The sequence below is a fragment of the Myotis yumanensis genome, unplaced genomic scaffold (genome assembly GCF_028538775.1).
Source record: "Myotis yumanensis isolate MYYU_CA2020_CCGP unplaced genomic scaffold, mMyoYum1.0.hap1 SCAF_1, whole genome shotgun sequence".
Taxonomy (NCBI): Eukaryota; Metazoa; Chordata; class Mammalia; order Chiroptera; family Vespertilionidae; genus Myotis; species Myotis yumanensis.
The window spans coordinates 192,513,300-192,574,247 of NW_027223752.1; the positions used below are offsets into that span (position 1 = coordinate 192,513,300).

Sequence of the window (60,948 nt, forward strand, 5' to 3'; positions counted from 1 at the left end):
CCTGGCCAGCAGGCTCCAATTGCCCGATGGGGAACTGGGACTGGGGTGGGTGGCAGCAGACACAGGTGTCACTAGGGCCCAGATCACCCTACCGGTTGCCCCACACACAGAGGATGACCGGCGGTGGTGTCAGGGGGTGGGGCTGGCTGCTGGCAGCCAGGGAAGATTAGCTCTGATCACAGGCCAGGCCTAGGGATCCTACCTGTGCATGAATTCATGCACCTTGAAAGAAACTGTGGGCTACGAAGCTGTGGTGGGCACAGGGGCGGATCTTGACCCATCCTCTGTGCCCCCACCTTGCCCCTCCTGCAGCAACCCCCAGACCTCTGACTGCTGGCAGTCCCGATCCCATGGCTGCTGCTCCCATGCGCTGATGGCGCCAGCCCCACTTGCACCTGCCGACAGTGCGAAGTGATTGGGGCCGGCGCCAGCAGTGGGTGCGAGCAGCAACTGCTGCCCCTGACTACCCCTCAGGAGAAGGGGGAGGTAGAGAAGCCGGCGATCAGGGCCAGCAGCCACCACTCGCACCTGTTGATGGCACCAAGCAATCGGGGCCAGTGCCGGGTGCCAGCAGCAGGTGCAAGCAGCAGCTCCGGCGCTGGCAGTGGGTGCAAGTGCTGGGTAGGACTGCAGTGCGCAGGAGCAAAGAATTTTCAGTAACCACCAGAGGCTCGCCCCGATGACAGTAACCAGTGCCCCATCTTGGTCTGGTGCCCCTGCTCACCTGCTCCACCATCTCACTGTGGCCAATGCCCGCCATGTTCTGTGTACGACCCCTGGTGGTCAGCACACATCTTAGTGACCAGTTGTTATACCATTTGGTCTATTTGCATATTAGCCTTTTATTATATACTAGTAACCCTGCTCATGAATCCGTGCGCCAGTAGCTTGCCAGTAGCTTGCTGCTGCCCTCCAGCATCTCTCTGCCCACTGCCCCGCCCTCCTGTAGCTCCCCTGCCCCCCGCCCCCCTCATAGCTTGCAGCCCTGCCCCCTCCTATAGCTCTCTGCCGCCTGCTTGTAGCTTGCTGCCCTACCTCCTGCTGATCCGTGATCCAGTCGTTACGTGGTTGGTCATTATGTTTCACGGTGTAACGACCATTTGCATATTACATCTTTATTATATAGGATGCTCTTATCTTTTTCTAATAATATAATTACTTCTTTATTCTACTTCTTTAAGATTAGTAGGGAATTTGTACAATCTTGAGTGAGTATAATACAAGGACTTAAAGTATAATTTTGTTATTTTTGGAAGCTCCATTCCAAATTCTAACTTGGCATCCTGTGTCTTCTTTGGATGGTATGTGCAAGTCTAGCATACTAGCTTTTGTTTAGAGCTAAATCGACAGATGTGTTCAAATAAATTACCATCCCCATTTCAGCTAATACTTTGGCAGGAACATGAGATTATAAATTAATAGGAATATGAAAGGGGGAAATGGATATGGGTAAAAGGATTGGGTAGAAGGAATATTTTATATCTTAAGTCAGAAGTACTGATGGTTCAGACTGATTGAATGAAACCTTGCACTTGAAGTTGGCCTTAGAAACTTGAAGTTCTCCAGGAAAGCAAGTATAAGCTCTGGAATTCCACTTTTGTGAAATGAACAGATAACGTTTTGGTCTTCCCTGCTGTTTACAAAGAACAGATAAATAGTCATGGTTAATGGCAACTCCCTTTTAGGAGGTCACTTCTTAAGTCCTCTGCCTCCTGGAAAGCGGTATTTATCTTCAAGAAGTTTCATCTCCGTAACACCCTAGCTTGTGATGTCATTCTTTTAAACTATGAGTTTCTATTACAAAGATCCATCAAGAGAAAAAGACAAGGATGGTCATGCAGCCAAGAATAATGTTCATTTACTTATTTTCTCCTGAGCCTCAAGTGCTAAGTAAATGAGACAAATTTGAGAAAGAATGCTGATGATTTCTACATTAACCACACTTTAATTAACTGTAGAAGACAGGTTTTTTTTGGAGCCCCTTTAAGGCCAAATCCATCCAGATTTACCACATCTAGTTGCATTATTTACTATCAAATGATATAGTATAATTTTATAGGCATTGTAAACTCACTTTTGGTATGGTATTTGCATTAGCAGTACTTTTTTTTTAACTGTATAAATTTAAATGTATTTGCATATTATAAAAATAAAGATAAACATGTACATATTTTACACTAGTTACGGAATAGCAATGAAGGGTCAGGCGCGCCCTGGTTCACATTGAACAGAGTTGAAATCTGAGTGCTCCCAATACCGCCACCTGCGCTGGAACCATGGCTCATATGTGCACAGAAAGCAAAGTCCCCGAGAAGCCATTCGACTTTTTTGTCTTTTCTTTTCTTCAAGTAGCGCTCTCCTTGGAGGATCATGTTTTGAGGTTCAGGTTGTAAAACACTTGCTCCATATTCTCTCTCCCGACGTCCCTCAGCCCCTCCCCACCTCATGGGCAGGCCAGGCGTGCTCCCTCCTCTGAGAGCACCCTGAGCCATGCGCTCAAGTTCACGACACACGGGGAGTGTGGAGGGTTACCAGGTACGAAACACGGTCCAGGTGAGTCTCTTCACGGAAATTCCACAGCCATAAAGGTCACTGGTTTCTGTGCTTTTCACCAACGTTCTTCTTGGAACAGGGGCTGATCACAGTCGGTGTAGGTGGGTAAACCAAGGCAACATTCACTCGCTCACTGCCATGCTTGGGGCAAATGATCTCGGCCACTCTTTCCGGTTTGGGCTGACTCAGCAGCTCCCCTAGGAAAGTGTGTGGATTAAGCGACCCTCTCTTTAGGCACTTAGAACAGAGAATGTGCACAGTGTAGTGCAGTCCAGGCCATTCTTGAAGTAGGACATTCAGTTCTCCCACCAAGGGGGTTATGGCTTGCCGTGCCGTCCACATATTTGGTATGCAGTCCTTTCTTTTTAAGGCAACATGCAATGCCAGGGAAGAAAGTATTTCAACTCATAATGAGGATCAGGAAACACAGGAAGAATACAGTTCCTGCCTTTGGTTAGTGAGACTAACCAGCCATGGGCAAACTACGGCCCGCGGGCCGGATCCGGCCCGTTTGAAATGAATAAAACTAAAAAAAAAAAAGATTGTACCCTTTTATGTAATGATGTTTACTTTGAATTTATATTAGTTCACGCAAACACTCCATCCATGCTTTTGTTCCGGCCCTCCGGTCCAGTTTAAGAACCCATTGTGGCCCTCGAGTCAAAAAGTTTGCCCACCCCTGGAACCTCTGAAGTCCTTACCCTCCCAGAAGGAAGTGCTCGTCTTGGATTTGTATCATAGCAAGGGAGGCATTTGGGCCTGTGTCTTTGATTCTCTCAATGACTGTAGAGCACCACTGGGATTTAGCAAGTAAGGGTCAGTGTTGCTGGACCTCTTGTACAACACAAGACAGTCCTACAAGTAAGGAATTGTTCTGCTTAAAGTGCAAACAAAATTCCTCTTGAGGCGTACTGCAGGAAAAGTATAGCAAGAGCTGCAGAAACATTCTTTCTACACATTGTCTCAGTTCCCAGTTCTGTGTTATTAACCACCCAAAAACATAGTGGATTTAAACAACAGTGCTTTATTATTTCTCATTATTCTGTGGGTTGACTACTCAGATGGGATGTTCTTCTTCATGTGATGCAGCTGAGGACATTCTTGCAGCTGCGTTCAGCTGGGAGCTCAGTAGGCTTGCGACATTCAAGATGGCTTCCCATTTTCAGGGTCTCTCTATGTGTTGCTCCTCCTTATTCTGTAGTCTAGCCTGAGTTTGTTTATGGCGTAGTGGCTGGCTTCCAAGAGGGAGTTTTCCAAAAGTGAAAAAATGGAAGGTGTAAAGACTCTTAAAGGCTAACCTTGGAAACCACACATCATTTCTGCCTCATTCTATTGAACAAAGCAACTCCCAGGGCAGCCTGGATTCCAAGGGAGGGTGAATAGAAGAGAGGAGCAGCAAAGTCTCATTGCAATAGTCATGTGGATGGGAGGGCCATCTTAAGAAATGACCTTAAGAAATGATCCTTCTTACACATTAGGTCACATTTAATTCTCTGCAAGATAGGAAGTATTATTAATCCCAAGGAACTGAGGCTTTGAGAGGTTAAGTGACATGCCAAGACCATACCACTGGTAAATGTTGGGGCTCAAAGCCAGGTTGCCTGATACCAAACCATTTTGTCATCTTATTCTATTTTCTTAACGTAGAAATTACTTCAGGCTTAAGCAAAATGAATGAGGCTTGTGAATTTGGTGAGTGTTCCCCTTTCAGTGGCTGTCTATATCTTCTGGACTTTGATCCTAAAATATCAGGCAAATTGCCCAGGCCCCTCTACTGTGAAGTCCCATCTAATCCCACTTCCTTGGACTGTGGTCTAAGCTTTGGACAGCCTCCTCCATACATTCTCCTATCCAAATGATGGCATTCTTTTCCTTGTCCTGTTCTCAGCTCATGTTGAGCCAGAGAGTTGCTAGTAATCTAACTCAAATTGTCACCAAGTATAGGGGTTGCCTGATATTTCTGCTTACCCAGCATCCATTTTCCCTGGTAACAGAATCCCAATTTTTCTTGGGGGAATCCATTTCTTTCTTCTTTTATCTCATGTGGTTCAAATGGCACTCAATGCAGCTACCTTTGAACTTTTCCTTCAGAAGTTGGCAGGTGCTGAGGGCTGGCTAATTAGAGGTTTGCATTTCTCTTGTCAGAGTTATTGGTTCATAGGTGAGCGCATGACCTGAGCTAGATCAATAATAAGCCACTAAAATTAAATTCAGTCCCGGACCTTTGTAGGGGTAGATAGAGAAGAATTTTCTTTTCTACTGGGGTTTCTGGAGTCCAGAGGTAAGTTTGGAGCTGCAGCGAGCTATCTTGTCCCCACACGGCAAGGGCCTATGGGAGAATGAAGTCAACAAGGGGAAAGAGAGGGGAAGTGGTGCTGAGGGTGAAGCGATTTGAGAGCATCATTGGAGGCTTTGAAAATGGCCAAAGCCAGATTTACACCTTGATTTTTTAGGATGTTAGTCAATAGATTCCCTTTTTTGCTTCAACTAGTTCTAATAGAGTTTTCTGTCAACTACAACAGAAAAAATCCTGACTGATAGACCATTTATAGTGGCTGGAAGGGCCCTTAGAAAAATATTTCACAATAAGTATGCCTATGGAAAAGAAATGACCAATCAGGGATTTCTTTGTGATTCAAATTAGGGAGTTCGTAAGGTAGTATAATGACAAAACTCCATGTAAATACAAGCAAGGGTGGTGTGAAATCAGGAGTTCTACTTATAAAAAACAAAATAGTACCCAGCCAACATGGCTTAGTAGTTGAGCGTCAACCTATGAACAAGAAAGTCACGGTTCAATTCTCTGTCAGAGCACATGCCTGAGGTTGTGGGCTCGATCCCCCATGTGGGGCATGCAGGAGGTAGCCCATCAATGATTCTCCCTCGTCATGGATGTTTCTATCTCTCTCTCCTTTTTAAATATAAAAACATATTTTAAAAAGCCAAAATAGCAATAAATGTTACTAGACTGTATTCCTTAGACAGTTGAGATTATGAATTGTACATTTTTTTTTCTGAAGGCATGATTTCCAGTTCATTGCCCTGTACAAAGTAATTATTAAAGCAATAACAACAATTCTAAACCCCAACCCACCAAACAGAGAGTCTTTCCTAAGGAGAGAGCAAATAGTTTTTTCTCATGTGCCAACTGTGATAATTGCTAGTAACTGCTTTGGGTGCAGACTGGGGAAGACTTCTGAAGCCTGTTGCAGGCTGTGAGAAAGGCTGAAGGAGTAGTAGTGTCTGCCATGGGGAAGGGAGATACAAGGAAGACGCATCTAGCTTCTAATATATACTGGTGACAAAAGGAGAGAGAGGAGAGGAGAGCTAGCTACCTTTTAATTTTTTCTTTCTGACTAATCTTATAGCCTATCAATTTTGGAGGCTCCCTGATTAGATAATTTTCATTGATTTCTTTGCTTAGTTATTTAGGCCGTAGGTCCCAAGGAATGTTTGGGGGCCAATGTTCACCTGAGTCATGTGGTATCCTATATCAAGAGGTAAAATCTAGTTAATCAGAAAAATATTTTTTGCAATTTTCTTTGCTTGATTTGGGTTAGGTAGAGGCTGAGTGTCTCAAGTTTACTTGAGGAGGCCTGATATACTCCCACCAAATCCCTTTCCTTTCCTTTCCCCTGTGGTCTTTAGGGAAGGCAAAGAGTCACATGTCAGCTTCACTGGTGGGATGTACTGGTGGCATTTGTCAGAACCTTGATGGGATAGTCAGAATAGTGCCCCTTCCGCACGATCCCGAAGACATTCATGTCTCCTAATCGCTGGGACCTGTGATTGTGTTAAGTTACACGGTAAAGGGAACTAAAGCTGCAAATAGAATTAAGATTGCAAATCATTTGACCTTAACCTAGAGAGACTATCCTGAATTATCTGGGTGGGCCCAATGTAATCACAAGGGTCCTTAGAAATGGAAGAGAAGCAGACACGGAAGTTGGAGTGAAGCGATATGTGAATGCTGTTGCGGCATTAAGGATGGAGAAAGGGGGCCATAAGCCTAGAAACTAGAGCAGACAAGGAAATGAATTCTCCTCTAGAACCTACAGAAAGGAAGGCAGCCCTGCCTAGACCTTGCTTTTAGCCCAGTGAGACCTGTCAGACTTCTAATGGTAAGATGATAAATTGTATTGTTTTAAGCCACTAAGTTTGTGGTAAATTGTTGTAGCAGCAGTAGGAAACAAATACAAATTTCCTTGCAATGAGAGAAAACTCTATTAAAGTGTAATTTGTCGCAGAATCACAGCATTGAATGAGATCTTGCAGAGCTTTAGTCCATTCTTAATTCCTCATATACGAATATCCTCTACCATATAGTTAATAAAGGGTCTTCCAGGCTGTGTGGTGAACCTATCAACACTGGGAACTGCCAATGTCCAGATATGGCTTGTTTCATTTTTGGATGGTTTGAATTGTCCAAGTTCTTTTACCCAGCAAATCAGAAATGAGCTTTCCTGTAGCATGAATTCTTTAGTTTTGTTTTTGTTTTCTAGAATTTAATGGAACTCTTCCACGTATCTTGTTAATAAAAGATGGCCCTTTAATTGTTTGAAGATTTAACCATGATTCCTTAAAGAGTTCTTGTTTCCCGATAGTATTCTCATGTTTTTCCGTGTGGATCCCACAGCACACATCCCCGGGTGACTAAAACTGCAATAAGCATTACAGATGTGGTTAGGTGAGTAGAGTCTGCAGAGGTGTGATTACTTCCTTGGTTCTAGATATCATACTTCTATGTTGGTTAGGAGTGTCTCTACTGTGTGCCCAATGCTCTATAAATAGCTCTTTCACCATAATGTGAGCCCCCTTTCCCATCTCCAAAACTGAGTGCTCTGCTTTACAGCGAATGGATACCTGTTAGGATGTTTATTCCTGAAACATGCCACAGCTTTCATATCCTTCACCTTCCTGATCTGATTCATTGTATGACCTGTGCTTGGGGGTGAAGTAAGAGAGGAGATAAAACTGATTCTTCAATACATAGGAAAGAACATGTGTTGTGTGGTCAGATCCCAGGGTTTGAATCCTGACTACGTTTTCTTGAACTGTGGGCAAGTTTCTTAGCCTCTTATGAACCTCAGTTTGTACATTGGAAAAAGGTGAAGAATAATTCTTCCTTATAAGGTTGTGGTGAGGAGTAAATGAGATTGTCTAAGTAATGTGCATGCATGACATAGTCCTTGGCACAATTTAGTATCTCTTCTCTCTTGCTTCTCCCACTACCTCCCACTTTGTTCCTCCTTTACCTTATGCAATTAGAAAACAATAGCAACTTGCGCTGCATGGGTTCAGGTTGATCAGTGTGAACTGGAGCAATAGCAAACTCCCAGGGGTGGCAGGGCCTGACTGAACTTTACAGGTTGGTGGGGAGTGAGCTGAATAAAGGGATGACTGGGAAAGTTTGTTCTCTGACTTCGAAAGTGGTGCTCTTTTCAAGCCTTCTAAAGATGAAGACAAAGAGATTAGCTTTCCATGTAGGAAGGAACATTTTATTTATAACTCAGTTTTGAAATGTAGCTTAGAGGAGGTGGGACATGGTTTCACTGCCATATGAGACAAACATGAAAAACACACACAAAAGAACAGGCTAAGGTTTGAATTGCCTAGGGCCTGAGCAGAGATGTCACTGAGTATTTGCAAACCAGAAAAGTTCATTTTGTTTCCTTAGGACAATTTTTTTTTTAAACTTTGCTGGCCTGGTTTGGGTAATAAAGACCAGACCATTGATCGTACCATGTCATCAGGATGTTGGGAAGTCAGACTAGGGAACAGAATGGCCAGGAAAAATGGTTTCCTGGAAAGTTTTAGGTTGTGGAGAGTAGCTAAATTCTATAGGCCTAACGATGATTAGTTTCTAAGTTGTCCCAGAACTCATCCTTTTTATATAGCTTGGCAAGCACTTGTTTTATTTTTTTTTTCTCATGAAATCATAATCTGGGACATCATTTTGGAAGGCATGCCAGTAGCTATTCTTTGGTCCACTCTTCCTCTGCTAGTTTTATTTTTAGCTTCCTCTTGATTACTTCTAAACCCCTTAATCATGAAATCTCAATTTCTTTTATTAGGAGGGATTTATTCACAGGGCTAGCTTAGACCTACATAGCATCCTTTATTATACATTAATGAATGCTGGCATGGTTCTGCAAGCATTAATAAATGCTTTCTGATATGAAATACACAAAATATGTGGAAAAATGAAGAGACTCATGCTTGAGCTCATAATTTGAAATTCTTTTGACAATAACAGAGAACTCAACAACAATGGGACCAACAACAATTGCCTCTTTCTAGGTGCCAGGTTACAAGGTAGGTGCTAAAGATAAAACAGTGAACAAGCTAGATAGGTGAGGTCCCTGTCCTTATGAAATAATATCCCAGAAGGAGAGATCATCCCTCTCCCCCAACACCACTAGTAAATAGATAAATAAAGTAATTGCAAGTTGTATACATATTATGATAAAAGCAAAAAGAAGAGGTTGAGATTATTAGGTGTGCTGTAGACTGAATGTTTGTGTTCCCCACAGATTCATATGTTGAAGCTTAATTCCCAATGTGATGGCATTTGGAGGTGGGGCCTTTGGGAGGGGATTAGGTCATGGGGGATTATCCTCATGAATAGGATTAGCTCCTTCATAAAAGAGACCCCAGCAAGCTTCCTCTCCACTTCTACCATGTGAGGGCATGTCAAGAAGACAACTATCTACCCAGGCCGGGATGGCTCAGTGATTGAGCATCAACTGACCTATGATTCCTGGTCAGGGCACATGCCTGGGTTGTGGTCTTGATCCCCAGTGTGGGGCGTGCAAGGAGGCAGTCAACCCATGATTCTCACTCATTGATGTTTCTATCTCTCTCTCCCTCTCCCTTCCTCTCTGAAATCAATAAAGTTTTTTTTTTTTAAAAAAAGAAGACAACTTTCTATAAATCAGGAAGTACACCTTCACCAGACACTAAACCTGCCAGAGCCTTGATCTTGAACTTCCCAGTCTCCAGAACTAAATTTCTGTTGTGTAAATGCCACCTGTCTATGGTACTTTGTTATAGCAGCTTGGACAAACTGAAACAGGCTGTGATGAGGTTACCTACATGTAATAAGATGGCCAAGAAAGGCTTCACTAAAATTAATATCGAAGCTAAAATCTACAGAGGAGAAAGAGTTTATCTTTCAAAGTCTGGGTAGAAGGATATTCAGGGCAGAGAAAATAGCATGTCTAATGGCCCTGAGGTAGGAAAGAACTTGGTGTAGTCAACAGTGAGAGGCTGAGGGGGTTAGAGCATACTGAGTCAAGAAGGAAAAAAAAAAACTAGGTTGGAGAGATTTCCTCAGGTCAATGATATTTGTATGGATTCTACTCCCACTGGCAAATGCCACGTCACTCTCCTCCCATCCAAATTCATTTCCAAATTTTTCCCAATCTTTGCCAAGCCATGGCAATGAAAGAATTAGACCATTTCAAGTACTGCCAGTCTGCCTGGTTTGTGTCTTTGCTATCAGAGTTGAGGCTGTGGAACTTTCACCTATATACTTGGTTTTATCTCAAAATCTTAGACATCTTGACTTCTGGTAGCAGGGTTACTAGTATAAGGAGCAATTGCCCAGGACTTTGGGATTCAGGCTTGTATATCAATTGATGGCCTACCTCTGGTCTTGTGCCTGTTCTGATACATAGCTTCTGCCTCTCTTGAAGATCTTGTCCCAAGCACTTCTCATAACTGCATTCATTCATTTAACTTATTTATTTTGTTTTTATTGAGGGGCCTACTCTAGGCAAGGCACCGGTTTAGGCCTTGGAAATATAAAGGCAAATAAGAGGCTCCTTCCTTGGGGTACCCACAGGGTAAAAGAGAGGCAAGCTATGTGGTGAGTGTAGTGACAGGAAGCATAGTCTGTGGGGTTCAGGGAAGGCCGCCTGAAAGAGAGACCCAGGTAACAAGGTGAGAGGAGCAGGGTAGAGAGTAGGGAGGAGATTTCCAGGCAGAAAAGATGGCAGGAACAGAGGAGAGGAGAAGTGGCATGGTGTGAGCGAAGAGCTCTCAGCACCAATCAGCTCCTTGCCACATGTTTGCCACAACAGGATTTGTACTTACGTTACTCTTCCCAGGAGTCAGTTGTGTACCTGAACTCAGGTCTACTTCCCTGTTCAGATTTGTCATCTTCCAGAGCCTGTTTTAAGATCCCCCATTGGAGAATTCTGCCCATTTATTAGGGTATAGTGGCCTGTCATTTGCTTTGGTCTCCTGGTACTGTACTGCTATTCCTCCCTGAACTTATGCAGAGACTTTCTGACTTCTGGTATGTTCTCTCCCCTTTTTGCTGTTATTAGGTCTTCTGGGAGTTGAGTTGGAGGGGCCCTAATCCTGAGGACATTTTTCTTGGCTCCTTGGGGTGGGAAGAATGCAGCTTGTTGATGGAGGGTTCCCATTGGCCTCCTCTTGTCTCTGCCTTTGGCCAGCATTGTCATCCTTTGAGAGTGACGAGGTTAAGAGGAATGAGATGCCTGGAGGACAGGACAGTTTGACAGCAATGGAGATCATCTGTGCCTATAGGAGCAAGACAGAATTATCAGAAGCCAAGGGAGGAAATGGAAAGGTCAGGATTAAACTAACAATGCTGTCAACCCCTGTGGGTGCTCTCTACAAAACAAACAAAATGACCCTTGGGACACAGCCCGCTGGGAAGAGTGCAGAGATGGAGAGGACAAAAACCTGGAGGATACCCCTGTAGCAATTGACTTGCACTTTTTTATTCCAAGAAAGAACCAGATAAGAGATCCTGGATAGAAAGCTCTGGAATAATCACTCTGAAGGCAACACAGCAGGGAGAAGGGATTAGGACATCCTGAGAAAAGTAGGCTTTCAGGCATTTTGAGAGATGACAGATGTTTTGTTTCCCTCATTGATTTATTTATTCATTACTTCGCCTATTAGTCCATTTAACAAAAATTCATTCATTAACTTTTGTGGCAAGCCCTCTGCTAGTTTTTAGGAATATAATCTGTTAACAAAATAGCAAGTTTCTTGACCTCACAGTACTGATAGATTGAATGGGGTGTGTGTGTGTGTGTGTGTGTGTGTGTGTGTGTGTGACTAGAAGAACAGATTAAAAATATAATGTAGCCCTAGCCAGTTTGGTTTGGTGGATAGAGCGTAGGCCTGCAGACTGAAGGGTCCCAGGTTCAATTCTGGTCCAGGGCACATGCCCAGGTTGTGGGCTTGATCTCCAGTGGGGGGTGTTCAGGAGGCTGCCCATCAATGATTCTCTCTCATCATTGATGTTTCTATCTCTCTCTCCCTCTTCCTTCCTCTCTGAAATCAATAAAACATATTAAAAAATAATATAAAATTTGATAAATAACACAAACAAATCACACAGTGTTCCTTGGGTGCATATAACTTGATCAACCAACCTCCCCTAGGGTTCAGAGAAAGCTTCTTGGAGCACGTACTTTTTAAGTTGAGTCTAGATAGCAAAGTAGAGGTGGAGAAGAGAGGGCAGGCAGAGTATTCTAAACATCAGGAGTAGCATGTACAAAGGCCCGGAAGTGAAGGGACATGATTCTTCAAGAAGTTCATCCCAAGCATTATAACTTATAATAAGGAGAGGTATTGTTTAACACCTCTGCATATCGAATAAACAAGAGAACATTGTGAGAGCCTTGGGTTAGTGTAGGAAGCACTCTGGCACCCATAGCAAAGCCCCTCAGACTTCCAGCTGTGGTGGCCGCTTCATGGGCAGTGTGCATGTTTATTGCTGGGATGTTTCGAGCTCTCAACCTGGGTTTCTCCTCATTCAGCCCAGGTCCTTCTCTAGCTGCAGCAGGAGCAGGATAGAATTGGTGCCTTTGAGGCTAAACCTCAGCCAATGGGGACTGAAACTGGTGAATAAGAGCTCTGCCATCTCCCAGGTGGCCCATTCTGGGAGGCATTCTGCACCCTTCTCAGGAATCCCAGTGGAATGAAGCTCAAATTGCTCACAGTAGTGACCTTACTAATGAGCCCTTGCTTTGGCTTCCCTTCCTTTTTCCCACCCATCCCTCTCTCCTGCTTCCAGGGATCATATGCCAAGTAAGACAATTGCACCTAGGTCCTCATCTCAGCTGTGCCTTTGGGGCAGCCCAAACTTCAACAGTTGGCCACCCAAAGTCAAGTGTAATTTTCCGTCACTTTTAATTGGGTTCTCTCTTTATCAACTGTCATAAATTGTGTTTTTTACATACTTGTAATGCCACTTTCTCTAAGGAATGCTCTGCTGAGCCATCTCATTTTTTATATGTTGATGAAGCTAAGTCTCAACCCACCTCAAGGGAACATAGGATTAAAGCTCAGGATTTCTTAATTCAAATTAAATACCTTCTGGACTGCTCCATTTTGGGGCATCATGCTTCTTAAGGGAATGACTAATTCTGTGTACTGTTCTCTTGGTTTTATTCAGTATCTTTTGTCAGAAGTCATTCTCTCAAAGGAATAATCCAATCAGAGGCAAAGCATTTGAAAATGCTATGTGGTCCTCATTGCTGATGTTTTGGAGTTATCTATGCACAAAAGCACACCACTGTGTATTAGAGAATTCTAAACAAGAGAATCCAGAAATCATCTCGTGTCAGAGATGCTGGCTCTCACCACTAAGTCCACGTACTGAGACACAAGGTCATTGGTGGTCATTGCAGAATTAGACTCAGCAGTGGGTGACACGTTCAGTACACCCTGCTCCAGTGTAGAGGGTGAGCTAGGTTTTAGATGGGATCTTTCCATTTCTACTTTGCAGAGGAAATGCAGTAGGTTCCACAACGTTGGAAATATGCTAAACTCCTTCCTGGCCTGATTGCAAGTTGACTGGGTCCGAGTGGTCTAGCTTCCTGTAAGTTCTCATCAGCAGCATAACAATGAGATACTTGGAGTCTGCTCTCTCCTTTCTTAAGTCTGCTTTAAATGCCTGATTTATACTGACAGAAAAAGAAAATCCATTGGCCTAACTAGCATATTAGAGAAAAGATTTAAATAGAATTTTTGGCTCTCAGGGCCATTCCAGTGTGTCATTTTGTGAAATTAGAGACAGATGGGTGATATCTGTGTGTTGTGGGAAATTCTGCCCTACATTCTAACCAATGCTGGGAGTTCTGGAAGGGGACAGAGTGGAGAAAGAGAAAGCTATTTGGACCAGGCAGAATATATGCTAATTCTGTGACAAAAATAGCATCAAATCTGCAAACATTAATTCTAGGCAAGTCTCATTTGTAGCCTGTTTTCTTTCCCTTTTGTGGCTTTCACAGTAGTAAATGAATTTAAACTGGTTGTAAATGGAAGAGGATTCAGGAATCTTCTGGCTTGTCTCTTACTGCAGAATATTGGTTATGTCATAAGATAAGTATTTGGCTGTAGAAGGGACCACTGGTGGTCAAATAATTAACATATATTTCAGGCAGATCATAACTAATTTTGAGCTGATCAGACTCTTGTTCCAAAGACTCAAGTGGTGGAGGGGGGTAGGTGGTAGTATGTGGGAAAGGGACTATGGAGTGGAAAAAGTTAGGGTTTGGAGAAGAATGGGGTCCACACTTCGGGGGTTCCATAACCTAGGGGGCCTGCCTACAAATAACCCTGCCCCTTTTCACGAGTGTCCTGAGTCTTCTGTGATCAAGTTGTGGGGCTGAGGTTAAAGGAAACAGGTGGATCACTATGTCAGAGCAGAAAAAGGTACAGATCGTGGGTGTTGTGGGGTGACTGGCAAGGTTTTGAAGTAGCTCAAGGAGCATGGGTTCAGATGAAAGCACCTAGAAAGGCCCAGGTATTCAACATTGAGGACTCAAGAGCCTTGGAGTCACTGAGGCAGGGACTGGGATATATTGGCATGGTTCCTGCCAGGCACAAGGCGGTTAGATTTCAGATGAGAGAACATGAAAAGAAGGTAAATCACTTTTTGGGCTAGGGGACAGACTCCCCATCCCGCCACTAGATCCTAAGGGTGCTTAATGGTTATCCTGTTGTGCCAAACATAGGATACCTTCTATTAAAATTTTGATAACATATTAATTTTTCTTCATGAATATCCTCGTATGAACATTTTAAAAGCGACCTGTTCTAGGATAGGGACTTTTAGAATGGGATAAAAACCGTCGGCCCTTTCTTCAGGAAAATAGCAACAGGGTAGACGTCCCTACTTCACTGACAAGGATGCTTAGACTGGGCAAAACTAGGCACGTAGGCTCCTTTATAGAATCCTGTCTGGGTGCGTCTCTTTGGGGCTGCTCTGAGCAGGAGAGTGAGCAATCTGGGCTAGGAAGGGATTGGTTGGATCCAACACATCACCCTTTCAGGAGGAGAATAAAGTGGAAGACAAGTGAATACTTAGAAATTGTTGGGAAACTCCTGCCTACCCCCAGGCTAGCTGTGAAACCACCTGCTAGGTGGAAACCACCCTAATAAATCATACAGCCTTGAATGATTCGGTAGTTCTTTGAAAAAGATTACTTACATGTGCAAAGAGGTTCTCCCTAATGGGCTGAAGGGGAAAAATAGCAAGTCATTCTTTCATGATGTCTCCCTTGAAATATTTCTCCTCTCTTTAATTGAAGGATTCTCAGGAGAAAGCAGTAAAGATAAAGGGTTTGGCTTCAATCTATAATTCAAGTGCAAAAGGGATCCTAATGACACCAGAGGAGCCATTTGAGTAACTGTGTCATGGCTGTCCTTCCCAAATTCATCTGTGTCTTCTTGTAGAATAATGGACTTCCTGGAAACTGGTCATTAGGAATCAAAAGGCTTCAAACACATGATAACTCCTATTATGGATCTGTTTTTTTTATTCACAACACTTCTGACACCAAATGTTGGGGTTTTTCACACCATACATTTCTCTAATTCTCTGTGGACACTAACCAGTTGTTCTACAACTTAATTCAGTTCTGACACTAACTACCTGGAGTTAGTACAGACCCCATAAGTTAAGGGCTCAAAACTGCCCCTCACTTGAGATTGCAGTCACAAGTAGTGGTCCCCTGGTTATCCAGACTTTTGTTCACCTTGGCTACAAATTGGAGGTTGCCATGACTCCCTTCTTCAGATGTGGGACTTTGCCATAGTGGCTCATTGAACTCAGGGGCAAAATTTATTTACTGTTACCGGTTTATTATACAGGTTATTATGAAGGATACAGATGAACAGTCAGGGAGAGAGATTCATAGAGCGAGGTCCAGAAAAGTCCTGGGGGCAGGAGTTTCTTTCTCCATAGAGTTGGGGGTGCACTGTATTCCTGGCACATGGATGGGTTCACCAACTTGGTAGCTTTCTTTACCCATTCATAAGTTGAAGGACATTTTTGTTTTGTTTAAATTCTTGGCAATTATAAATAAAGGTGCTATAAACATTTGTGTCCCGGTCTTTGTGTGGACATAAGCTTTTATTTCTCTTGTATAAATACCTGAGTGAGATTGCTGGGTCATATTAAATGCATGTTTATAAGAAACTCCTTGTTTCCACCAGCAGTGTATGAGAGCTCCAGTGCGGAGCTAAGGCAGCTTATCTTTATTGTGATGCAAAGAGGAGAAATCGGGAAGACAGCTTTGACATAATACTCTTTAAGCTGAGACCTGAAGGACAAACAGGCTAGAGGTGGGGTGGGATAGGGTGGAGCATCTAGGCCAGCGGTTCTCAACCTATGGGTCGCAACCCCTTTGGCGGTCGAACGACCCTTTCACAGGGGTCGCCTAAGACCATCCTGCATATCAGATATTTACATTACGATTCATAACAGTAGCAACATTACAGTTATGAAGTAGCAACGAAAATAATTTTGTGGTTGGGTCACAACATGAGGAACTGTATTTAAAGGGCCAGAAGGTTGAGAACCACTGAGCTAGGCTGTGGGATCAGCCTGTGCAAAACCCAGCAAAGTGGCTTTTAAAAATTAGAATGCAAAGTGCTCATTGTATGCTGCAATGAATATTCTGGGTGATACTTGCAGGAGCAGTTTCAGCGGAGTGCTGGGGGTGGAAGCACGTTTGCTGATGTTGAAGAATAAGTGGGATGTGAGAATGAGAACAAAGTGTCTGGATCATTCTCAAAAATGTTAGCTGTGAGTGGAAGGAGAGAGAGAGGGTGTAGGACCTAGAGTAGTTCACACGGTCCTGGAGAGTTCTTAAGGGGAGAGCTGAGAGCAGGATGATGGCCTCAGGAGGAAGAGGTTGCACATGCAGATAAAGGAGATAGCAAAGAAGGGGCTTGCCCTACAGAAGAATGAATGAAAGGAAATGAGGGTAGCCTATGACTTGGTTGTCAGACACATTCTTCTTGGCATTGTAGGGAAGAGAGTCAGGTGTGGTGTAGACAGCAGGAAGCTGAGGTCTGACCTACCTCCGACTTATTATGAACACCAAGGAAGACAAAATTAAAAAAAAAAAAGGTAGATTCTAGATAGAGAATTTATTTATTAATTAATTTTTTTGGTGAGGTTTTATTTTTATTTATTATTTAAAAAAATATTTTATTGTTGGAAGCATTACATATATCTCCCTTTAAGAAAAAGTAGATTCCAGATAGAGAATTTAGAAGTTCTAAGCTTCCCATAATAAGGCAGATTTGTAGAAGTATATAATAGGTTTGCATTTAAAAAATTACTACATGGTTTTGGTTAATATACAGGGGTGGGCAAAAATAGGTTTATAGTTGTAATACAAGTAAATAATACAGTAAATGAATAATAATGCAAGAATAAACTCTGTGCTTCACATATTCACAACCTACTTTTTAAAAATTTTGAATAAAATTTTGCTCACTGAGAAGTCAGAGAAAAGGGGACCTTGGAGACAGATTCAGGGGGTTGGCCTGAGATGAGCTGCCGCTGCCCATTGCTCCCCAGGTTGCAAGTCTTATGGGGTTTCTTAGAGGGAAGAAGCAGGGGTGGGGGGGGGGGGGGTGGCGCTAGTGTGCTTCTCCAGTGGAGAGTATTCCTCACAACCTACTTTTGCCAATCTCTCTATAAATACAGAAAAGTATATACAAATTACTCATAATCCCACAATACATTTTTTATTTTCCTGGATTTTCACTCAATCATTAATTTAGTCATATACTTTATATATAATTGACATGCTACTCTGTGTAGGGCTGTATGTAAATGTCTTATTTGAGATATTATTATCTTCAATTAATGTGCCACTTGTTACTTTATGCAAACTAAAATAGAGCTCTATGAAACTAGGGACCATGCTATCTTATTGACCATTATAGCCCCAGCATTAACACTTTGATTTGCACATGTTAAATACTTCATGTATATTTATTAAATTAGTATGTAATTTTGTTAACATTATAGCATGAGCATTTCTTCCATGCCATTAATAGTATTTAAAGGTATTTCTAATGACTTCAAAGTGTTTCTTGGCATATGCATACTGTCATTTATTTAATAATTCCTCATGTGTTAGAGGCATAATTAGGCTTTGACATTTGGTCTAAGGATGTTAGTTAAATAGTGATGTCTGTTCCTTATTGAATGTAAGCACTTATTCTTGTGCTTTACACACATTATTTCATTTTATCTTTTCAACATCCCAACTAGTAAGTATTATTATCTCCATTTTACAGCTGAGGAAAATGAAACGAATCAAGCTTTAGAAACTTGCCTGAAATCCTAAAGATAATGAGTGGTATAACTGGACCCTCTGCCAGGTCTCTTGATACTTTGCCTGTACTTGTTTTTTTGTTTATTTATTGATTGATTGATTGATTTTATTGATTTCAGAGAGGATGAGAGAGGGAGAAAGAGAGAGAAACATCAAGATGAGAGAGAACCATTGACCAGCTGCCATTGCACCGTCCCCCACTGGGGATTGAGCCGCAACCCGGGCATGTGCCCTTGACTGGAATAAAACCCAGGACCCTTCAGTCCGCAGACCGACACTCTATCCACTGTGCCAAACCAGCTAGGGGCCCTGTGTTCTTCATGATTTATCCATGCTGCCCTAGTTTCTGTTATTCCATCACTAAACATTTATCAAGCACCTATAATGTGTGAGGCACTGTGAGCACAAAAGAGGTAAAGATAGAAGAGACATGGACAATCCTAAACAACCTTCTGGATGTCGACGGACAAAGATGTAAGGTGTGCAGCAGAAACAGAAAATAAAAATTAACTTCTGCTCCCCAGGACATTCGAAAATCTGTTTCACTCTAATTATGAGACGTTTACTGGACATCATTTACGTGGCAGGCACTGTCCAAACACTGGAGACATTGTTGTGCATGAGACACTGGGGCCCTGAACTAATGAAGTCCATAGACTAGTGGAAAAGAGGACATTAAATCAACAAATCCAAGTGCAGAAGCTGTTAGAGAAGGGCATGTTCACTGGACTGTGGGATATGTAGCAAAAATAATGGACCTCGTCTCAAGGGCCAGGGAGGGTCTCCAGGAAGCAATGCTGTTTCAGTGGAGATTTGAGGGTAAGTAGGAGTTAGGCAGGTGGAAAAGGAGCAGAGGCACAGTGGTGGGAGCACATTTGAGGGGGAGCTGGAACCAAAGAAGAGCATGGACAGACCGACCGAGGAACAGAAAAATGTCCAACTGACTGGAGCAGAGAGAGAGGGGTGGGGCAGGGTGGAGGGAGTGGAATGAAAGGAGAGTGGAAGAGTAGGTGCCAGATGGTGCAGAGCCAGAAAGTCAGGTTGGTGTTCTTTCCTTCATCCCAAGAGGCGATGGGAATCACAGGAGGACGTGAAGTGAGTTGTTGGAGGGGATGCAGTGAGTGAGGGGCAGCTGTCATAGCCCAGAGGAGGTGTGCCGTAGGCCTGGGGCAGAAGTGGTGACGGGGGAAGATTGGGTTTGTTGAGATAGGATATGGGCTAGATTGGATTGATCGATTGGCAGGAGAAAGGAATATGGAGAGACAGGGGTTCATCCCTGATTTATACAACTGAGTAGATCAGGGAACATTTCCTGAGATGGAGAAGAAGAGAGGGTGTGGAGGGATGATTAGCAATTCAATTCTGGACATTTTTAAGAAATTTAGTTTTTATTGTTGACAGATGTCACCCATTTCCCCTTCCCCTCTATGTCCCCCTCCACCCAACCCCCACCACACTCGGGGCCTTCACCTCACCATTGTCTGTGTCCAGGGCTGTGTATATATGCATATAAGTTCTTTGGTTAGTCTGGACACTTTAAATTCAACTTGTCTAAAAGACATGCAAATTGAATGTCCAGGAGGATGTTGGCTATACATGTCCTAGACAAAGATATCTGGGCAAAGAAAAACTCCTGGGACTTATTCATATATTGATAGAAACTGAATCTCTGAAGTTAGGGCAAGTCTGCCTAGAGAGAGGTTGTGAATAAGGAGAGTAAAGCGTTTAGGAGAGAGAAGGGCCAATAGGTTAAGAGAGAAGAGGAGTAGAAACAGTAAGGGACTTAAAAGAACCAGGTAGGAGGAGAGATGTTTTGGAAGCCAACTTGAGAGTATTTTTCTCATAGAAAGGAGTAGTCAAGAGTATTATATACTCCTGAGAGGTCAGAAAAAATAATACTTGAAAGTTGCCTGTTGGATTATGCAACCTCTAGGTCACTGGTGACTTTGACGAGAGCACTTTTGGTGGCGATAAGGGCAGAAACGGTCTGGGTGGGTTGAATAACTGGTGAGGAGGACACGCTGGCCTCCAAGGTCCTGCTCCCTGGAGCCGGCACCCCACCCAGCGTGGGGAGGTGGTGGTGAGTGGGTGTGGGCCAGCATGAATTGTGGCAGTGACAGGCCTTCATGAATTTTCCTGTTCGCCTTTATAATTTTATGGGGGTGATTTGTTTTGCTTTGTGACTTTACGAACTGGCACTAAAAGAAAAATGAGTAGCTTTCCAGGGACAGCTCCTTTGACAGCTCAGCAGCACCACACATACCCTGAGAAAGTTAAGGCTTAAAGGGGATGAGAAAAACTTACAGGAAATATATTAGTTGTGTTTCAAGCTGTGCACAGAGCAACAGGCTAACAGCACAGTAATGCCTTCCTGGGAGGCTGCCGTTCACCTAGCCGTAGGAAGATGGCGATTAAAATGGCCTATGAAGGTGGCAACTCACTCAGGATAGGGGGGCTAGTGGGAGAAATGACCCTACCACTCATGACAAGCTTCTGGCTTTTTATTGAGAATCATTTTTCAGAAAAGCCAGATTATTCTTAAAAAATTGCTGGAAGCAATGCCGTAGGGCTATGCATCAGAGTCACTGGGACCCTGTCTTGTTGGAACATGTAGGAATAGCTGACCTGGGGAGGTGTGTATAGTTGCTTTTAGAATAAGGAGAACTGACCATCTCAGATGGATTTTTTCTTTCTTGATTTTGGTATACAAAGATTTTGTCCCTTGCATTTTATCTTTCTAATTATGTTATCCTTAGCCTGATGTCAAAATGATCTTGCTTTGTCTAATCCCAGCTCTTTGGATTGAAATAAAGACAGCCCAGGAGCTCTCTGGGTGATGAGGAGAAGCCAATTTGGGCTGAAGTTTTAACTTTGCTGTAAAGATTTCCCACAGCATGGAAAATCCACAGGCAGGTGATCTAAACTTGGGCAATTGGTGGGACAATCCAGGGGGACTTCGGAGTATATAAGAGAGGTGACACTGACCTCAGGAACCAGAAACTGAGCTGATAGCTAGGGTACAAGGGTGTACCCAGACTATGGTCCAACCAAGTTAATCATTTTGAATGTATTATTATTATTGAAGATTGACGATTGATTTAGCCTCAAAATTCCTAAAAAAGTTCTGGTGGCTAATTCAGTGCCATAAGCTCCAAGTGCTTGCTTTAACTATGGGTCTTCTTGGGAGCCTAGAAATTATTTTAGCAACTGGGAGTGTGAATTAAGTCCAAGACCCACCAGATAGGGAAAATATTCTGTTGGGATTGGGCAAAAAATGGGATGGGTGGGTGGAGGTGGGGATTGGGACTTCAGGCCCTGATTATTAGCAGTCTTAGCTGGAAGGACCAACTTCCTAGAAATCTCTCAAATACTGTATTGCTATGGAATTGAGAGCTAGGAGTGAATAACTGGGCAAATTTTCCTAAACATGAGTGGTCACTCCTGAGTCTTTTAAATGAGAAACTCCAGACTTTATTCTAAAATGCCATTTTCTTACACAGTTTTTTTATGAGTATCTTTTTTTTTAGAAAACTCTCTTAAATCTAGACATTCTGTTGTGCTTGAAGGAACCTCCATGATGGAATTAGTTTCAGAACACAGACCGGAAAATGAGTCCTACGTTTAAAATGGAAATATGTTTAGCAGCCTAAGCTACATATGAAGTCTTATCTGACTTTTACCATTTTTTCTTCATAATCTCTCCTTCCATGCCAAACTCTTAAGAAAAGGAATTTCCATAAATTTGTCAAATGCTTTCAAATTGAAAATCTCATCAGAATCCTAATGGATATGAAAACAACACCAACTTTCTATTTAGCAGCTACCCCAAACTCTAAATTATAGTTCTTGTTGCTAGGAAATTATCTGATGCTCATAATTCAATAGTTTTGAAAAACTATAAAAATCAAGTGATACTACTGACAGGTAGTTTGGGTAACTTTGAAATTTGTCTTAAAACTGGTTGACCAATATAATCTATCTACTATACATCTAGTTGCATAAAAATGTAATCCTTAAGAAATATTTATTCATTAGAAAGCTTCTTTAGGCACACTTCAAAATTGAATGTTTTAGTGAGAAATGGGAATTGGGATAAGCAAGAAGGTGATAAAAATTCAAAAATGCTCTTCATTAAAAAATTTTTAAATAGATTTTTGTGTATGCACACAAACATTCATACACATAAACATGCATATGGAGGGAGAGGGAGAGGAAGGGGGAGAAGGAAGAGATGGGGAAGGGGGAGTGGGAGGGGAGATGAAGGGAGAGGGGGAGGGGGAGAAAACCTGAGATGGGAAAGGAAGTAAGACAGCACTACTGCAGGTAGAGCAAATCTACAGATGCACATTTGATTGCGGATTTTTTGAACTGCATTCGTTATTCTAGCAAAGCATTGAAGCAAATATTCCTTTAGTCCTCCTGGGTTCAGTGACATTAGAATGCATCTTGAGAACTTGTGGATATGCCATGTCCCCACTGGTCTTTGGGATAATTACTTTGGATGATTTTCCTTAATCCTTCTTCTTGGTGATTGTTCAAGGAGCCACATTTTGCCTCTTGGTGACTTCTGCCTTCTCTTGGTAATTGCTCCCTGCTCTGTGTGCCTTTGTGAGAGACCCTGAGGCCAGATGAGGAATAGTAATTGTCACTAAACTCATAACTCGGCCTCAGAAAGCAATGCTATAAATGAGCTTCATATTCAAAATACTGTCTTATGTATTTCTGGTGCCAAGTAAGGTACTCAGGGTTTAATACAATGCATGCCTTCCCAAATGGTGGGAATTAAGGGAGAGTTTGACACATTCAACAGGAACACAGGCTTTTGAGAAGTCGGGTCATTTTCAGGGGACATCAGATGTTGCTCAGGTAGGAAGTAATGCAGAGAGCTGTCACCTTTCCCTCTATTGAAATTGTGGGATCTGAGGGTTGAAAGGATACTTTTGAGAACACCTTCTCTAAACTCACACCTAATGCGTGAACTCCCTATTTTTAAAAGAACAAGAATGATCCTTAGAACCAAAGGCTTAAAAAAAAAGACAAAATGCCATACCTGAAAATCAGAAGTCACAATATTAAAAATGAAATTGAAAATCTGTTTTTTTTGAAAGATTTACCAGGAGAGTTATCCCAGATAGATTTTACATGGACACTGGAGCAGAGCATTTTCCCCCTGCAGACAATTCAGCAGTTCTAAGTAATTGGGTTTCTATATTTCCCTTCTCCCACCCCACCCCCTGCTCCCCGAATCTGAATAACTTGAGAAAAGTGAAGTTTAGCCATTTACATGGTCCTGGTCTAGATTTACTACTGTTTATTGTTACTTATGGTAATCTTTTCCCCTTCTAAAGCATGTTGGATCCTCTAAACATTGGCGTTTTGCTTTTATGGGCTTGAAATGCTACCTTTAGTCTGCATGAACTGACATTCTTTGGTTTGTTTTTAATGTTTAATGTCTTTATTCTAAGAATTCAGTTGCTTCCTGAAAAATGTGGATGTAACTAGAGTCCCACTATATATTATTAATTAAATATTTTGGTTAATAAGATCAGATTGTGAATTTGTTGTAGAGAGAGTTTAAGAAGATCAGAGTAAGCTTTGTGTATTCCACCTTGCTCTTCCTCCAGCCCTCAGCCTACACCTACACACACAGACACACATAGACACAAAACAATTGGGCACAGTCCTCTGCATACAGGTGGTACTCAGTTAATTTTTTCTTTATTCCCCATTGTTGCAGAAGACCCAAGAAAAATCGAACGACGCTTTAAAGAAATGGAGGGACACTGTTTAATTACACCAACGGATTCAGGGAATAGCTTTCCAAATCTGAGTACTGATACATGCAGGGGGCTTTCTTTTTATATCGCCCTGTGGTCTTTGTCCCGCAAATATGGATTATGCTTCCAATCCTTTTTGCAGGCCTTGCAAGAAGGTCCCCAGGTGTTGGGGGTCTCCAGGCCATATCTCATGGTTTGGCCTGGTGCCAGCATTAATAACCCTCCCTCCGGGGCAGTGAACTGTTCAGTTTTATGGCCTCTGTAACAGGTTCTGCAAGACCAGTTTCTGGGAAGGAGGTAATGACTTAATTATGGGTTATCAAGAATGTACACCGAGCTTGTTGGCATGGATTCCAATTGCTAGCCCTCAAAATATCAGGGTTACTTTAGAATTAGCCCTTTTTAGCCTACTCACCATCACCTCCCAACACTTCAAAATTTTTTGATTTGTCTATAGCCTGTACCAAGCAACTTGGCATCACAAGAAGAAAATGCTGTTCACAGCTATGGATTTACCTGAATCTCATCTTGTCCAATGTTACAAAACAAAACAAAGAACAACCAACCAACCTTTGAGACTGAGAGTTACCCTGAAAGAAAAGGCTTTATTGAGCCATATGCTAACCAGAGAAAGGGCAGGTCCTGGGACATGCAGTCTAAACCACCAGCAGGGCTGGAGGGAGAAGACAAACATGTCTGCCATCCTGGGGTTGACGGATTCTTTTATACAAGTTTGGGGAAGAAAGATGTAATTTTTTTTGAAAAAATTTACACTGGGTGTCCATAAGGGGATGGGAAGTGAAGTGAGAGAGTTCTGAGATAGGTAAATAGTACATAAGAAGAAAATATTTGCTTCTTTTGGATTGATTATAGGCAATACTTCAGAAAGTTCATGTGTAAGAAGGATATGGCGGTGTCTGGAAGTTGATTACTCAAATAGCTGCCTGGAAGTTGATTCAAAATTTCAACATACATTCAGCAATGTGGGCAGTCTTTTGTTGGCTTTGACTCACAGCTGCTAACTGGTCAACTTCCTCTGTCTATTCCTCCTGCCCTCTGGCCTACTGACATCTCAACATTTTTCTTTTGTCAAATATATGCACTGATCATAAAGAAAAGGGCTAACCTGTTGACATTCTGGGCTGAATAATTTTTGTTGTATGTGGGGTGGGGTTCTGTGCACTGTAGGATGTTTAGCAGTATCGCAGGCCTATATCCACCGGATGCCAGTAACACCTCCCAGTCATGCCAACAAAAATTACCTCCAGGTATTGCCAAATGTCCCCAGGAGTCCCCCAGAAGGCAAAAATGAAATCCCAGTGAAGAATGATTGGCTAAGAAAATATGAATGATTTTATGGAGCACATCCTCCTCCTGCAAACAACATCACAGGGAACATTTCTTATTCACTACTATGTCTCCACCAGCTAGAATATTTTCTGGAACATGACAGGGTTCAGTGATACTTATAGGCCTTATTACAAAGAAGTTAGAATGTGGTATACATGCGATAGTGACCTGTTAACTTCTATTTTCTGGCTTACAGTAGGTATTTACTTAATATATCTATCTATCTATCTATCTATCTATCTATAGATAGATAGATATATATACACACACACACATATATATTTATTTAATGACTACATGATGAATGAATGAATGGGTGAATGAATGGCTTTCCAATCTGGGACTTTAGATCTTGAGAGGAAGGTAGATTTAAGTCAGGTGATATTATATATAATTCAATGATTCTTCAAGTGGGTGTCACCCTCCTACTCTCATTAGAAATGCGTGGGAACCTATGGCTATGTCCTCCTCATGCATTTTTCCTCAAAATGAGGTCTGAGATCCATTATTAGATTCTAAAATTTTGATTTGGTGGTGTTGGTCAGCATTTTAAAAAACAGAGGCTAGAATTGACGAGAAAAGATCAGAGTATGTCACATGTTGTGAGGGTAAGTATTATTAACATTTTTTATTTTAGTTATTTTGTGTCTGTTTAGGTTCTAGGTTGCAAGGTAAAACATTTTTGTGTGGGGCCTGCTCAGAAAAACTGGAAAGTCACTTGCCTGTGGAATAGCCAGGTGTGTGGTGATCAGAGGAGAAATCATTCTCCCAATAGCTTGGTTGGTAGATGAAGGATAAGAAAACCATATGGAGGGAGCTACAGGAAGATGGCGGCATAGGTAAACACCGGAGACTGCCGCCGTGGACAACCACTTCAAAAATACAACTAAAAGACGGAACGGACATCACCCAGAACCACAGGAAGGCTGGCTGAGGAGAGTCTCTTCAACTAGAAGCAAAAACAACAGCATTCCAACGCTCAGCGGCGCGCGCAAAGCGGGCTGGCGGCTGAGGGCGCGATTGTCGTTTTCAATCAGGAGCGAGTCTCAGACTCTGGGCTACAGATCCGGGCGAGTCTCTAGGGACCCAGACTCAAACGGGAGAAGCGGGACTGTCTGGCTACGGCCCCTCCGAGATTTGCAGCGATTGCTGGGACAGAGAGGCAGAGCCCCTGGGGACGGACTGAGAGCGGCCATAGCTGCTCCCTCCCCCCGCCCTGTGGAGCCCGCCCCGCCCAAACCCTGCGCACAGCCATTTGCCGAACGCCTCAGGCAAGGGCTGGACTAGCGCCTCCCCTGAGGACTGAACTTTTCCCACAGCTGATTTCCACAGCCAGTCGGCCTGGTGGTCAAATCCCTCTAGTGTTAACTACAACAATTAAGGCTTGGCTAGAACAAGACTGCGCACAGAGACCACAAGGGGGTGCACCAAGAAAGCATAAAAGATGCGGAGACAAAAAAACATGACAGAAATGGAGGATATGGAGCTAAGAATCGCAATTTTGAGGGCTTGCCATAAATTTGTGCAGAGCCTCATGAAAACTAATGAGACCCTCGATGCTACGATAAAGAAATTAGAAAGTAAGCATACACGGACTGAAATAAAGAATATTATACCCAATAGCAGACCAGAGGAGCACAAGAATCAAACCAAAGATTCGACAAAAAACACCCAATTGGAAAAGCAAAATGAAAAAAGAATCCGAAAGTGTGAAGATAGTGTAAGGAGCCTCTGGGACAGCTTTAAGCGGACTAATATCAGAGTCATTGGAGTGCCAGAAGATGAGAGACAGCAAGATATTGAAAACCTATTTCAAGAAATAATGGCAGAAAACTTCCCCCACCTGGAGAAAGAAATGGACTTACAGGTCCAAGAAGCGCAGAGAACCCCAAACAAAAGGAATCCAAAGAGGACCACACCAAGACACATCATCATTAAAATGCCAAGAGCAAAAGACAAAGAGAAAATCTTAAAAGCAGCAAGAGAAAGAGGCTCAATTACCTACAAGGGAATACCCATACGACTGTCAGCTGATTTCTCAACAGAAACTTTGCAGGCCAGAAGGGAATGGCAAGAAATATTCAAAGTGCTGAATACCAAGAACCTACAACCAAGATTACTTTATCCAGCAAAGCTATCATTCAGAATTGAAGGTCAGATAAAGAGCTTCACAGATAAGGAAAAACTAAAGGAGTTCATCACTGCCAAACCAGTATTATATGAAATGCTGAAAGGGATCCTTTAAGAAGAGGAAGAAGAAGAAAAAGGTAAAGATACAAATTATGAACAACAAATATGCATCTATCAACAAATGAATCTAAGAATCAAGTGAATAAATAACCTGATGTACAGAATGAACTGGTGACTATAATGAATCAGGGACATAGAAAGGGAATGGACTGACTATTCTTGGGGGAAAAGGGGTGTGGGAGATGCGGGAAGTGACTGGACAAAAATCATGCACCTATGGATGAACTCAGTGGGTGGGGAGTGAGGGTGGAGGGTGGGGTGGGAGCTGGAAGGAGGGGAGTTATGGGGGGAAAAAAGAGGAACAAATGTAATAATCTGAACAATAAAGATTTATAAAAAAAAAAAAAAAAAAAAAAGAAAACCATATGGAAAGTACCACAGAGATCCTGGCCTTTGGGGTGATGTGTGTGCCTATCACAACACAAGGGGGCACGGCTGTCTTTTGGAGTCTAGTGGTGGGAGGCGATGGGTTAAGCCTAGAAAGCAGTGACTGTTGTTCCTTTTGTGTGTTCTTTTTTTTTTTTTTAAAGTATAAAGAGAATACAGCTGTTCTGTCTGCAGCATTTCTTTTCTTGGCCCCATGAAAAATGATATCAGCATATTTCACTGGTTTTCCATTTATCCAAACTAAAGGAGTCTGGTGATTCATTAGTCTGATCAAATGTCCCTTGCAACAATATTGATTCAGATGATGGCAAATGAAGATATTTCCTCTAAGGTAATAGCCTGTCAATCGTGACATTTAGAACAAGTATGGCCTAGCTGGAAAGGCCTCCTTTAACATTGCTAACATGAAGAACAAATGGATTTGAAAAACATATGTGCTCCTGGTGGATATTTTTTCTGTGTAAGAGACAATTTATTTTGAATTCAGAAAGTGATTTTTATGGGCTATAAAATGCTATGATTAAATTACACAAAATCAAGTACTGATATATTATTCATAAAAAGATAATAACCACATTTCCCTTTGTACTTTATCTTAAACCCCAGAGGGAAGAGATTTTTTTTTTTTTGAAAAAGAGCAGGATTAACACTGAGGAACATTACAAAGGAGGTGTCTGGATTAAGCAAAGAGTACTGAAAAAGGCATTTACTAATGTGAGTATGCTCCTCTGGAAGTGTCTACTACATAAAGCCACTTTCCTTTTAAGAAATCTGTGCAATGCTTCTGAGAGGTCTTGCATCCTGGGTTTTGCATGGGTTTCCATAACCTGCACCAGATACACATAGGCCTTGGGCATCCTTGCCAGGGTCACAGCTTAGTTCTGAATTACCTTCCCTGACCTCTTTCTTGTTCCCCATCCTAACCTGCTCCCAGGTCCTCTGTCTTCTTACTTTGTTACTAATCTTTTCAATTCCATAACATCCCTTCAGCCTGGTACTCAGCACTTCCCACTACCTGTGATTCTAATTCTATTTTCCTCTTCTTCTTCTTTGTTTTCCACTGCTTCATCTGGATTTATTTTTTCTCCAGATCTAGTGTCTCTCATGCATGGCATTCCTGTAGGGCTCATCCTTTCTTTTGAGTAGAGCTGAAACAGCCAAAAATAAGCATGTTTACAGCAAGTGATAGAGTACAAGGGGAAAAAGGAGTGTGCTAAATGTTGTCAGTAAGTGCTTATAGGTAGAAAAAGAATGTCGGCTCTTGGTTTGTTTTTACTCTAAAAGCACTTTGGGACTAAAGAAAGATCAAACCAATGTGAAATAATATGAACTATTAAAAATAATGAGATTTTATAAAGCATTTTTAAGCAAGATAAAGTTTCAAAAGTCACCTAAAAATGGAAATGTGAAAAACATGTCCTATGGTTGATATAGCAACAACATCTAACATATACATAGCAATAACGATGCCAAGATACAGGACCTACATAAAGACAACCATAAAATTGTTATTGAAAGACATAAAACAAGAGCTTAACAATTGGAAAGATACAGTATGTGCTAGGATAGAAGGGCTTAATGTAACAAAATATCAATTTTGTCAAAACTAATAGATAAATCCACAATTCTCAGTAAAATTTCAAAGGGTTTTTCTTTTTAGAATTGGATAAAATGTTCTTCAAGTTTATATGGAAGGATAAATACTCATGAATAGAAGAGAATTTTGAAAAAGAAAACTAAATAAATGTCTTAAGCATCAGGCCATACAATAATCCACAGTAAACAAGTCAATGGTATTGGCAAGTGAATAGACTAATAGCTCAGAAGACCTGAACAGAGAACCGAGTAGAACCCAGTCTATATGATAATATGCAGTACTCATCAAAGTATATTTATTGCATGGCTACTATATGCCATTTTATTCTAGACATGGCAAAAATAAAGTATTGCTACTTACATGGGGGAAGAATAGATTATTCAATAAATAGAGCTGACACAACCAACCATGTGAAGGAAATTAAAGTTAAACCTCTCTCACATTATATTAAAACAATCTAGTGTCAAAGTATAATTTTTTAAAAAGTTAAAAACACGACTCTCATATGAATATACATTGAACACAAGTCAAAGATTTATTAAGTTCATTAATGAGGGAACCAGCAGGATGACAAAACGGGTTCAAAGTGTTTGGAGAACAGAGATTTATACAACTAGTTGGGAAAGGCAGGCTGGAACAAGCTTACAATGTTAGAGACAAAACTGGCTACAGGGAAATAAAACTGTGACTTATTTTTCTCTATTGGACAGAAATAATTTGCATCTCTATGAGAGAAAAACCTATAAGTTAACATGAAAAGTCATAGACTCTGGGTTCTAATCAATAGTAAATAGCAAATAAAAATCATGCGTCTGCCATTTGGGACAATAGGGATGAATCTTGAGAGTATTATGATAGGTGAAATAAGTTACACAGAAAAAGACAAGAACCAGATGATTTTGCGTATATAAAACAAAATGCAACAAATGAACAAACAAAAACAAACTCATAGATACAGACAACAGAATGGTTGTTACCAGAAGGGGTCGGGGAGTATGAAGAGTGTAAAGGTCAAATAAACGGTGAGGGAAGGAGATTATATTTTGATTGGTCAGCACAAAATTGAGTATACAGGTATCATATTATAAAGCTGTACACCTGAAATCTATGTTGCCTCATTAAATTTGATAATAAAAAATGATAGAGTTCCTTGTCTTTGGGACACAGAGAATAAAATAATCCTTTAATGGGACTGTTAAACAATGCTCTACAATGAGAGGACATGCAGAATTCTTTTGCTGTATTTCCAAGTTTATTTATTTAATTATTTATTTTTTTTAATGAGTTTTCTTTTTTCTTTTTTCTTTTTTTTTTTTAATATATTTTATTGATTTTTTACAGAGAGGAAGGGAGAGAGATAGATAGTTAGAAACATCGATGGGAGAGAAACATCGATCAGCCGCCTCCCGCACATCTCCCACAGGGGATGTGCTCGCAACCCAGGTACATGCCCTTGACCGGAATCGAACCTGGGACCTTTCAGTCCGCTCTATCCACTGAGCCAAAACCGGTTTTGGCCGTATTTCCAAGTTTAAAATTGAAAAAGAAAAAGGCTTTTGTATGACAAAAGACACTATAAAAGTCTAAATAAAAAATTGATTTGGAAAAATATAGAGTATGTACAGAGGGTTAATGGAAAAAGAACTTTTACAGATTGACAAGAAGATAAACACTCAGTGGGAAATGGGTAAAGGATGGTAAGAGGCAATTCATGAAAAAATGAAGATGCTTAAACTCACTAGAGGCCAAGGAAATGCAAATTAAAGTAACAGGAAATAGCTTTACACCTAACAGAAGGCCAGGACTTTAAGAGTGATATCCATTGCTGGTGGGCATGCAGGGAAAAGAGCCATCTCATGCTCTGCGGATGGAAATGTGAATTATTATAGTCTTTTGGAAGATAAACTAGAAATAGCTATTAAAAATAAAAATACATATATCTCCCCACCTAGCAAATCATACTTCTGAGAAACCGTTTAAAGAAAAAGCCCCAGGACTTAAGAATATATGTTCAAGGATTAGTTGCTCAAAAACTGGGAGAAAATGAACGTCAATAAGAGAACGGTAAATACATTGTGGAACGTTCGTCCCATGTCATATTATGCATCCATTAAACAAAAAGGATGAGGCCCATGCCAGGTGATCGGAAGGCATTTCCATGAATTATTGTTGCATGAGAAAAGTAAGATACAGGAAAGTCTGTAAAATATGATCTCATCCTTAGAAAACAAAAATGCATTCACTGCCTTGTGTTTATATGTAAACAGATGTTTTCATATAATTATAGAAGCGTGAAGAGAAGTGTCTATAGATAAATATCCCAGGTAGTTAATGTGAATAACGATGAGGGAGGCAGGGAGAGAGAAAAACCACATAAAATAGGGAAAGAAAAAGTTAAAACATTGTACTAGAAACAACTCTAGTATGTTCACACCTATGCATTTATGGAAAGCCATGTATGTGTATTTGTAAGAGGACAATTTTAACAAAGGGTTAAAATTTCTCATGAGAGAAAAAGATGTTGACACAATAAGTATTAAAGGAAGAGTAAGGGCTGGCTGAGCAAAGGAAGATGAGCTGGATAACTGTCACTGAGACTGGAAACAGTGTCTTGGTCTCTGCCCAGAGATGCTTGGGAGGAAGGACAACTCCTGACTAACAACTTCGTTAACCCTTGCGAGCTGTGATTTCAAAGATTTGGCATAGTCTTGGATGTGCTATCTCTCCACTGCCCCTCAGTATGAGTTTATACTGAGGAGATAGGAATTCCTCTGCATAAAGAAGGAGATGGAAATCTTGCGGGTGGGAGGTGGTAGGGATTCTGAAAGGGAGGGTCATAGAGGAGGGCAGAGCTGTGAGAGAGGATGGCTGAGTAACATGGCAGAGCAACCAAAGGCATCAGGATGCCTCGAACTGATTCTCAATTCATATAATGCCCCCTGCCTCTGACATGCATATATCTGTAAAGGTAGCTAGCCGTGTACCACCAGAAACAAAGTGGTGGAAGCAGTTGGATGGATAACAGGTGAGGAGGTGGAGTAGATGATTTAGGCTGGAATTAATGGCCCTTTTATGTCTCAGAAGTGTTTAGAAGGTCAGGAGCAGGACATAAAGCAAAGTGAGTTCAAATTTATTTGGGTGGAATGGTCTCTTTGTGAGATTACCCATCCTTCCCTCCCTCCCTCCCTTCCTTCCTTTTCTCCTTCCTGTGCCAGACACTATGATAGCACATAACCATAAGGCATAATCATGGCAAATAATAAGACACTATGGTTTCTGTGTTCTCGGTGTTTGCACCCTGTCAGAGGAGACAAGCAATTATACCAACAGGATTACAGTTGTGAGTACTGTGAAGAGTATATGGGTCTATGAGAGTTTATGACAGGGAAGCTGGGTGGAGGTCAGGGGTTGAGCTCCGAGGCTGTACTCCATGAACACCTCCTAAGTCCTGTTTGCCAGCCATTCTACAGAGACTTTAAGAAAATGGGAGAAAAAATTGGGAAGATGGGGAGGGGCCAGGGAGCAAGTAAATGGGTAGAGGTGGGGTAGTGAGGCGTTTGAATGTTAAAAATGCTACAATCAGGTTGCAGTTTTGCCTAGGACCGCTCCCTACGGGAAATAGAAGTGCCTTTAGGGTTGGCAGCTTTCATTTACTTTCCTGTAGTTGGACTTACTGGCCAAGCCTGTTGTGTCCAAGGAAGGGGGAAGCAAGGTGCCATTATTGAGCGCCCATGATGTGCTAAGCGCTTCACTTAGGCTACCTTGTTCATTTCTCACAGACAACTCTGTGAAGTATATATTGTTACCACCTGTGTACAAATAAAAGAAAGCCTCATTCATAAATTATACATGTTTAACATTTTTGGGGGGCAGTGGGTTTATTTTGATTGTTTGGGCAGCAACTTGTCCTTCGTTGTGCTGATAGGTGAGAAGTGGAGGGAGAATTGGAGAGGCCACATTGAGTTGCACCATAAAGCATGCAGATACCTGGGGAAAAATATCTGCGAGTGAGGAAGAAACGCTGGCCACAGTGGAGAAAAGCTAGATGGGCTGGGGATTTTGAGGTGTGCAGAAGATGAATTGCAATACGGTCAGGCCCAGGGCTGCAAGAAGAGAGAGATGCAAAAGAGGTTTTTCGGAAACTCTGTGCTCTCTGCCAGTGAAATACACATTTCCTTTGCTTTCTGTCACACAAAAGTGACATTCTTCAAGGCCTTTGGGTTTGTGTGTCTCTAGGGTGCTGAGATGAACGAACCTTAAATTGAGTACACTAAGGCCGGTCGTATTCAGGATTTGGACGGACAAGGAAACTAAAGTTTAGTTGGCTCACGTTCCAAAAGTTGCTTTGCCTCTCCGCCCTTCAGTTTTCTTTCCAGTAAAATGAGGGGTGGCCTAGGGGATCTCCAAGATTCCGCTAAGCTCCCAGTTCTTTGGGTGAACAAAATGACTTCTTTCACAATCGCTAGGCCAGTAGCTTCTCATCAGTTAGGACTCAGTGCTTTGCTTTTTTGGCAGCTGCCACTGGGGAGCCGGAAACAACCCTGGATGCTGCCTTAGGGAGCTGTTCCACCAGAGTAGGCCCGGGAGCCAGAGTCCTGCCTCTGTTATCTGAGTGTCAGGGAGGACAGCTTTGAACACGCTTTCTTCCCAGGAGACCCCACACCCTCTGGGTGACCTGCTTCGGGGTGGAGGGAGCAGAAGCTGCATTTTGCTGCCTCCAGAGTCTCTTAGGGAAAAACTGCTGATTGCTGTCAAGGGAACTTGACAACATTTCAATTTTTCTTCCCATCAAAATACAGAATACTCAATTTCTTATAAAGCTTATTTAAAAGTAACATTGATCTTCTCATTTTAAAACTACCACAGGCTTACTATAGAATATCTATACTAATAAAAGGGTAATATGCTAATTAGACCGGGCATCTTCTGGATGTCCTTCTGGACAAAGCCACAGTGGCAGGGGCCGAGGCAGAGGCGGTTAGAGATGATCAGGCTGGCAGGGGGGAGCAGTTAGGGGGTGATCAGGTGGGCAGGCAGAGGTGGTTGGGGACGATCAGGCAGGCAGGCAAACAGGTGAGTGGTTAGGAGCCAGCAGCCCCAGATTGCGAGAGGGATGTCCGACTGCTGGTTTAGGCCTGATCGGGCCTAAAACCGGCAGTTGGACATCCCCCAAGGGTCCTGGATTGGAGAGGGTGCAGGCCAGGCTTAGGGACGCCCCCCACCCCCCATGCACGAATTTTGTGCACCAGGCCTCTAGTTTAAAAATAAAGTAGATTTAGGAAAAAAATTTAATTTTCTGTTATCTCACATTGAGAGATTATTGCTTTTCGAATTTGGTGTATATAGTTTTTATCATTGTTCTCTGTTCGCTTTATTGCATTTATTCACTTAACAAGTATTCATTGAGCATCTGTTATGTGCCAAGTCTATGCTCAGATAAAGTGAGGAATAAGGTAAAGTTTCTGCGCTCATCAAGTTTACATTTTTATAACATGGTTATCACACCATAGATATGCTTAATATCCTGCTATTTTTACTTAACGTTGGGTGTTCTAATGAATCTTTATAAACATGAGTTGTAAACCTGCTTTATGGGTGCTCCTTCCTGTCTGAGTCCTTTGGTTGAATGGGTGGTGCCATCTTCTTGGCCACTTTCCAGGAATGCACATCAGAGCCAAGCTGGACCAAACAAGGCCCTCCTCCAGTGAGAGTAACTAGCATTTCCAATCTGGGAATAGAGCTAGGAGACTTTGGAGGGTTCAGTAGTCAGGTGTCTTGTCAAGCTGGGATAGGAGAAAATGAGACTGAGAGGTAGGCATTGGTAGAAGTGTGTGCGACTGTGTGTGAGTGTGTGTATTTGTGCGGGGGGGGGGGGGGGAGAGAGAGAGAGAGAGAGACTGAATATTAGTGTCCTCCCAAATCACATGAAGTCCTAACCCCCAATGTGATAGTATTTGGAGGTGCAGTCCTTGGGCAATGATTAGGTTTAGATGAGGGCATAATGATGGGATTTTCAATATGGGATTTGTGCCTTTATGAAAGACCATGTGAGGACAGAGTGAGAATGTGACTGTGGTAGTCTGCAAGCAAGGTAGTGAGCTTTCATCAGAACTCAATCATGCTGGTGCCCTGATCTGGGACTTTCTGTCTCTGGAACTGTGAGAAAATAAATGTCTGTTGTTTAAGTCACCGGTGCCTTCCTGGCTGCCCAGTCTGAGTGCCTGAGCTCATATATTTTGCTTTTCCTGAACCTAGTTTGACTTGGGTTTCTGTCACTGACTATAATGAGACTTGGCTCACAATAGAGAAAAATATACATGTTTATTTATATTTTGGACATGTTTTGAGTTTTATCTAGTATAGTTTTTGTATTTTTAGTAGGAATGTGATAGATAAAGAGATAAAAGCAAAGCCAGCAATGAAGTAAATAGAGAGGCCACATCATTTAGGCAGAATTTGTTTTCGTTCTAAAGTTTCACCCTGATGCCAGAAGTTATAGGACTGAGAAATACTTTGGTATAGCCATCACCAAATTTTTTAAAATTCAGGACTCAGATAATATCTAATCCTACATAGATCATGTTAAAAATAATAAAAATTTGCTAAAACCCTTATCCAATATATTTCCCTAAAAACTTAGTTCATTAAAAAAATGAGAAAAGAGCAAGTAGTTATTATTACCTTCAATAGAAATATTGCTGGAGGTAAGAAATAATCAGTTAACTACTTCAGAGTCCTCAGCAGACTCTTGCCAGACCCATATGTGAGGGAAGAGAGGTTGAAGAAGGCGATTTGAAAACCGTAGCACTCCCGGATGTGGTCCTGGTCAGAAATCAGTGGCTCCTGATCTCAGCGACTTCAGTCTGCCCCTACTTTGCCCACCCCTCTGTCTATATGCAGAAAGCAATTGGGAAGGAATGCGTTTTTATGTTTGGCAAGACTGTGTTTGATGTATGCCAAGTCCAAGTGCTCAGATAATTGTTTCTGTCACAAATCCTGGCTGTAATCAACATGCAGGTGTTCCCCTGGAAAGCCATCAGCAACCATAGCCACAGGGGGATCCAGGAAGGTCCATTTTCTTTGTGCTCACCCCATTTCTTTGGATGTAAAATGAAGTTTAGACTATCAAATTACTTAATAAGTCATGCAACACGTCACTAGTGTTGGAAATCTCTTAATCATGTAGAGTTTTAGAACACTATGGAACTGTAAGGGAGAGACAAGAAAGTCTCCACTGATGTGAGTGGAAAAAATGACAGGTCCAAAGGTTCTAGGCTGCCTGGGGAGAATTAGGCATTTGCAACTTATAAATGCTTGTGGGAGAGGATCAGCTGTCAGAGCAAACACGTAGGAGCAGCTGTACCATGCCAGCATCAAAGGCACACAGGCAGCTCTGTGACCGGGCTGCACCAGGGATGTCGCAGTCCTAATGACTTCCATTCACTCCTAAAAATACCTATCAGTCTCTCCCTGAAGCTGAACTATTTGATCCCCTTCTTTCATCATCGTCAAGGGGCTGCATTTTGTGGGAAGGGCATGGCGATTCCCATGCCAAGTGACGAGGCTGGGAAACTTGTTTCCAGTGGCTTACGTATTTTTCACATGCCCTTCAAGCCCCTGTGCCTTGTGTCTGTTGTTCCAGGCTTCTCAGCCTGCTCCTGTGCCTAGCCCTCAGATTAATGGACTCAGTCATGGCTCTCACTTGGAGGCCGAAGAGAAAAAGTCCATTCTGCATTCACTCATGAATGAGTGGCAATGCCCCACTGCCAGGAACTAGTATCTCGATATGTTAGAATTGTTTCAGTTGGAAGTTGCAAACCCAACTCAATCTGTTGTAAGAAAAAGGGGAAATATGTTGTTTTATTTCAGTAAAAAGCCTATGGGTAGATTTTTAGTTAAGGCTAAATCTAAGATAAAAATAATATCACGTGAGAAGATATTGCAAAAAGAAGGATTGGATGCTGGCCAGGCAAAAATAATAGATGCCCATCAGTATTCACCTGATGATAGATTGATGACTTTGTATGTTACAAAACACAATGAACAAGATAGATAGGCAGGAGCTTAAAGAGTAGTGGGATCCACATAAATGTGCAATTGCAATATGGCATGGTAAATGTTAAGGTGGAAAATTATAGCATATTATGAGCACATGGGAAGGGTACCCAACCCAGCTGAGAGCAGAGTAGGATCAGGGAAACCTTTTACAGAGCAAAGGGTATTTAAGTAAAATATATTAGACTTAGATGAGAGGGGATTAGTTAAGGAGGTTGAAGGGAGAGGGTGATGCAATAAAAGCTTTGAGATATTGAAATCCAATCATAAATCAGGTAGGGTATTTCTGAAATAATGCTATAAATCTATATGAAGTGAGTGATTTTCTGAAATTTGATTCATACTTAATTTTTCAGGATTTTTATTTTTTGGAAGTTTATGTTTGCATGTGTAAACTTCTTTCCATCTTTTTTCTTTTTTCTTTTTTCTTTCTTCCCTTCATCCCATCTTTCCTCCATGTCTCCTCTATTTCCTTCATTTTATTCATTATTTATTTATATATTTATTTATTTGTATATACATTTAAATTTTTTTTAACATTTCTTTATTTATTTTTTAATCTTCACCCAAGAATTTTTTCCATTGCATTTTAGAGAAAGTAGAAGAGAGACAGAGAGAAATATCGATGTGAGAAAAACACATGGATTGGTTGCCTTCTGTATGAACCTTGACCAGGGCCTGGGGCTAGGGATATATATATATATTGATTTCAGAGAGGAAGGGAGAGGGAGAGAGAGATAGAAACATCAATGATGAGAGAGAATCATTGACTGGCTGCCTCCTGCACACCCCCTATTGGGGATTGAGCCCACAACCCAAGCATGTGTCCTTGACTGGAATCGAACCCAGACACTTTAGTCCACAGGCCAATGCTCTATCCACTGAGCCAAATCAGCTAGGGCTATTTTTATTTATTTCAGAGAGGAAAGGAGAAGAAGAGAGAGATGGGAAACACCAATGATGAGAGAGAATCATTGATTGGCTGCCTCCTACGCACCCCTACTGGGGATCCAGCCCCCAATCCGTGCATGTGCCCTGACCAGGAATTGAACTGTGTCCTCCTGGTTCATAGGTTGATGCTCAACCACTGAGTCACACTGGCGGGGCTATTTCCTTCTTTTTGACAGAGGTCCTGTGCTGGAGAGAACTGATCAGTCTGTGGTTGATGTTGAGTGACTGTGCATGGGTGGGTGTGTGTGTGTGTGTGCGCGCGCGCGCGCACATGGGTTTGTGCTCATTCACTTATCAAACTTAGTTTTTGAAAAGCTTCTTTACTGAATCTTGATTTGAAAAACTTTTAAGTCACCATATAAATTCTCAGTCTGAAATTTGTAAATGTATTAATTCAAATTTAATATTACCTTAACCTGACAATTGTAGGCAAGAATGCCAAGGGTCAAAATTCCCTTTCATATATACTCTTCTGTTCAAGAAATTGAGAATTTACAACCTATTTCAAAAACAAAGTAGGCTTAACCAAATGCAAAACTTTAAATTTCTCTGAAAAAATGAGTGTTAACACTTTTTCAAAGTGGTGTTTGTGGGACATTAATATAAGCCATGATCATTCTTTGGTTCTCAGTCCCACACTGCCTCATCTGTTGCATAGGATATGATACTAGTACAGGAGGCAAATGGACATATGCTAAATGGTTACACTGAGCCCAAATCAAATTTTCACCCATACCCTTGTACTAAGCCTACCAGACCTGCATTTGTGGACAAGAGTGCCCAATGTACATCAATAGATTATATTTCAAAATACTGTGGACAAATGTTTTTCCATTAGCTGCTGGTTAAACATTTTGTATCCACTTGCATATGCATGATCATGGGTACAACAGGATTCACATGCCATATAAATCACATTGAAGATGATCTTAGAGAGGGATTTTAGGGAAAAAGCAACTTTAAATTTAATCAATAGATCCAAATTATTGGCTGCTTTCATGTTCTTTTTCATGGAGTGATAATTTGTAGTTGCACCTTCTTTCTTAAGCTGTACAGTTTCACGCGAGATGAACAAATCCCTGCCTCTCGAGATAATTATTTTCTCTTTACCCTCTGACTTGATTTTTGTTGTGTTTAATTTAAGAAATACATGGCTGTTTTTCTTCTCTGTTCTCTTTAGTGCCGGCAGTGTGGAGTGGAGACGGGGAGACATAGCAGTAGAAAAGTAGCCCTGCAGAATCAACAGCAAAAGTGTTCTACTCCGATGTCTTCCTTACCAGGACATGCTACAACAGCAAGTTTTACCCTGTACAGGTAAAGTTCCCACCTTTTTAAGCAGCCACATGTGTTCTTAACACTCAGTGTGTACTGATGGTAATGTTTTCACAGGGTTTCCGGGAACAGTAGTTGCTCCTTATTTAATCTTTGTTTTAGTGCATCAGTTTGTAGCGTTTATCAAACTACAGTCTCTTCCTCACAACTAATTTTTCCCTTTCTATATGCCCACCTCTATGCCATCAACATTTCTTTTACCGATGGGCATACTCTGATGCTTTATCAGTAGTGTCTAGAATTTTTGGCATACCAAGGCAAAAACAGGAGCACCTAGCAAGATACCTGGCAGAGGTGAGTCACCAGTACATTAAAAAACAATCCATTCATTAAGTTGAGGAAGGAGATGTGAAAAGTACACCTGGTCAGTGGCATCATATTTGATCAATAAGTGTCACTATTGAGTACCTGATTGTACTCTTATTTCTAAGTTCTTTTGATGCTGCAATTTATGCAAATTTAATTTCCTTAACTTAATTCTGGAAGTTCAAAATTAAGGTTATTGAACATATTTTCACCTAGGAACCCATGTATTAGACCCTTGGATAAGGGAGTGCATTATCTTAGTCCTACTTAGCACATGCTCTTGCTGCATCTTCACATCACCATCATCAATACCACCATCACTAATTTTGTCATTGCTACTATTTAGTGAGCAACTATATCCCAGGCATTACACAAGCACTTAATGTTTTATTTAATCCTTGCCACAAGCCTGTGAGGCAGGTGTTTTATTATTTCCATTCTACAAATGAGAAAGTGGAAACTATAAGGGTTAAGTTGTATCTCACAAGAAAACATCTAATAAATGGCAGAACTGGAATTTAAGCAGCATCAACACATCTTCGTGGCCAAACAGCTGCATCAAAAGGTCAGCGTCATGATGGCTGGTCAAAATTACTCTATTAAGGATGCCTGTGATGTGTGAGATGTGGGCAGATATTTCCCGTAAGTGCAAGGAAAATGTTTCTGGGATGCTAATTAATTTAAAATTATTATATTTGCTACTCAAGAAATGACTTTGTAGAAGAAATATGAACATGTTACTAGTGATACAAGCTCAAAGAAAGCTCTGAAAGATGAAGTTGCTATTTATGTGAATATTTTTGCAAACTGGAACATTTTACACACTAAATTCTTTTATCACTACAGCTTTATTCACAACAGAGTATGGAAGAAATGATTTATGCCTGTAATAGTCAAAGCAGACCTGGATATGCATGGAAAGCTAATGGTGTTCTTATTTCAAATGTTGGGCTGGAAATTAATTTCACCAAACATCCCATTTTGGCCAAATGCTATGTAGCTTCACATTTACTGATATATAAATGTGACGAATTAACTTCGAATTGACACTATTCCAAGCCATTTCTTTTTCCTATTACCTTTGTTTATCAGTTGGCATTGGCTACTTTATAAATAGTTCCATTTGCTTTCCATGTTCAACTTTTACAGTTAAGCACAGTAATTTGTTTTGTGTTCTTATATGTGTTGCAATGGAGGAAAATGCTGTAAGAAAAATACCTGGTAAAAATGTATGTGTATATGTTGATATAAGAATGTTTAAAGAAATATACACCAAACTATTAGCATTGATAGTATCTCAAGTGGTATCACTTACATTTTTTAATATTTGCTTATTAGTATTTTCTCTTTTTGTAAACTGATTTGCCTTGAAAAAAACACACAAAGAGAATTCACTCCATAAGGATCTTAGGGAATCATTGAATTGAAAGGTAGCAATGGGTTTGGGAGAGAAATTGGAACTAATGTAGGTATGAGAGTAAGAGTAGATGTGATTTTAAAGTCTATATATGCCCATCAGCTTGACTTATAGCCCTATCTTAGGGGGCCATTCCTGGTTCCAGGGTCAGGGTGGGAAGCACTCACTGTTTTCCCTACTCCTTGTCTCTCACTGGGGTCGGTACCTCATTCTTTGCTGGAAGTGCCCATTTTTCACTGTAGAGATGAAAAATTCCAGTGTGTATTGTCCCTGCCTCCTTGTAGCTTGAGCATGGCCATGTGATCTATCCTTGTTAGTGGTCCCTGAGAGAAACTTCTGGGGAAGTTCCCAGGGAGAGACTTCTGGGAAATATTATCCTCTTAGTAATAATAAAAGATGGGCAAGAAGAAACTGTCTTTTTCTTTTGCCTTCGGATGTGACTGTGATGTTGTGGTCTTGAACCATGAAGGAAAAAACTTGACATCAAGGGCCAACTAGCTGAGACTGGTAGAAAAGATGGAAGAAACCATGTGTCCTTAATAACGCCTTTGAGCTACTACTCCAATACTGGAATTGCTCTGCCTCTAAACTTCTTGTTAGTTGAATTAACAAGCCCTATTATTTAAGCTTATTATTGTGTATTCTCATGTAACCATCTCCTCCTCCTTCTTTTTCTCCTTCAGGTAATAAAACCAAGGTCTCCATGTATATCAGTTCATACAATCATGTGCTCAGGAAGTAGGATGGCCTTTGCTAGCTACTCATTCTCAGATTCCTGGTCATTAGTGTTGCTTGTAATTGTTTGGCTAAAGGGTCTCACTGCCATGGCAGATTAATGCACCAAATGAGGTAGCAAATTGTCCACTTAGACCAGGTAGGACACTATGCTAAGATTTATAGATGAGTCATTTGGGGCTGGGGTAAGGAGACGATTCAGAATTAAGCATAGGAGAAATGAGGGTTGTCTCTCAGCTATGCTAAATAGGTCACATTGAAAGGAAGTTACCCAAAGATTTTTCCACTGCAAGCATTCAAATTATTTGGCGTTTTGAGGATCGTGGTGGGATATGGCAGGAGGCCATAAAGGAATCTAAGAAAGACAATAATTTAATTACATTTAACGTATTGAAAAAGATTCCTAGCCTTCTCCAGCATCATATTCAAAATTTCAAGGAGGCACTCATACCACAGATTATAGGAATATTTTTTATCTCTATTGATTGAGAAAATATATGATGAAAAACTTATTAAACTGATTGCACATACTCATCTGAGGCTCTCCATAGACATATGCTGGAAACCTTCATTCGACAGAATTTCCATAGCCAGCTGTGGAGGAGAAAAGAGCATTATAATGGGGGAACTTTAAAAATATTCATAATTAGGTGTGGGAGTAGGACACTGGGGCTGAATTCTGACTCTTTAGAAAACATATTAAAAAGAACCTTATTCTTTAATAAAATAAGAAAGAAAGAAAAAGAGAGAAAAAAGAAATAAAAGCAGGAAGGAAAAAAAGAAAGAAGGAAAGAATCAAGGAAAAAGAAAACCCAACAAAAGATTATATTTTATTTATTTATTTATTTATTTATTTTTCAGTTCTCTAAAAAATATTTTGTTTTTAATATTTATATCATGTGATATTTTCTGAATTGCAATCAAAAAGGGAGTAAGAAGAGGAGACTGTAGCAAATTTCCCATTGTTCCTTGAAACTACTTCTCCATCAGGAACATTAGAAACATGCGGAGCTCCATGTAGCTTTCATCAAGGAGGAGCTGCCGTGGCACACGGTTGGCTGTGTGGGGTGACTCATTTGACAGAATGGACTGGAGATGGGCTGCCAAGCCCGTGTGGGCTCCAAGTGCGTGGTATACACGCCAGGGATCCAATGGAAAGCCGGAGAGGATGAATTTCACAGGTGCCTTTGTTCTCTCTGCTGCTAGGTCAGGCTCATCTGAGGGAGGTGAGGTGCTCTCCGGGAGGTGAGGAAGTCCCACAAAGCAGCGGGGGTGGCAGCCACCCCTTCTGCCTCTGGATTTCTCTCCAAGTACAGTCCGGAGCCACCTGCATCAGAATCACTGGAAGTCCCTGCAAAATACTGATTCCTGGGCCCACCCCAGAGTTCCTAGATCAGCGTTCCAGGATGAGACCTGGAATCCTTACTTCTGAATGAGCACTTCCTCCCCCAATGACTCCAATGCAGGCCTGAGCCTGGGATTCTTGGGCTAAAAAAGGCCACGCCTCAGTGACATGGCAGTTGATTTTTAGAAAAGATTATATTTTAATTACCTGTTCCAGCTGTGCGCAGTGGCAATATCATGGCCAATGAGGTTTATCAGAGGCAAGATTATTGCTAATTGAAAAACAAATTTTACCTGTTCCACCCTCCTCTCACTTTATCTCAGGGCTACATAAGTGTGTTTTAGAATTTGATTTATACATTATATATATCTATCTAATAAATAGAATATAAATAAAAACATTCTTTTTGTTATGCAACTCAATTCCAATGATTTCTAATATAGTTTCTTAACCTTGGCACTACTAACATTTTGGGCTGATTAACTCTTTTTTGTGGTGGCTGCCCTATGCATTTTAGGGTGTTTAGCAGCATCAATGGCCCCAACCCTTAGATGCTAGCTACAGGGGTGGGCAAACTTTTTGACTCGAGGGCCACAATGGGTTCTTAAACTGGACCGGAGGGCCGGAACAAAAGCATGGATGGAGTGTTTGTGTGAACTAATATAAATTCAAAGTAAACATCATTACATAAAAGGGTACAATCTTTTTTTTTTTTTAGTTTTAGTCATTTCAAACGGGCCAGATCCGGCCCTCGGGCCGTAGTTTGCCCACGGCTGTTAGCAGAACTCCCCAATAGTGACAACCAAAAATATCTCCTGATATTGCCAAATGTCCCCCAGAGGACAATCCCTGGTTCAGAACCACTGATCTAATATAAGTATCATAATCTCTCTAATAATTCTTTAGTTCTTAAATAAAAATATTTGTACAACATATGGAAAAATGTAGAAGCAGTACTTAGACAAATACTAGTATTTTTTGAATGCATGCTATATGCCAGACACCGTGCTAGGTACTTGACATCCATTATTTTGTTTAATTCTCACAGCAAAATTATGAAATGTTATTATGTATCATAATCCTCTTCTTGTTCTCCTTGCCTTTTTTAACTGATGAGGAAACTGAGGCACAAAGAGAGTAAGTAAGCAGCTTGCTAGAATATGATGAAGCAAGAGGTGGATTCAGGCCAATGGACTCCAGAGCAATGAACTTAACACCTCTAATGTAATATCCCTCTGAATAATGTATGACCCAGGGAGTAATATGTCCTGGGAAGTATCTGGGATGTGCAGTAAATTAAAACTTTATTTCCTTTCCCTCTCATTTCCACACAGAAGGATATCCACTAGCTTTGGTCTTCTTCCTCCCTTACTCTCCCTCAGGGGAGAAGAGTGAATTATCTGACGGGGGCATTTGAGATGAGACTCTGGGGATGCCCAGTTTTATCCCTTCCTCTTTTTCTCTTTGAAGTCCAGTTGCCAAGCAAAAGCCTGTCTTGTGCTTCCCTCTGCATATTCTGGTGGTGCGTCCCAGGTGGCACTGGCTGGTGGTAAAGTCTGTCTAGTCTGGGGTTTGGTTTGGGAGGCCTCATTATTATATAACAGTCACATTTTCTACGTCGGCTTTATCAGCAATGCAGGTGATGTCTTTTTATCCTATTCCTTGCCTTTCTCCTAATTTGTTTAGGACTCAATTGGGGAAGGAGGGTGCATTAGTTTCCCATTAATACACTGACAAATTACCACAGATTTAGTGGCTTAAGACAAATTTATTATCTTTCAATTCTGGAGATCAGAACTGAAATGGGTCTTACTGGGCTAAAATGCGGCTGTGTTCCTTCTGGAGGTTCCAGAGGAGCTGAGAATCCTTTTCCTTGCTTTTTAAGCTCCTAGAGCGGTGATGGCGAACCTATGACACGCGTGTCAGAGGTGACACGCGAACTTATTTTTTTGGTTGATTTTTCTTTGTTAAATGGCATTTAAATCTATAAAATAAATATCAAAAATATAGGTCTTTGTTTTACTATGGTTGCAAATATCAAAAAATTTCTATATGTGACACGGCACCAGAGTTAAGTTAGGGTTTTTCAAAATGCTGACACGCCGAGCTCAAAAGGTTCGCCATCACTGTCCTAGAGGCTGCCCACATTCTTTGGCTCATGGCCCCTTCCTCCATTTTCAAATCCAGTGATTTAACATTTTCAGATCTCTGATCCAACCTTCTGCCCCCCTCTTTCATCTTTTAAAGACTCTTGTGATACATTGGGCCCACCTGGGTACTCCAGGGTAATCTACCTATTTCAAGATCCTTAACAAAGTCCCTCTTGTCATGTGAGGTAACATATTCACAGGTTCTGGAAATTAGGACATAGATACCTTTTTTCCTATGGCCATTATTCTATCTACCACAAATGGTACTATTGATTAATCCCTCCTCAACCCCTTGGTTGTATTTACTTATTAAAAGTCTCCTAACAATAAATGGATTTACAATTAGTTAATAGTGGATATATATATATATATATATATATATATATATATATATATATATATAATCACTGCAGCCCAGTGAAATTTAGGCCAAAGGCTGAGGCCTTACCTCTATTTCCTGGTCATTAGTCTTGCTTATAATTGTTTGGCTGAAGGTTCTCACTGCTATGGCATCCAGCCAGGGTATGTGCACCAAATGAGGTAGAAATTCACAATGACTCAGGAAAGTGCTACTTAATGGAGCTGCAAGTTAGAATGCTGACTACCTTATCTCTTTAATGGCAATTTGTATTCACTTCCCTCTTCTAGGTGCTATAGGCAGGAGTAACATAAATAGAAAGTGTGTGTGTGAGAATATGTATGATTTTTGAAGTAAGGAGTTGTGCCCATATGTTCATTATATGTGTATTTCCTAGAAGGAATAATATTCCCTGTGTCCCTCATCCTCTTGGGAGCTGGACCATTCTGACATATAATTGCAGTTTTAATTCAAAAGCCCTTCCTGTCCTGCAAAGAATCAGATGAATCATTAGGTCCCAACGGAAAGTGCAACGGCCAGTATGCAGGAAGTGGGTCTAGTGCAGCTGTCAATCTGCTGAACAGTGAGAGGAACATAGGACAGGTGGCCATAGGAGCAGATGGCCAAAACAAGTGCTGCTAAGAGTCTTAACCTGAGGTTGGAGAGAGCCAGGAGGGATGGCCATCTGGGAATAGCCAGAGACAGGGTGCTAGGAGGGCCTCTACTGAACCATGCAAGGATGGGTTGCCAAGGTGAGGAGACAGGAAGGTGTTTGAAAGGATACACATAGGTAGGATGATTGAAGTAAAGAAAGAAACGATGTTATTGATTGGGCACTTCAAAGCTGTCTGCTAAGTGACTCTAGACCAGCCGTGGGCAAACTACGGCCCTCGGGCCGGATCCGGCCCGTTTGAAATGAATAAAACTAAAAAAAAAAAGACCCTACCCTTTTATGTAATGATGTTTACTTTGAATTTATATTAGTTCACACAAACACTCCATCCATGCTTTTGTTCCGGCCCTCTGGTCCAGTTTAAGAACCCATTGTGGCCCTCGAGTCAAAAAGTTTGCCCACCCCTGCTAGACTGAGACTATACATGAAGTGTTTGCCGTGGTCACTGCATTTGCATGATACCTGCTGCTTGTATTAGAGATGAAGACAATGCAGAAAGGAGGTATGGTAGACGGAGTAAAATAAATGAAAGCAATGAACAGCCCAGGAAGGGAGCTTGAGAGGAGGCCTAGAGCACTGATATTTGACGTGGAATATTGTAACTTCCTCTCTGGTGTTGTGATTACTCTTGAGAGCAACGTTTTGAGAAGTGAAGAAAGTACTGAATCAACAGTTTCAGGAAATATAGCAGGGATGGCAACACACACAAGTGGCATTGGGTTGATGGGAGGTGATGGGGAATTGGGCTGGCCATGAGAAGAGATGGGGAACCAGAGAACACTTCCTCCCACTCACTGCCCCAAACCTTTGAAAATACTGGAGATTTCCTACAATTTTTGTGGGGTGGGAGTATAAGTTATTTTGTTTGAATAAAAAAAAAGATGATTGCAGAGGATGAGTGGCTGGGGAGCATTTGGATTATATTACTAATTTACCAACGATGAGGGACTGGAGGTTAAACCATTATTTTAATGCAACATAACTGCTTACTTATAATGAATTATAATAACGTAACAATGTAGTAAAGTTATAAATTTTACCAACTTTAAGGGGATCCCTTTGACCACATTTGTGAAAAGATGAGCATAAAAAAAGATAAAATAATGGATTATAACATTGAATTTTAAAAGAAGCATTAAGTTCCAACTGGTACATACAGACAAGGCAACGTTATTAAGTGCTAAAATGAAATGAGCTATCAAGTCATAAAAAGACTTGGAGGAATCTTAAATGCAGATCACCACATTAAAGAAGGCAATCTGAAAAGGCTACATACTGTATGATTACAACTATATGACATTCTGGAACAGGCAAAACTCGAGTCAATAAAAAGATCAGTGGTTGCCAGGATTAGTGGGGAGGGAGGGAAGAATAGGCAGAACATAGAGGACTTTGAGGCAGTGAAATACTCTGTATGATACTATAATGGTAGACACATTTGTCTAAGCCTATGGAATGTACAGAATGAACTGTAATGTAAACTATGGACTTTGGGTGATTATGTTAATGTAGGTTCCTCAGGTATAACAAATGTACCATTCTGGTGAGGAAGGTGTTGAAATTGGGGAGGTTGTACATGTGTGGGGGGATAAAAATCTCTGCACCTTCCTCATACATACACACATACATACATATGTACATATAAATTCAGATCATCTCAAAATGTCAGTTATTATTTTCTTTATTATAAAGGGCAAAAGTATCTTTACAATGAAAAAATAGGGCTAACTTTTTAATGAAACAATCAGACTTAGCATCATTAATAATGAGATATTATATCCTAATGTGATGTAATGGGGATGACACAATATCACTCACATAATGTTGCCAAAATCTTTCCAAAAGTGTTTAAATTGAATTGAATCATAGGGAAATGATCTGCAAAATCCAGGTTGTAAAACACTTTACAAAACAAATAACCTGGCTTCTTAAGAAATATCAATGTGATAAAAGACCCCCCAAAAAGTGGGGGGACAGAGTGGGAGGGAGATAATGGAGAAAATGTTCCACATGAAAGGAAGTTAGGAAGACATGGTAACAAAATACAATGTAGCATCCTTGATTGGATCCTAGATTAAAAGAAGAAAAAAACACTCTAAGGCAGTGGTTCTCAACCTTGGCTGCACATTAGAATCACCTGGGAATCTTATTTATTTATTTATTTATTTATTTATTTTAAAAAATTGTTTTATTGCTTAAAGTATTACAAAGGGTATTACATATGCCTCCCCCCCCCCCCCCCCCCCCGGAAATCTTTTTAAAATCCTGATTTCTGGGCCTCATCCTCCGGAAATTCTGTTTCTTTGTTACTAATGTTGTGACCTCACCCCATAACAAAGAAACAGAATTTCCAGAGGATGAGGCCCAGAAATCAGGATTTTAAAAAGATTCCTAGGTGATTCTAATGTGCAGCCAAGGTTGAGAACCACTGCTCTAAGGACTTTATTGGGTCAATCAGAAAAGTTTGACCATCAACTATACGTTTGATGATCGTGTATCAAAGTTAAATACTTAAGAGTTCAATAATGGTATTGCTTATGTAGGAGAATGTTCTTCTTATTAAGAGGTAAATGCTAAAATACTTATGATTGACGTATCATGATGTCTGCAATTTATTTTCAAATGGTACACCCACCACACAAACACACAGAGTGAAAGAGAACAAATGAGACAAAACATTTAAAACTGGTGAATCTAGAGGGAAGGTAATGGATGATCGTTATACTATTCCTTCAATTTCTCTGATGTTTTGAAAATTTTCAAAATAACACACTCAGGTATTATCCAGAGTAGGATATCTGAAACCAGGTGGTTTCAATAAACTATCAAGACACAATACTAGTATACTGTCAGAAATGCTCCTGTAATTCTGTAAGAGCATACTGACAGGTATTCTATTACATGCTAGTACCCCCAAAGGGAAAAGTGTAGCAAATGAATTAGTTAATGTCTGCAGAATGCTCAGTGTATACTTCTGTTATGGCTGGCTTGCAAATGCCTGGATTAGAGGGGTTAGACCAAAAAAAAAAAAGAAAAGAATACATAAATGGAACTTCATGAGTTTCACCCAGTAATATTATTGACAGCACCAGCTGCCGAAGGACTAACCCTAATGAGACATTGGGGAGGCCTTACTGGCAACAGTGGCTAGTACAAAGGTCCTGTTTGTGTCAGAAGGACAGGTTTCATGCTTTGAGGGGAGCCCATGGAACACACTTATGAAAGAAAGGTAGCAACAGAGAAATAAATAGACAGTTAATCAAATTGAATAATCTCACCTATGATAGATAAATTATTTTATACTTAGCCAAGATCGACATTCTTTCTATATAAAGATTCTGAATAAAGGAAGTTTAAAGAGTTAGGCTGTTTTTGCTTCTGCATTGAGAAAGACTTTATGTCTCAATTTTACAGACACCATGAAAAGCCAGTTAAGAAAATAATGAAGAAATGTAAAATAAGTGAGTGCTTTCTATGTGGACTTTAGAATCTTATGGAATCAACGATTCCATACAAAAGTTCCACGAGAGATGATGTAATCCAGAGAAGATCACTTCCTGTGTTTCTCTGTGAGCCACCCCGGGAAATCTGGCTCGGCTTGAGCAAGACCAGCTGCACACGATAGCCAGACACTGGCTCTGGACTGGAGGGAAAAGAGATCGTCCATGTGCTTCTTCCTTCTGGTCCCATTTGTTTATTTTACTCTTTTGTTTCCCTTGCTTGAGGAGACATCCAAAAAATATTACTAAGTGCAATGTCAGAGAGTTTACTGCCTATCTTTTTGTGGGCTGGGTAAACAAGGTGAAGGGATTAAGAAGTACAAATTGGCAGTTTCAGAATACTCATGGAGATGTAAAGTACAGCATAGGGAATATAGTCAATAATATTGGGATAACTATGTACGGTGCCGGATGCGTCCTAGACTAATTAGGGATCACTTCATAAGTCCTATATGTCTAACTACCATGTTGCACACCTGAAATTAATATAATATAGAAAATCAACTGTAATTTAAAAATGATAATAAAAAGGAAGCCCCCCCCCCCTCAGGTGGCCTCCAGTGAAGATAATAAATCACAAGTATCAAAGCATTCAGATTTGTTAAATTAAAAGACATTTGTGTGTCCTGATGTGCTTAGTTTGGATTTGCTGTTATTGGTGTTCAAGTGCTCAATGCTCTGCGCCAAGTCTGATTGCAGAGGCAACAAACAACTTCTTTATGGGCAAGTTACATGGATTCTTGAGCCTTAGCTTTTTGCAAGATGACCCAAATGCGCTAGAATTCATTGTTTTCTCACTGTCACTGGCTTGATGCCAGTGTTATGCATTCTCAAGAAATCTGGGGAAAGCAAGACAATAGCAATCAAATGGATTAAAGTATAGGATAACAGGATTTTTATACTTATTTTAGGAGGCATGATTTCATGTGGCATCCCTGCTATAGTTGGTGTTTATTCACACATTTTGATGATCTATTAAGATCCGTGTTTCTTGCTTTGTCTTTAGGAAGTAGTTCCCTCCCGACTTTATGACCCTGCACTGTACCAGGCACATGTTTTTAGTCACTTACTAGTTAGGTTGTTCATTAACAACAAGCAATGACCAGGTGGGAAGTCCACATTGACTAAATCAACCGGATTAATGCAAAGATTCCACTTCTCTTGGGGCTGCTGGAAGACATCTCTCTCATGGTTGGAGAGTGGTTGGCAGTCTTCAGCACCGTGACCTCCATGTTGCCTTTGGCACTTACCTTTCTGCATGCCACAGCCCGGTGCACACACCTCTTAACCTATCATAAACAAGCACAATTTGAGAAGTGTTAGTTGGAAAAGGAGAGTAGATTTTTTCTTCCCAAATCTGTAATTTCTGATTTGGATTAAAGTTGGCAGTCTTTAAAAATAAAAAGGATAATTCATTCAATGCATATTTACTATGTGCCAGACACAAGAGGCTATAGCAGTAAACTTTCAGCGAAGGCTTAGTTCTCATAAAACTTGCATCCAGAGGAAGGAGACAGACAATAAACAGTGATAAAAAATAAACAATGCAATTCTAGATGGTGATAAATACCATGAAAAAAAAAAGTAGTGTGTGTGCATGGGAGACTACTGTGGGTTGAGCAGTCAGGGAAAGCCTCTCTGCTCCCTTGAGCTATGATTTATTGGATGCTTCCTGTGCTAGGCCTGGCCTAAGAGTTTTATTTAGATTAACTCATTTAATGCACACAGTAACCCAGGGGAAAGTAGGATCGTTTCCTTCCCACAAATGAGGAAGGAGACACTTGGAGACTGGCCCAGGACCACACAGATGATAAATGGTGGAGCCAAATTTGAACCCAGGGAGCTTAGTTCCGGAACCTGTCCTTTACTTGCTTCAGATACTGTCTGCCTTAAGCTGAAACCTAAAGGGCCCATAGAACCCAGCCACGTAGAGTTGGCAGTAAGCTGTGCTGGGCAGAGGGAATAGCAATGCAAGTTGTTGAGCAGGAAGGAGGTTGTGATGTCCCAGGAGCAGACCAGAGACCACCGTAGCTGGAACAGAATGAGTGAGGGCATGCGGGGAGGCTGATTGAGGCTCAGAGCTGGGCAGAAGCCAGACCTAGTAAGATCTCGTGGTCCTTGGTGAGGAGTTAGGTTTAATTCTAAGGGAAGCCATTGAAGGGTTATAAGAAGGGAAGCAGTTTTTCCTTTAGACCGAGTAAGATGAGGCCTGGTCCTGGGCTCTGTGCTTTTGTGGGCTCCACATACATCATACACAAACACTACACACTCATGTGCATGTGTACACAAGCGTACACACACAAACACTCATATACACGCATCATACAGGTTCTTCAGGTTCTAGTTATTGTTTTTTGTGAAAATAGTGATAAAAAGATAATTTATATGATAAAGTTAAAATATTTGTAATACTTTCAGCAACAACAATAAGTATGTACAACTTCATTAAGTATTTAAATATGGTATGTAAAATTTGAGGTTTATTTTTTAATCTAAATGTTGTTTTACGAATTGTTTTCCCAGTTTTCTGGTTGTTACTGTCTTAGCAAGAGAAAGTTTCTCCAAGTTGTAATTAATTAAAATAAAACTAAGCACTAAAATAACTCAAGAAAGGGGATCTAATTTGACATTGTTTTAATAGAACACAAATTATGTAAAAATCTTGATTATGACAAGATTTTTAATTTTTTAATTATTGATTTTACTGAAATAAAGGTAAGAACATAAATTTCATTTCATAAATAATAATTTATGAGCTATGTATATCTTTATTTTATTGCTCAGGCAAGCATTGCTGGCCAATCACAAGAACACTCACTTGTGTGTAATAATAATTAAATTCAGTCATCTTTGATATTTTGCCAACTTTAAATCCTGTAAAATCTATACACATATCTTTTGATTTTTGTTTCTATACATATACATTTGCAAAACTATATGGAATATATTTTGTTTAACAAGTTACTGGTCTTATCTATCAGTTTAAACATTTAAATTAACATCATGTGGCTTCCATTTGTCCCTCTACCTAGTAAGGAGTGAGCCTCCAGGGAGGTGACATGATCTGATTTATATTTTTAAAGGATGAAGAAAAGCAACAAAGCTATAGTCATTTCTAAAAATGACATTGTCTGATTTATGTTTTTCAAAGATAAATAATAAAGCTCTATTCATTTCTGAAACACAAAATGAAAAATAAAAGGGTCTTTCAATCATTTTTTTTTTTCCTTAAAAGTTCAGCTAAGAGAGAAGTAGACATTTTATATGGGGAAGAGGGCACAGGTAGCTTGGATTAACCTTTGTTACACAACATGTCAAATTTGGATTCTTGGATGATGAAAAACCCTCATCAAACCTCTTATGCTTCCTAGAACTGTGGTTCCTAGCCCTCCACGTTAGGGATACTTGTAGAGGTGTGAAAGCAGGCCTTTGCCCCACTCCAGAGATAAGAGTAATTGCTCTGCATGGGGCTTCTGGCTCTCTTAAAACTGGCCTCTTCACTCTTATTTGGCAATTTCAATGAATTTCCCTGCCTTTCCTTTCTAGTCTGGTAATTTTCTTCCTTTAACTGGATACAGCGGAACTGATCATCACTTTATTAGACTGTGATTGATGTTGCTTAGAAAAATAATAAAGTCACATGAATACATGTGGGCTAAAAATATAATGGATTTAATCAGGAGGCAACCTCAGTGGGATTTGAGCCTATGACCTTTTGTACTAGCCTCAGGGAGGTGGCTTATGATATGATTAAAAATATTATTAGACAGAATAAATACATTATCCACTATATATATATCCAGTATATAAATATATATGTATATATATATATATATATATATCCACAAATGAGATTTACATTGCTCATGAGAGGCCGTTCACAGAATCCAGGGACTCAAATGTGGCCACCCATGCCAAGGTTTCTCTGAATATATTTCATGTTGGACTCAGGACCTGAGTTGGTTCATTCCCAAGCTTTATAGCAGACTGAGTGACGATGCTATAATGAAGGGCAGAGCACCTGAGCCCATAAACAAGGTGCGACGTAGGGAATACGAGCTGGCTGGGAAGGACTTTCATGATAGAGAATCATAAAACTGCTTGTGAGAGGCTTCTGCTAGAAAATATGGCTGCTGTTAGTGTGGTCATTGCCCGGATTCCGGACTGAGCAACAGCCTCTTATGATCGGAGGCAGTAGATTCCCTCCGTTAACATGAACAGTAAGTGTCCTGAAAAGACAGAGTCAAGGAAGCTGCACAATCAAGAAATCCTCTGGGCGAGGAATGCTCCCCGGGGCCCAGATGACTATTTCTGGGGTGATGCTGACTTGTTGTTGATAGACCCTTACTAGCAGTTGACATTCTGCTGGTAGATGTTTTTCCACTTCATTGAACCCTTTCATTGTGTGTTGCCTCTTCATGTATGTTAATTTTTTTCTTGAAGTCTTTCCATCTCTACCACCATTATTGTAGTCCAAGCTCCCAGCTTCTCCTGCCCAAATGGCTGTAACAGCCTCCAACTGCTTTCCCTGCCTCCGGTCTTTGATCCCTCTAGTTCAGCAGTTCTCAACCTGTGGGTCGAGACCCCTTTGGGGGGTCCAATGACCCTTTCACAGGGGTCACCTAAGACCATCGGAAAGCACATATATAATTACATATTGTTTTTGTGATTAATCACTATGCTTTAATTATGTTCAATTTGTAACAATGAAATTGGGGGTCACCACAACATGAGGAACTGTATTAAAGGGTCGCGGCATTAGGAAGGTTGAGAACCACTGCCTGGTTTATTCTCTGTATTTCACCATCAAAATCTTTCCTGTCTAAATATCTTATGTGATGCCCCTGCTGAAAAACCTCAATTATTCCTCAGTATTGTTAGGATAAAGTTTAAATCCCTGAGGAGAGCTTAGAGGGTACTTCATACCCATCCTCTGCCTACCTCTGCTACTTCCTCTTCTCTCACCTGATCCTTACCCTCTACCCAATCCCTACCAGTTTTGGAAGATCCACTAACATCCTGCATCAGAATTACTTGAAGGTGCTTGTTAAGAAATCCAGATCCCTGCGTTATATCCCATACCGATTGGACCAGAATTCCCGAGAGCTCCTAGGGGCGTCTTTTAAGTGCTAATTTGAGAATCATTTTCTAGGCCATTGAAATTGCTGAATGGAGATGAAATATAAGCCTCCTGGATCACAGTGGGTAAACTCTGCTTCATTAGCCAGGTGAGCCATCAGAGGGTGACTTCAAAGGTCAGAGAGGTCTGGCTGGGCAAAAAAATATTGTCTCTTCTCTGTGGCTGACATTGAGAAATCTAGGAATCACTTGAATATACTTGAAAGTTTCTTTTAAAATATAAACTATCTTAGATATGTAACTTGCAGAAAGGTTTTAGCTTTGGCCTTCAAAGATCTAGGTAAAGTACAGCGAAAAGAAAATGAGACTTAGAGTCAGATGACCAGAGTAAGGCTTGAATCTGTCTTTCTGGATATTTCAACCTTTTAATCTCCTGATTACATTATAGTTTCCTCATCTGTGAAATAAAAATAATAGTACTGCTAGGTTTAAATGAAGTAAAGAAATCTTTTGTAAACATTCATTGCCATCACCCAAGTTGGCATATATTCTGTCCCTTTCTCTGGCTTTTATAGAAGGAAGAAGTGAGCAATAAACCCAGAAATGGGATACTTCAATATTGAATTGGCTGTTCTGGATAATATTACTTTTTTTTTTTAAATAGTAAGTTGTTCCTCAGTGATACTCTTAATCTTGTCATTTTGGACTTACTCTTTTTCAAATAGAAATCTTTGCATTTGGACAGAAGAGCGTGGGGGAAGCTGTTTGCTCCTTACTTTTGTATTGTTGTTAAATCCACAGATAGAAATTTCCTTCCCCGTGTGATCCTGCGAACATAGGACTCTTAGAAGGGCACCATGAAAAATCAGTTCTGTTGGCGACATTTTCACCCTTATCTTATTACTTAGGGACTTCAGTATGAAAAGTATCTTTCAGAAATTCTTCTGGAAAATTATTTTTCTCTGATCTGCTATTTTGCCTCCAAGTGAAGCTATAATTCTCCTGGACTGACATTAAAGCTCTGTCCCCACTCTCGGTCGCAAAGGCCTACAGGAGAAAATTATGTGATTCTACATGTAGATCAGGCAGTGGGAACAGATCAGCTGTTTAGATGCAAAAGGCTGTTCCCATGAAACTGATAGAAGGCATACCAGGGGACTGTTTCTGTGATCCAGAAGCATGTTTCAGAAGGCAGCTTTATTTTAACCTTTTTAGCAAGGTTCTTCAGCATTGTGACGAGGGTCTCTTATGCCCACTGGACACCTTGAACAATATTTACCTAATGGCTCGTTCTCTTTGCCTGTCCTTCATTCTAAAGGGTTCTTAAGACAAGTGACTGTTAGCTTTGTCCTACGTGCTATTTACCTTTACTTATGTTGACCTGGGTTTGGCCTTTTGAATAAGGACTTCACCAATCTCTCTTTACCTAAAATATTCCCAATTCACCTTTGCAGTATGGAAATGATAAGAAACCCACTTTTTTTTTTTTTCCTGAATAGCTCTTTTAGTCTCTCTGTATCCTTAAATTTGACATCCTTCTCTCTCTCTCTCTCTCTCTCTCTCTCTCTCTCTCTCTCCTCCTCTCCCTCTCCCTCTCCCTTTCCCTCTTTCTCTCTCTTTTAAGAAGCATCAACACCTCAAATTTCAGGGATAAGTGCAAGCTTTTTGGAGTTAGAGTGTTACAGTTTAAACCCTGTTTAAACCCTGTGTGATCTTGGGTAATTCACTTGGTATCACTAAAAACCAGTTTCCTCATTTGTTAAAAGGTAATACTGTGAGAATCAAATAATGTAACTCTTGGAAAGTTCTAAACACAGAGCTAGTACATAGTATGTATTAAATATATGATTTTGTCATTATCTTTATTATTATTCACTTTATTTGTCTAAACAATTCTTCTCAAAGGGCCAGGATTCTGACCATGTAGTAGCTTGAGCTAAGTGTTAATTGAGTGTTTTCTGAGTTCCCATGGCATCTTCTAGAGACCTCTGCTACCGGTTTTATCATGTGGTACATACAGGGCTGGCCTGAGGCTGGCATGCCCATATGCACTGAACAAGATCCCTATTAACTGGTTGGTGTCTATAGTATGAGAATAGTTAATATATTTTGAATATCTCCCTAATCACAGATGTTACATATCTGTCTCCCCTGTTGGATTGAGTGCTCCCAAGGGCAAGGGTTATACCTTATTGATACTCAGTGCCTAAGACCATGCTTGGCACACAGTAGACTCTCTATAACTCTTTGTTGAACCAAAATAAGTTGTGGTACCTTGAGGTACCAGAGTGGACTTGAGGTGTTATAGAAAAGTTGGCCACCTTTTGGCTGGAACTGAAAAAAACAAATGATATGGAGGAGCTGTGTCTAGGGAAGAAGGTCACATTGAGCCCTCTGTCTAAGTCAGATCTGTATGAGTACCTCCAACTATGTTGTGTTCAAGCCTGCAGTAGTTTTCCCATCAGCTTTAACCACTATTTGGGTGTTCACTTTCAGACTATTGGAGGTTGACTTTGGGAAGCATCTACTCAACTTCTTTGAGGTTTTTAGCAATGCAAGCTGGTCATTAAGCTGCTGCTTAATGAGATGACTCATCACATGTTCCCTTCTTGCTTCTATTCCCTCCCTAGCCTCCCTCTCAACCATTTCCAATGTGTGATTAATTTGAGTTGCAGACACCAGGTGCATTTTTTATCTTCTACAACCCCAATATAGTTGGAAGATAGTAGAGATCCTAAGATGGTTTTCAAAACATAAATGAGGGAGAAATGAAATAATCCAACTTGTTCAACTGGTTTAAAAATCTTACATATAGTTTTTTAATTCTGAGAGGGCTTATACATGTAATAAAATATCCCTTTCAATTTCATAGTTGTGTGGTTGAGGTGGGATTAGGTAGTGCCCAAACCAGAAACATATCAAAACTGTGATTTTCACTTTGGGAGTGTGAAGAAAAGGCCAAAAACAAAAACTCAGGCAGATGTATGAGAAGAATGACTGTGAGGTATAGTAAAAGTTAACTCATGTCAGAAGGAAAATATAGACTCCCATTGGATTATAAAAATTAATAAAATTAATAATAGGAGCATGGTGGCAGGGGGAGTGCCAGGATGAGACACCACTCAACCTCACTCATGACTCACGTTAACAACCATTATCAAAATGATAAGGAGACCACCTAAGGCCAGATGAACAGGGTTAAAACTGGTAGAGGCAAGTTGTCCTTCAGAACAAATTCAGATTTCTGCAAAGTGAGACAAAAATGTGTGTGCGCATGTAAAAGAAACAAATGGAGAGAGAAGGAGACAAAGAGACACTCTGGAATATATTTCCTCTAATAAATTATTTTTCTTCCTGAAGAAGTAGACTGAATGAATGGGAAGATCATTGGACCAGGAATCGAGAGTCTTGGGTTTGGACCTGGAGCTTGGTCTCCCTGAGCCCATTGCTTACTTATCTGAACCATGGCTCCATAAGCTGTGAAAGACTTCACAGGGTTATGGTGAGGTGATGACAAAGGTATAACTACCTTGAAAGTAAATTTTGTAAACACTGCAAGCTATCATTGCTATTATTACAGAAGTATAATACTATAATTGATTATTAACAAAGGGTGATGTTGTCCACCTAACTATACCATTTTAGGCAGAGCTACACACATAGCTATTTCTAAAATTACTGAAGCACATGTCAACTGTTGTGGCTGCTGGATCATCACAAAGGTATAATCATGTTGCTAAGATTATATACCAACAATTTTCTCTCAAAAGGAGATTGATAAGAAAATTGACTTAGCACCCTGAAATCATTTTAAAAAAAATAAACACTATAAGATGCCCTGCGATAAAAAGTAGTTGTATTTTCCTCCTTCCCTTCCCTTCCTTTCCTCATCTCACTGTCCACTCCTTAACTCACTTTTCAAACAACAATTAAGCACTGTCTCTTTAAAACATTGCATTGGGCTCTGGGAGAACCACCAAATAAGTAGGGCATGACCCTTGCCTTCAAGGAGGGTCCTGTCAACTCTGGGAAGTATTGGAAGTAGAGTGACTGGTCTTAATTACAGTAAGTCCTCGGGTTACATCAGAGATCCGTTCTTACTGCGAGACGTAAGGCGATTTTTGCCGTAAGTCAGAACCCACCTACAGAAGCAACTACGTCACTCACATACACAGCAGCAATGAAGTGAAACAGTAAAAAAATTTAAAAGAAAGCTAACAATTCCTGACCTTTACTTATGGTAAATAAATAATAAAAAACACAAAGCACATATGTACATACGTCTAAATGATGGAACTTTTTTATTTTATTTTTATAAATAAATGGGAGATGGTGATGTAACTACGAAACGATGTACGTGGAGTCCAACATAACCAAGACTGCCTGTAATCACTTTTCCACTTCAGTGGAATGGTAATCTGGGCCAGGGCACAACATATAATTGAGTCTTTCACTATACAATTCTTTCCACCATAAATACCATCCTTTTTCTTATTAGATGGTGAACTCCTTATAGATTAGTTTAAATATTTGCTGCCCTAAAAAGCCTTTACTGCTTGCCTAGAGTTAGCAACCTCCTCCTTTTTATTTCCAAAGTTCTTGGAGTCACACGTACCTGGTTGAGATCTATGCTTTGCCCCTTAACAGCTATTTACCAGTTACTGTGGGCTAGTTACTTGACCTCTCTGATTATCAGTTGTATTGTCTGTAAAATGAGGCTAATGATGCTCCCCTCAAAGTGGTAGTGTTGTGGAGATTAAATGAGCTAATATAAGATGGATGCCTAGAACAGTTGGTGAGCCTCAAAACATGGGTTCAATGAATGAATAATAACATTTGTAATTCTTGGTTGAACGTATTTGTAAAGCATGATTCCCATACTACACTGGGTGATCTTTGAGGACAGGCACCATGCTTCTTCCTACTTGTATCTCTGAGGCTTTGACCATAGAAAGATCTCCATAAATATTTGGTGAGTGAATGAAAGAATGGATGAAAAGTGGTAGTTGTGGGCAAGTAAAAGAGATAGAGTTAATTTACCAATATGTTTATGATTAAATTACAATTTTGTGAACTCATTAACAAAGTGGGAGTGCAGTAGGAGAAAGTAATTGATTGTGTTAGAAAGCATAAAGCAAATGTCTACAACCCAGGAATCCTGCTGATAAAGCCAACTGTTTTGACAACTGGAGTGAATTAGCTTCTAGTTGGATATCTCATGGGCCAGAGAAGCTGCCAGAATATTTGGGTGAAGAAGATAGTTTATAAAAAATATGGCATATTGGCATGTCACCAGGTTGTTTTCTCTCCTAATAACAGAATATTTTAATGTTTTGGTGTGAGAGTACTCCTCTGCTGTAATGAATTTATAATGGATTAAGATGAGTTATGCAAATGTGATCATCATAATTACAGTGACTTTGAGTTTCTGATTTCCTCTACTAATTATTCTTTAGGGATTTAGCAGTATGAGAGTTCATGATATCAAAAATCACTCTGGTTTT

General features: G+C 40.7%; 1 pseudogene; it reads left to right on the forward strand.

The window, feature by feature from the left end:
- The first annotated feature begins 43,898 nt into the window (after nt 1-43,898).
- Nucleotides 43,899-44,048, forward strand: LOC138999560 (U4 spliceosomal RNA; annotated as a pseudogene).
- The last annotated feature ends 16,900 nt before the right edge of the window (nt 44,049-60,948 follow it).